The sequence below is a fragment of the Zea mays genome, chromosome 9 (assembly GCF_902167145.1).
Source record: "Zea mays cultivar B73 chromosome 9, Zm-B73-REFERENCE-NAM-5.0, whole genome shotgun sequence".
In the NCBI taxonomy this organism is placed as follows: domain Eukaryota; kingdom Viridiplantae; phylum Streptophyta; class Magnoliopsida; order Poales; family Poaceae; genus Zea; species Zea mays.
In genome coordinates, this window is record NC_050104.1 from 86,601,858 (window position 1) to 86,673,946 (window position 72,089).

A 72,089-nucleotide genomic window follows, 5' to 3' on the forward strand; every position below is an offset into this window, starting at 1 on the left:
ATAACATGGATAATTATATGACATCATAATATATCTTTTATTATATGATTATGAATGAGTAAAAACAATACTGAATTACATTTGTACCTTCAGTCTTGATAGAAGGTAAAAGCTCAAGCGTGACACACAAGTGAATACGAATCAGCGTGAACAGTACAGGAGTATTGTTCATCTATTTATAGGCACAAGGCGTAGCCTGTGTGGATTTACATTCATGTCCTTTATAACTGGTTACAATCATGACACAGATTATCATGGGCCAATCAGTCTTTTCATCTTTAAGTCGGTGCAACCCTTCATCTCAAGGCGTGTCACTATGTCGAAGCTCCCTGGATGGTAGCTTCGGCGTTGCCTGTGTGTTGATCTTCCGAAGGTATTTCTTCTTACGGGACCTTCAGCGACGAAGCAGACCCCCAACACTCAAGTTAAGCTCCATGTTCCAATTAACACAATGATCTTGTCATGAATAACAATTAAAACAATAGTATAACTGGAACATGATCATAATGTAATATTAATCCCAAAACTAGGTAGAGCAATAACAAAACTACCCAATAGTTCAGTGGTAAACAAGGTGTGGGATAAACATTACTAGGGAAACCTTTTAGGTTCCATCACATTAACCTGAGCATGTCACAGTGATTAATAGGAACATTATTAGGTAAAGAAAAGTGATCAAGGGCACAACTTGCCTGAGACTCGAGATTTCAGGTACCAGGATGATCTTCAGATTCTCGTGACCTCACTGCTATTCGTAGCAATACAACAAATAGGATATAGGAAAAAGTAACATCACACCAAACATTAGAACAAACTGCATAATAATAATCTACGCATTGCTACACGATCGTGGATTTGAGAATCACTAAATTCGGAGTTACGGTTATAAAGTTATGATTTTCTGAAGATTTAAGTGTCTATTATAAAACAAATGAGGTACAAGATTTTAACCACAGGTTTTATGGTAATACAGGGTTACTAGATGATGAAGAATATTATTTTGAGACTAATGCAATTGGAATGGATCAAAATGGATTTAAAATGAGTTAGTTATGCATTTTCTAAGTTTTTAGAATTACCTTGGTAATAAAAATCAATTTTCGAATTAATTTCATTAGTATACAAATACTTATGTACTGGGGACACCATTTCTTCGAATTCCAGGGTCTAATCTATAAATTTTAGGACCTAACTGCGGTGTTTCTTCACTGGGTATGGACTGCGGGTTGAATAAGAAAATTGCAGGGACTCTTTAGCAATTTTCGCACACCCGAAGGGGTACACATAGATCCTATGGGGGACAGATATCCCCCAAGCCCACTAGAAGGCGAAAACCCTTGCGTGGGGCCACAAACCAGTCACCCTGCAAGGTCGTCTCATCGTGGGCCGGGCAAAGACTACAATTGAAATGGGCCGACCCAAGAAAGTGATGGGCTCGTGCTCGGATCGTCCGCGGATCAGGCGTAATCTTGATGGAGTCATCCGTCTTTCCCGCGCCCGACGCCCTCAAACACTAGAGATAGATTGGGATGAAGCCATTAGGTTTTCCTTAAGATAAGCAAAGTCAGTTCGCTATTTGCTAGAAGATAAGCTGGAAGAGTGTGATCAGTGTGTGTAGGGAGTGCCCCACGGTCGTGTATATAAGGCCTAGGGGGAACCCCATCATTTTCATCTCATTTTAGCACCTCTCCATTCGGGAAACACCACTTGTAAACACACCACACATACAAAGCCACTCCAGGAAGTAGGGTATTACGCCTCTCAAAGCGGCCCGAACCTGAAGAAAATCGCCCGACTCCCTCTCTCTCTCTCTCGTGCTTCTGACATGAACCATCGAGCTACAATCAGCGACACCGTCCTACCCAAAAGCACCATGACGGTACCCCCAGGTGTGCGGTCGAACACTAGACACCGACAGCCCTCAAAGGAGGATGGGAAGAAGAACACCGCCACACCTGCTCCTTTCTACCCTGACGTCCTCTTCATCCAGGGGAGATTGGAGTTAGCGCCCATCTCCGACGATGAGCCCACCATGCAAGGGGAGGAACCTCCCCAGCGTGATGCCCGGTGACGAAGAAACAGGTGTCGAAATGTGTGGTGACATCATGAAGCCGGGGAACAGGATCTGGTGCAACCCATGTCCTAGGACGAAGCCTCGGAAGTAGGGAAAACTCCCGATGAACGAGTACACCGAGAAAGACGCGACTCCTGCCGCCGCGATCGCTGATAGGCTCAGGAGCGAGAGCAAGAACTAGCTGAACAAGACGCCAGACTCCGGCGAGAGAACCCTCTCCTCGCTCGAAACCTATACCCTGACTTCGCTCGAGCGTTGAACACACGAGTGAAGTTGGAGGAGTGCTAGCGTAGATAGCCGACGGCCTTCCATGAACCCCAGACGCAGAAGGCTACCGGCGGCTGCTTACACAGGCGACAATCATCTTCTACCCCTCGCACATCCTGCGAATGACTTGCGTCACGCCATCAACAGTCGACGAGAAGCACGAAGCACCAGCAGTGCTTCGCGCGACCGACGACATGAAAATGAGATAAGGCACTGGGAGGAGTACGACCGAGATCATGGTGTACCAGCGTGAGGCCGTGCAACACGAATTGAGTCGGCGACAGCTTCGACCAGTAGTCCGTTCCGGGGATGATCGAGACGACCTAGTACTCACTCCCCTCCCCGGGACCGATGGCACGAACATCGACAGGAGGATACGTGCGGAGTCTCCGCGCTTACTCCTCGTCTCTAGGCCATTCAATGGCCTCCTAACTTCAAGGTCTCCAACATTGACAAATATGAGCTTAAGCAGGACCTAGGAGGCTGGTTGGCTGTCTATATGACCGCCGCCTTGGCTGTTGGGGCAACGGAGGACGTTATGACAGCGTACTTGCCTATTGTCCTAGGGCAAGACGCGCTACAGTGGCTCTGACACCTACCTCAACACTGCATCGACGACTGGAGTGATTTCAATCGTCGGTTTATCACGAACTTCCAGTCACTCTCCAATAAACCGGTGCAGCCATGGGACCTACAAACAAATAGGCGCTAGAATGATGGGACTCTCTAATCGTTCCTCAAAAGGTTTCAAACAATGAGGAACCGCATCTCTGAAGTCACTAAAGCGGCTGTGATTGAAGACTTCTATCGGGGATCCAACGACCCGGTCTTTATTTGGGCCATACTTCAAAAGGCATCGACCACCTCCGAACAGTTGTTCAGGGAGGCGGACATCTACATCACCGCGGATGAGCGGACCTAGGACCTCATCGAAGGCGCAAAATCTGCACCGCCCGTGCCGTGGCGGGACATGAACCAGCAACCGAACAAACGCTGGGAAAAGAGGCCCCGCGAGGAGGTGCACACCGCCGGACCACCTACCGCTCGAGCCCGCAGCGCACCCTACGGAGGAGTGAGAAAACTGGACAAGATCCTCAACTCCCAGTGTACGTATCACAAGGACATGCGCCACACCCTGCGGAACTGCAAAGACTTCAAACACTTCATTGGGCATGGTCGACCGTTCCAGCCACAACCACCTCCCCCGCCACGAGGAGAGCCTGACGAGCTTAGGCAGCCTCAGCAGCAGGAAGAGGGGAGGGGTGGAGCTTTCCCACACGTTGACAGGGAGGTCAACGTCATATTCGGAGGCCATGGGGCACAGGAAAAGAGGAGGCAACAAAAGCTCAACGATCGATAGGTCTTAGAGCCACGACCAGTGCTCTGACCCCTTACCGATGGTCGGAACACGCGATAACCTTCAGCCGAGCTGATCAATGGCTCAACTTCGATCACCCCAACAAATATCCGCTACGCGTTGATCCTATGATCCGAGAAAGCCATGTAAAGAAAGTATTGGTGGACAGGGGAAGCAGCATCAACGTCACCTTTCCCCGAACACTCCAGGCCCTGGGGGTCGCCATCGAGGACCTCACTGTGTCGGATACTCCCTTCTTTGGCATCGTGCTGACAGAAGGGGAGTACCCGCTTGGACACATCTACATATCTGTCACCTTTGGGACACTAGAGAACTACAGAACTAAGTTCTTGAGGTTTGAGGTGACACGCTTCGACTACGGGTATAACGCCATCATTGGAAGACCAAAACTGGCGAAATTCATGGCTATTCCACACTACTCGTACATGATACTCAAGATGTCGGGGCCTCAGGGTATTATCACCGTGCGCGCTGACTTCCAAGGCGCCGCAGAATGCTTTCGGGGCACCATCCAAATGGCTCACACTGCCGGGCCCCCCGGTAGCCCTTCCCGCACAGGCCAATAGTAGACTGGAGGACGAAAATTTCATGATCCCCTTGAATGAAGCTCAAGCTGCGACCTCTATGTGGCCGACTGAAGAAACTAAAAGAATCAACCTGGGATTCTCTAATGAATGCAAGACTGCAATCATCAACTCTAGCCTCGACGACAAATAGGAAAGCTCGCTCGTCTGGTTCCTGCAAGACAATCGGGACATTTTCTCATGGCAACCTACGAACATGCCGGGAGTCCCGAGAGAACTGGCCGAGCACAAACTCAAAGTATATCATCAGGCAAGACTAATCCGACAAAAGCTCCATCGTTTCACGCCTGACAAGAGAGAATCCATTCCTACAGAGTTGGCTCGCCTAGTGTCGAAGGCAGTATTACCAGCAGACCTGATCTTTGGAGCACCCAGATTAACATTCAAAAGCATAACTTAGGCAGAAGCAACCAGGCTAGAGGACATCAATGTACTAGAGGAAGAACGACTGAATGTGGTCATCCAGTCGGCCAGATACAAGTAGACCCTGAGGCACTACCATGAAAAAGCAGTGCGACATCAATCCTTCGCAGTGGGAGATTTGGTCCTCCACCGAGTAATGATAGGAGAAGGACGGCACAAACTGTCACCGCCATGGGAGGGACCATTCATCATCGTAGAGGTCACCCGACCAGGATCCTACCGCCTCACTCAAATGGATGGCACCGAAGTGGGGAATTTGTGGAATATTGAGCACCTCAGGAAATTCTATCCATAACAATGCCTCAAAACTCTTGGGGACGAGTTGTACTTTGTAAGCAAAAGGTTTCATTACAGTAAAGCTTCCATGTTCCAAGGCATACAAGTTCTTGATCAACAACTGACCTAAGTCAGAAACGCCTTAAGTCGGTGTGACATGCTCACGTTTACACGACTTAGGGTGATCACTATACCCTACTAACGGAGCAATCGGCTTAAGTCGGAAACGCCTTAAGTCGGTGCGACATGCTCACGCTTACACGACTTAGGGTGATCACTATACCCTACTAACACAGGAATTGGCTTAAGTCGAAAATACCTTAAGTCGGTGCGACATGCTCACGCTTACATGACTTAGGGTGATCATTATACCCTACTAATGGAGCAATCAGCTTAAGTCGGAAACGCCTTAAGTCGGTGCGACATGCTCACTCTTACACGACTTAGGGTGATCACTATACCCTACTAACAGAGCAATCGGCTTGTAAGGCCCAAAATGTGTATAAGAAAAAAAATAATAATAAAATAAATATATGAGGAAATGAAATAGTAAATTCAGATATCTCACATTATACTTGAGTATTGAAATTTGAGGACTGAATTTTGAAAACCAAGAATTATTTTAGAAAAGAAGTAATAGAAAAGTTTTCCATTCAACCAAAAAAATTATGCATATCATTAAATGATGCACCATAAGCATTTCTTTACATAAATAATTAATTTTGAAGTAACTTTTACTTCTTATCCCACATTCAAAATACTATTTTTCTAAAAAGAAAGAAAACAATATGAGTGGGTTCATATTTCAAACATTTATCAAACAAATAAATCAATTAAAATAAATATATATATATATATATTGCTTCATAATTAATTTTGAGTATGTATTAAAATTTTGAATTCCTAAACTTTATCTTGGATTTGAGTTTTAAATTTGTAGGAAATAGAGAATGAGAAGGGAATTGTTAATGAAACCATTTATTCTTTCCACAATTAAATGATACGGAAAAGAATAGAAAAACAATATTGCAAACAGTAGATTTTATATTAGGAATTATTTTGACACTTGAAAAGTTGAAGTTCAAAACATGTGTTTGGATTTGAATTGAATTTGAAGTGAGAACTTTGAAATAGAAAAGGAAGTTCTAAAATTTGGGAAAGGAGAAGAGAATACTATACACTAAATATATATATGAATTAAATTTTGGTTCATACTATTATTAGAATATAGATATTTAACCCAAGTGAGAACATTAAAGATATGAATTCAAGTTTGAAACCTAAATTTGAAAGGAGAAAAGAGAAGAAAAGAAAATACAAAAGAAAAAAAGAAAATAAAATGGGAAGGAAGAAAAGAAATAGGAAAAAATAAATAAGAAAAGAAAAGGAGAATCAGGAACTGGGCCAAAACCCTAGCTGCGCGGCCCATCCACTTTCCCACACACGCGTGGCCCAAGATCCCTTTTCCAGCGCGCACCGTCACACTAGAGAGTGGGTCCCACGCATCAGCTGCAGCCTGCCCGCTCCCGCGTCCCTGGTACTCTGGCATATGGGCCCCATTACCCAGTATGGCATCTTCCTCGCGTGAACACCCTAGTTGGAGACGTCGCGGGGTCCGTTGAGATCCGGCCAGGATTCTCGCCGGTGGAAGTCAACCTCTCTCCTTTCTCGCGGGATTGTGGGCCCCACGCAGCCAACTACCTCTCGAGTCACCCTCCTCTCTCCTCGGTCCTGCCCTTGGAGTCCGGGACACCGCCATGATTCTCGCTCGGCAACCTCGCTAGTCGTTGCTTGCGCGGGGTTAAATACGCTCCGCGCCCGCCGCCTCCTTCTCTTCCGCCACTCGCGCCGCGCTGGCCTCACAACTGGTTGTCGCTGCCTTGGCTCTAGAACGACGCAGTACCACAGCTCCGCCACGGTCGCAAGAAGAGAGAGAGGAGATCGCTGCCGCACCGAGTTCTCGGACCGCTGTCGTCATCCAAGGCTTGGGATCGGGTCGGGGGCCTGCACCGAGCTAGCGCGAAGTCATCCGTGGAGCTTGCGAGTGGAATCGATGACCGCACAACCATCAATTGCTCGCCAGAGCATCAACTGCGCCGTTGTTTCAGCCCACATTATGGATCGGCGCCTTCATCGCCTTATCGCCAGTATGTAACCCTTGTCCGCGTTTGTTGTTATCACCCCATGGTGTATCCCTAGTCAGATCAGAGTGTAAGGCTAGGAATTGGGGGATGGTGTGGTCTGGCCATGGCTCCGCCATGGGGGGGTGACCGGCGCCGTCGGGCTCCCGGCCTATGAGAGGGAGTGGCGCTGCGGCGTTTCCTGACCGTTGATCTAGATTGGGCGGCCGTGATCGCAAGTTGCGTACCGGTCCGCTCTATGAGATCTGGGATGTTGATATAGGATTCAACGATCGCGATGTGATCGGGTCTAGATTTAATCCAAAACATTGATGATCGATCCAACGACCATAGCCGTGTACCGGTTTATATTGATGGGGTTCTAATCTGATCCGTCAGTATTGGATCGGACGCCTCTGATCTCACCGTACCCCTTCGTGGGTCAGAATAGCATAAAAGCCCCTAGAACCTTTATGAATGAACCTGCAGTCCACGCTGGGGCATTCTGAGTCTGGCAGTTTTTTGCAAAATAAACCCCGAGCTTCGGTTCAATTGGCGCGCAGTCCAGGGATCAATTAAATTGGATAAATGAATTAGAAAATGAATTTTTAATATGAAAACAATTCCTAGAACTTGTTTAATTCATAGAAAATTCATACTTAGTCCAAATTAATCCATTCCAGTTCCTATAATTTTATAATATTATTGTTTAACACCTAGTGTCTCTGTTTAGGCATGAAAATAATATTAAAATTGCTTTCTTAATTAATCTTATACCAAGTACATAAAACATTTGGAAATTCATAACTTTCCCATTTTAACTCCGAATTGAACCGTTCCAGTTGTGTTGGCTTCATATGAATATTTACTATGCAATAACAACATTTATTGTACCATGTCTCATTCTTTTATAAGTAGATATTTATTTAACTTATGTTGGTTAGTCTGGTTAAATTGCTTATCATTATAATCTACCAGAATATGATCTATGGTCAATTTATAACTTAGATTAAAGTTGAGATAATTATTTATAGAATAATCTCTCATATGATCTATACTAACCAATTTATAATATAGTTTAATATTTGAATCACATAGAGTGTCCATAAATCATACCTCCTTAACCACAACTCTGATCTTAGTAGTTCTCGATCCCACGATCTCGTAGCGACGCGTAGATCATTATTATGCAGTTTATTCTTATGTTTGGTGTGATGTTAATTTTGTCTATACCATGTATGTTTGTATTGCTACGACTAGCGTGAGGTCACGAGAATCTGAGGATCATCCTGGTACCTGGAATCTCAAGTCCCAGGCAAGTTGTGCCCTTGACCACTTTTATACCCAATAATGTTCTTTAATGTCATTATTCATGCATAGGTTTAATTTTGATGGGACCCAATAGGTCACCCTAGTCTGTTTATCCTTTTTACCTTGTTTACCCTGAATCATTTGGGTAGTTATGCTATTGCTTTACATGGTTTTGGGTTAATATTTTATTATATCCATGTTCCAATTATTTTGTTATTTTATTTATGTTCATGTCAAGATCATTATTTTTAATTGGAACATGGAACTTAACTTGAGAAACATGTGCCACCACAAGGGTGGAATGGGACGCCCTTGGCTGACTAATTAGGAAAGCTAGTGGAAGACTACCTTACCCGAAAGGGGCAAGGGCAGTAGGGGAGTTGCATGCAAGGAGGTTCTCGGGTTGATTTTGCTGCGATGGTGGTCAGACGAGGGATTCTTGCAAGTGCTCTTCCCATAAACTATAGCGGGTTTTCAGAAGCTAGTGGAACTTTGTAAAGGCCTCGTAGTGGATCCCTAGCCATTCACCTTGGTAGTGTCTAAGGGTCTAGCTAACCCTAGCGACATGGGATACATGACTTGTGGGTACAGGGTACAACCTCTGCAGAGTGTAAAACTGGTATACTAGCCGAGCTCACGGTCAAGAGCAGCTTAGGTCTCTCGCATGATTAAACTATAAAACTAAATTCAATTTATCATATGCATTGCATGGGATTATTTATTAATTTTGTTCTATTATTCTTATTATGATTTGGTATTTACTTACATCTAGTAATTGCTAATAAAATTTTGACCAACTTTAAAAGCAATGCTCAACTTTAACCATTCTCTTTGGTAAGCCTTACACTTCACATGAACTCCCACCTTTGGTGAGTTCATGCCACATTATTCCCCACAACTTGTTGAGCGATGAACATGTGTGAGCTCACCCTTGTTGTCTCACACCTCCCCCACAGGAGAAGTACATGTGGTTCAAGAGGAGCCACACAACGAGGAGTTTGACTTGATCTAGGTGGCGTCTCCCAGTTGACTTTATGGCGCCAAGGATGGACTTTAGTTTGATCTATATTTATCTTTATTTTGTAAAGACTTCCGCTATGTAATAAGTACTCTAATGATATTATGACATTTATCTCTATACACTCTGTTATTATATATGTTGTCTTCTTTGGTGCATGTATGAGATGCACCCGACTTTGTCCCTTAAATCCGGGTGTGACAGAAGTGGTATCAGAGGAATGTTGACTGTAGGACGAAACCTAGATAGAAATGGACAACCCTTACTTACTTACCTCTGCTACTTTGATTCTTTCTAAACTTTTCTTAATCTTTTCTCATCTATTTTCGCTTTACTCTGATTATTCTTACCTTTTCTTTCTAAAGACAAATGTGGATTTCACACTTTGAAATCATGTGCCTAAAGTGACCTTTAGGAATAGGAGATCTACTCTTAGGAACAAAAACAAAACTATTTTTATAGGTATCTACACGCTTGAGTGTTTGTTCTTATGATATTTGTCTGATTTGGATCTTTGATTGAGTGTGATGAGTCGTGGAGTAACGTCCACCATTACATCTACATCTACATATAGGCATAAATATAAATAAATAGAATTCATAAGATAACTAAACAACCTAGGTTATCCTCCATTAACGTGTATCTATTTTGAGGAATCTATCTTATCCTAATAGGTTCATCTCGTGTTAAAAAATATCTTATTCTCTTAAGTTGTTTATAAGATAGACTAGACCAACTAAAAGTACCCCACTAGAATATATCAAATAGATCCATCTTATCTTGGAAGGTTCTCCCTTATCTTAATAGATCCATCTTATCTTATAAGATTCTTTCTTATCTTAATAGACCCATCTTATCTCGAAAAGATTCTAACATATCCTAATAATATATATTCTACCCTGGTAGATCTATCTAACTCAAACTAGTCTAAACTAGTTATATCCAATCTAATATGGACCCTACCTAATCTAATATGATCCAATCTAAAGGAGTGACTTAAACAAGTCAGTTAATACTGGTAACATAGATAGACCATATTCTTATAAATAGGTTTTAAACCTAAATTGGTGTCTTAGACCAACTCGTTCGTGGAACCACAACCTAGCCTATGTTATAGGTTGCCCAACCCAATCATGACGTCGACAATGGCCTCCTAACTTCAAGGTCTCCAACATCGACAAATATGAGCCTAAGCAGGACCTGTGAGGCTGGTTGTCTATTTATACGACCGCCGCCTTGGCTGCTGGGGCAACAGAGGACGTCATGACGACGTACTTGCCTATTGTCCTAGGGCAAGACACACTGCAGTGGCTCCGACACCTACCTCGACACTGCATCGACGACTGGAGTGACTTCAATCGCCGGTTTATTGCGAACTTCCAGTCACTCTCCGATAAACCGACGCAGCCATGGGACCTCAAATCCATTAGGCGCCAGAATGATGAGACTCTCCGATCGTTCCTCAAAAGGTTTCAAATAATGAGGAACTACATCCCTGAAGTCACTGAAGCGGCTATGATTGAAGACATCTATTGGGATCCAACGACTCGGCCTTTATTTGGGCCATACTTCAAAAGGCACCAACCACCCCCGAACAGTTGTTCAGGGAGGCAAACATCTACATCACCGTAGATGAGTGGACCTAGGACCTCATCGGAGGCACAAAATCTGCACCGCCCGTGCCGTGGCGGGACATGAACCAGCAACCGGACAAACGCTCGGAAAAGAGGCCCCACGAGGAGCTGCACACCGCCGGTCACCTGCCGCTTGAGCCTGCGGCGCACCCTGCGGAGGAGTGCGAACACTGGACGAGATCCTCGACTCCCAGTGTCTGTATCACAAGGACATGTGCCACACCCTGCGAAACTGCAAAGACTTCAAACACTACGTTGGGCATGACCGACCGTTCCAGCCACAACCACCTCCCCCGCCACGAGGAGAGCTTGACGAGCTTAGGCAGCCTCATCAGCAGGAAGAGGGGAGGGGTGGAGCTTTCCCACGCATTGACACATTGGTCAACATCATATTTGGAGGCCATGTGGCACAAGAAAGTAGGAGGCAACAAAAGCTCAACGATCGACAGGTCTTGGTGGCCACGATCAGTGCTCCGACCCCTTACCGATAGTCAGAACAAGCGATAACCTTTAGCCGAGCTGATCAATGGCTCAACTTCGATCACGCCGGCAAATATCCGCTACTCGTTGATCTTGTGATCCGAGAAAGCTGGGTAAAGAAAGTATTGGTGGACAGGGGAAGCAGCATCAACGTCACCTTCCCCCGAACACTCCAGGCCCTAGGGGTCGCCATCGAGGACCTCACTGAGTCGGATACTCCCTTCTTTGGCATCATGCCGACCGAAAAAGAGTACCCTCTTGGACACATCTACCTATCCATCACCTTTGGGACACCAAAGAACTACAGAACTAAGTTCTTGAGGTTTGAGGTGGCACGCTTCGATTGCGGGTATAACGCCATCATTGGAAGACCAGGACTGGCGAAATTCATGGCTATTCCACACTACCCGTATATGATACTCAAGATGTCGGGGCCTCAGGGTATTATCACCGTGCGCGCCGACTTCCGAGGCGCCGCAGAATGCTTTCGGGGCGCCATCCAAACGACTCTCACTGCCGGGCCCCCGGTAGCCCTTCCCGCGCAGGCCAATAGTAGACTGGAGGACGAAAATTTCACGATCCCATCGAACAAAGCTCAAGCTGTGACCTCTATGCGGCCGACTGAAGAAACTAAAAGAATCAACCTGGGATTCTCTAATGAATGCAAGACTGCAATCATCAGCTCTAGCCTTGACGATGAATAGGAAAGCTCGCCCGTCCGGTTCCTGCAAGACAATCGGGACATTTTCGCATGGCAACCTGCGGACATGCGGGGAGTCCCGAGAGAACTGGCCGAGCACAAACTCAAAGTATATCCTCAGGCAAGACCAATTCGACAAAAGTTGCATCGTTTCACGCCTGACAAGAGAGAAGCCATTCGTGCAGAGTTTGCTCGCCTAGTGTCGGAGGCAGTATTACCAGCGGACCTGATCTTTGGAGCACCTAGATTAACATTCGAAAGCATAACTGAGGCAGAAGCAACCAGGCTAGAGGACATCGATGTACTAGAGGAAGAACGACTGAATGTGGTCATCTAGTCGGCCAGATACCAGCAGACCTTGAGGTGCTACCACGACAAAGCAGTGCGGCATCGATCCTTCGTAGTGGGAGATTTGGTCCTCCACCGAGTATTGATAGGAGAAGGACGACACAAACTATCACCACCATGGGAGGGACCATTCATCGTCGCAGAGGTCACACGACCAGGATCCTACCGCCTCACTCAAATGGATGGCACCGAAGTGGGGTATTCGTGGAATATTGAGCACCTCAGGAAATTCTATCCATAACAATGCCTCAAAACTCTTGGGGACGAGTTGTACTTTGTAAGCAGAAGGTTTCATTACAGTAAAGCTTCCATGTTCCAAGGCATACAAGTTCTTGATCAACAACTGACCTAAGTCGGAAATGCCTAAAGTCGGTGCGACATGCTCACGCTTACACGACTTAGGGTGATCACTATACCCTACTAACGGAGCAATTGGCTTAAGTCAGAAATGCCTTAAGTCGGTGCGACATGCTCACGCTTACACGACTTAGGGTGATCACTATACCCTACTAACATAGGAATTGGCTTAAGTCGAAAACACCTTAAGTCGGTGTGACATGCTCACGCTTACATGACTTAGGGTGATCACTATACCCTACTAACGGAGCAATCAGCTTAAGTCAGAAACGCCTTAAGTCGGTGCAACATGCTCACGCTTACACGACTTAGGGTGATTACTATACCCTACTAACGGAGCAATCGACTTAAGTCGGAAACACCTTAAGTCGGTGTGACATGTTCACGCTTACATGACTTAGGGTGATCACTATACCCTACTAACAGAGGAATCGACTTAAGTCAGAAACACCTTAAGCCGGTGTGACATGCTCATGCTTACACGACTTAGGGTGATCACTATACCCTACTAACGGAGCAGTCAGCTTAAGTCGGAAACGCCTTAAGTCGGTGTGACATGCTCACGCTTACACGACTTAGGGTGATCACTATACCCTACTAACGGAGCAATCGGCTTAAGTCAGATACGCCTTAAGTTGGTGCGACCTGCTCATGTTTACATGACTAGGGGTGTTTACTATACCCTACTAACAAAATAGCCAGCTGAAATCAGGAATGCCTCAAAGTAATATAACATGCTCACATATTCGAGGGTGATCTCGATGCCCAGCTAATGGAACAATTGGTTCAGGCATAACGTGGTCAACACGCACATGAAATCCATGATACACTGTCTCACTAAGAATACTAACTCAATGAAAAGTATTTTCTCATCCGAACAAATCACTGTGTAGGAGCGTTTTTGTAGGGAACCTCGCCAGCAGGATTACCAGAGGAAGAAGGTCTGCTCACACCAGCAGATGCAGCGAGAACGTTAGCAACGATGTCCTCAGGCACCACAACGCCAGGTCTTCTCATCAGGATTCGCCCAGCGCGGACAACCTTGTCCATTGCTTCGTCACACATCGCTTTCATAACGATAGTCATCCTCTAAGGCCTTAATGTTGTGACGAGCGACTTCCAACTCTTGTGTGACAAGTTTCTTCGAGGTGCGCAACTCCTTGATGACAGAATCTTTCGAAGATAGTAGCTTACCAAGTCATGACACTTCAGTCTGGGAAGCCCTCAACTCATCCCTGTGATGGTCCAAGTCCGACATAGTAAAGCAATGGCTCCTCTCCAAGATAGTGAGGGAATTGCTAGCATCACGATATAATCTATCCAGATTATCATGAGAATAAAAAAACTGTTGGGACCATGCTTCGTCGCCGAAGGTCCTGCAGGAAGAAATAGCTTCGGATGAAGCTGTCTGCACGTGATGACCGAAGGTTGCTGTTCATGAAGCTTCGGAATTACAAACCGACTTAAAAGTAGAATGACCTTTTAGTCCATAAGTGTTTAAGTCGTTGTTGTAAACTTTTATGAGGGACATGATTGTAATTCCTCACAGGCTGTGTCTTGTGCCTATAAATAGTGAACAATATTCCTTTACTGTTCACGCATTCTTGTAATTGCAATCGCATCACTCGGGAATTATTCTCCGCCAAGGCAGAGGTATAAATGTATCTAATATTTGAATACATTGAGTTGATATAATATGAAAGTGATGTTATTTATTTATAATTTATTTGTCTTTGATGCTTCATATCTTGCATTATTTTATATAATCTACTAGAATTCGACTACGAAGATTCAACCTTCGTAATTGTGCCGTCCTTAACCTTCGTCCGAAGTTCATTAAATCCTTAAGGGAATAATGCTTCAGCGGACGAAGGGCATTAACATTTAACATTTTATGTTGCCTTGTTCTTAATTCATAGCATTTGAGAACGAGTCCCCAACATTGGCGCCCACCTCCGGTGAACTCGCTACCACTTTTCTAAGCTGATGGCTTCGTTCAATATTCAAGCTGGAGCTGCTTCGGTTCCGAAGCTGGTACTCCCGATAACAGGCGGTTCATGTTCAGAACCAGCCAACAAGAAGCGGAAGAAGGAAGCACAGAGAAGGGTACAGCATGTCGGGGTGCAAGGACCCTTCATCAAGTCAAGATGGTCTCACATTCCTATTACCTTCTCCCAAGAGGATCTTCAACTCAAGGATTACCCACACAATGATGCTATGGTTATCTCTTGTGTTATCAAAGGATTTCTGGTCCACAATGTTTTGGTTGATACAGGTAGTGCAGCTGATATCATATTTGCTAAGGCCTTCAGACAGATGCAAGAGCCCGAAGATAAAATTCTTGATGCCACACATCCCCTCTGTGGCTTCGGAGGAAGGCAGATTGTAGCACTCGGCAAAATCTCAATGTCAGTGGCCTTCGGATTCATCAACAACACAAGGACTGAACAGGTTATGTTTGATATCGTTGACATGGAGTACCCTTACAACGCAATCATTGGTCATGGTACTCTTAATGCCTTCGAAGCAATTCTGCATCCAACTTATCTTTGCATGAAGATACCTTCGGACCAAGGGCCCATTGCTATTCATGGAAGTCAAGAAGCTGCCAGAAGGGCCGAAGGAAATTGGACAGACTCAAAAGCAATCCATAATATAGATGGAACCGAAGCTTGTGAGCAATACAAGTTCAGAAGGGAAAAAGCTGCTTCGGCTGACCAGCCGAAACCCATGCTCTTATGTGAGGATATAGCAGAGCAGAAGGTGCTATTGGGATCTCAATTGTCCGAAGAGCAGGAGAAAACCTTGATAAGGTTTTTGTTTAACAATAAAGATGTTTTTGCTTGGTCAGCTAATGATCTTTGCGGAGTTAACAGGGATGTTATTGAACACTCGCTCAATGTTGATCCATCCTTCAGACCCAGGAAACAGAGGCTTCGGAAGATGTCTGATGACAAGGCCGAAGGTGCTCGGAATGAAGTGAAAAGACTCCTCAGTGCTGGAGTTATTAGAGAGGTAAAATACCCAGAATGGTTGGCTAACACTGTTATGGTGAAGAAGGCCAATGGTAAATGGAGAATGTGTATCGATTTTACTGACCTTAATAAAGCATGTCCGAAGGACGAGTTTCCATTGCCAAGGATAGATTCCTTAGTTGATGCAGCAGCTTCATCAGAGCTCATGAGTTTGCTGGATTGCTATTCAGGCTATCATCAAATATGGATGAAGAAGGAAGATGAACCAAAAACCAGCTTCATAACCCCTAGTGGGACATATTGCTACCTTCGGATGCCTGAGGGGCTTAAAAATGCTGGAGGAAGTTTCAGCAGGATGACAGTGAAGGTCCTTCACTCTCAGATAGGAAGGAATGTGCTAACTTATGTTGATGATATCATTGTAAAAAGCACAAAGCAAGATAATCACATTGCTGATTTGCAGGAGACCTTCGCTAATTTTAGACAGGCTGGTTTAAAGTTGAATCCAGAAAAATGTGTCTTTGGAGTAAAGAAGGGGAAATTTCTCGGTTGCCTAGTCTCAACAAAGGGCATCGAGGCTAATCCAAGCAAAATCGAAGCAATACTTCGAATGGAACCACCAAGTACAAAAAAGGGGGCTCAAAGATTGACAGGAAGGCTGTCGTCTCTCAACAGATTCATATCTAGATCAGCAGAGAGAAACTTACCATTCTTTGAAGTGTTGAAGACAGCTGAAGTCTTTCAATGGGGACCAATCCAGCAGAAGGCCTTCGAAGAACTGAAGCAGTATTTGATAGATCTAACAACATTAACTCCACCTACGCCAGGGGCTCCTTTGTTATTATATGTGGCAGCTTCACACTCAGCGGTAAGTGCGGCACTTGTTCAGGAGAAGCTTGAAGGCCAAGTTAAGAGGCAGGCCCCAATATATTTTGTATCTGAGGTTCTTAGCTTATCAAAGAAAAATTATACAGAGTTGGAGAAGATATTGTATGCTGTCTTGATGGCCTCCAGGAAGCTTCGACATTATTTTCAAGCTTACAACATAATTGTTCCTTCTTCACAACCTCTGAAGGATATTATGAGGAACCGAGAAGCTACTGGAAGGATTGGAAAATGGGCTGCAGAGCTCAATGAATTTTGTATTGATTATGTTGATAGATCTTCGATTCAGTCCCAGGCGTTAGCAGACTTCATTGCTGACTGGACGCCAGGGGCTCAGGAGGAAGAAACAAATAAAGACGCCGAAGCATGGATAGTGTTTTGCGATGGGTCTTGGGGAACCTTCGGAGCAGGAGCGGCTGCTGTGTTGGTTTCACCTTCCAAAGTTAAAACTTGTTATGCGACAAGACTTGATTTTAGTTGCACAAATAACATCGCCGAGTATGAAGCTCTGCTTTTGGGTCTTCGGAAACTAAAGGCAATGGGAATCAGAAGGGCCATTCTTAAAACTGATTCTCAAGTTATTTCTGGTCATATTGACAAAAGTTACAAAGCAAGAGACCCGAAGCTTGAAAGGTATCTAGATACAGTCCGAAGGATTGAGGCTTCCTTCGAAGGTTTCTCTGTCAAAAATATTCCTCGTGGAGAAAATGAATACGCTGATCTATTGGCTAAGTCAGCAGCCCAGGGGCTGCCTATACCTTCGGAAGTATTTTTTGAAACAATAAAAGCACCTTCGGTCGAGCTTCTTGAAAGAGCAATCCTCAACATATCCCCTGTTTATAGTGAAGATTGGAGAACTAAAATCATCTCTTTTCTTCAGGGTAATTTTCTTTCAAACGACGAAGCTTATAACAGGAGAATAGAAGCAAGAGCTCAACCATATGTCATAATAGAAGGGGAGTTATACAAGCGCGGGGTCTGTTCCCCATTGCTCAAGTGCTTATCCAGATCCGAAGGTATAGAATTAATGAAGGACATACATGCAGGTCTGTGTGGATCTCACATTGGATCTAGGCCCTTGCTTGGGAAAGTTTTTCGTCAAGGATTTTATTGGCCAAAGGCAGCTTCGGATGCATCGGATTTAGTTCAAAAGTGCGAAGGTTGTCAGAAATGTGCAAGAGATCAAAAACAACCTTCGTCTTTAACTCAATTAATACAGCCCACTTGGCCATTGCAAAGGTGGGGTCTGGATTTGCTAGGTCCATTACCACCAGCACAGGGGAACTTAAGATATGTGGTGGTGGCAGTGGAATATTTTCCAAATGGATTGAGGCGAAGCCCTTAGCCACAATAACTTCGTTTACTATTCAAAAGTTTTTCTGGCAAAACATTGTTTGTCACTTCGGAGTGCCGAAGGCTATCACTGTGGATAACGGGACACAGTTTGATTCTGAAGCCTTCAGAGAATTTTGCAATCAAATCAGCACGAAGATCCATTTTGCATCAGTCCGACACCCAGAATCTAATGGACTTGTTGAAAGAGCCAATGGGATCATAATGACAGGAATAATGAAGTCAATCTTCAATCAGCCGAGGGGAAAGTGGCCAGACGAGTTAATCAAAGTGGTGTGGAGTCATAACACAACCATCTCAAGATCAACAGGCTTTACACCCTTTAAACTATTGTTTGGTGACGAAGCAATAACCCCAGAAGAGGCTAAAACAGGATCAATAAGGACAGTAGCTTCGGCAGAGGGCGAAAACGAAGCTGATTGCTCTGTGGAAAAAGATGCTATTGAAGGGATTAGACTTCAAGCTGTGGAAAACATCAATAAATATCAAGCTGAAACAATAAAATGGCGTGATAGAAAGGTCAAGCTGAAGAATATTGAACCAGGACACTTGGTACTTCGAAGAGTAGCTAACCCTGAAACAGTAGGCAAATTACAGCTGAAGTGGGAAGGCCCCTTTTTGGTAGTATCTTCGTCAAGATCTGGTTCCTACAGATTGAAGGATATGGACGGCAATGACATTCCTAGATCGTGGAATGCGGATGAGCTTCGGCAATATTATGTTTAGTTTGATGTAATTTTTTATATTCTTTTTTGTGGCACCCTTTTCCTTTCCAAAGGGGGAGAAAGGTTTTTAATGGGGCCACAACATGTAATTTTTCTTTTCCTTATTTCAAATTCTATAAGAGCGATATCCCCCAAAAATGTAAATGTAAAAGCTGAGAACGCACCTTCGAGTGCAAAGAAAAAAGAAAAGAGAACAGGGAGAAGCTCAAAAGTCGTTCCTAAGGGAATGCATAGCTTACAGCGAAAAATAAACGCTGATTCCGCTGAAAGTAAAAGGCGAAGAAGCTCCTAAGGGAGGCTTACAGCGAAAAATAAACGCTGATTCCGCTGAAAGTAAAAGGCGAAGAAGCTCCTAAGGGAGGCTTACAGCGAAAAGTCAACGCTGATACACCGAAAAGTAAACGGTGAAGCCGAAAAGTAAACGACAAAAAGATTTTTATCATTCTTGAGGGGACGAAGGGCCGTGCTTATGGTTTTTTGAACATATGTCTTAATATTCATTTGTACATTACATGTCATCATGTCATTCGCATTCATAAGCATCCATTTAGACATATATAGAATCATCATCATGCTACACAAAAAAGACAGGCGCTTCAGAGAATAAGGAAAAGATTTGAAGGAAAAGTTTTCTATGCTTCGTTGTGTACGAAAAGAAGGGAAGGTGTTTTTCGCCTTCGACTCAAAAGAGAAGTTTCGTCCACAGCAAAGCAGAGTGGATGCGGATAAGGGAGACAGAATATATTACAAGGTATGTACAAATTTACATAAATTATTCCATATCTATATTACAAGAGTTTCTCCAAGAATTTTTGCAGGAAAGCACATTATAAGCAATTTTAAGCTTCAGCTAAGGCTTCGTCTTCAGTTTTATCAAACTTCAGCATTGTCAATCTTCAGCTTCGTCATCCTATATATACCAAACAGCACAGTAAGAAAGGTACAAATTTCAAAGGAGAAGGTAAAAGTAACAAACATAAGTTTCTTACCGGCTTAAGATGGCTTCGAGCTTCGTCGCCTGCCATTTTCCGCCCGCCACTTACCCAGATCTGGGTCATGAATCTATTTCCGATACTTCTGGATAAGCTTGGGATATCCATCAAATCTGAAGCTGACAAGCTGAAGTTTGGTCTGTTCACAATGTTTCCATGCGTGCAGCCAGCCTTCAAAAAAGTTGTAGCTGTGCCCCGAGAAGCTACCAGGGCGCAGAAGTCGACATGCCCACCGATAACTTCGTCAAGGGCGTCAACTTCGCCTTCAATATATTCCAATGTTCTTGGCAGATTCTCAGCTGAAGGTGTAAATTTCGAAGAGCTAGCTCCGACAGAGTGAAACACATCCTTCAGCCGCTGCACACATCGGCTGCCGAAGCTTAAGCATTTCTCCTGGAGTTCTCTAAAGGATTTTTCCAAATTTGAGTATTTATCCACTTCAGCTTTCAGGCTTGCTTCAAAATATTTCTTTTCTTGCTCGAATTTTTCTGATTGTCGAAGCAATTCATTCTTTAATTTGTCATTTTCAGTTTGGACTTCAGCCAAAGAGCCCTCCATGGTCTGAATAACAAAATCCTTCTTTTCTAATGCACCTTCGTGCTCTTTGACCATGATCTCAAGGTCTTGGATTGCGAAGTCTTTCTTTTTCAGATTGGCTTCGTGATTTTCAATTTTTTCAGCCAAATCTTGAATGACAGTTTTGTTTTTCTCTTCCTCCAGATCTTGTTGCATTTTCAGAACCTTGCTTAATAATATGCTCTGTCGAAATGATCTTCGTTAGAACACGACCCAAAAGATAATAATAATAGTAATAAAATAACAAAAATATTCGTTACCTTGAAGTTAGCATAAAGCAAGCTTTCGGCGATAAGGTGTCGTTGATAACGGCACAAATCCGCTTCCAGCTTCGGCAAGCCAATGCTTTTGGAAAGGGTTCTAACAATTTTAGCCTCGGTGCGGTTCCGAAGGCATCTTAGTTTCCCTTCGTTCACCCCACCAAATAGCATAGCGCCTGATTTATATCCGTAAGATATGGCATATTTTTTCAACTCCTCTTTCTCAGCGTCTGTTAACTCTTGTCCAAGTAGATCTTGAAAATTAAAATCTTCTCCTTTAGAAATTTCATCAATTTGCTCTTTCCCCTTTTCAGTTGCCGTATTCACCGCAGCTGCAGCAGTTTCCTCTTCAGCCATTTTCAAGAGTATATTGTCAATAACCTCAAGTGTGGTTTCCAGGTTCAACTCTTCAGTGGTCCCGGCTTCGACCCCGGTATCTTTGGCTTCGCCGATCTCAGCTTCAATAGTTTCCACTCCAGTAGCTTCGGCTGCGGCGCCTTCGGCTTCGGCAGTTTCGGCAAAGGCAATTTGTGACACCGACGCCGGTGGCGGTGTCTGATGGATCACATCCGTCACTTGAATAATTCTCCATTTTTTCGGCTTCACAGGACTTTTTGCTGCCGAAGCTGCCTTGTCCCTCTGAAAAAACTTCATCAGTTCCAGTGCCAGTGGACTTAGCCTGATAGGCAAAGGTTCAGTCATTATCTTCATAATCTCTTCTACTTCAACAGCAGAAGGAGAAGCAGGAATATCTTCTTCTCGGACCAGCGTTTCCGGCTCCGGGGATGCACTTTTTCTCTTTCTTGTAGGGGCCACCTTCGGCTCAGGATTTAACTCTTCAGCGCTAAGATTTTCAGAATCTTTCTTTTTCTTTTTGGCTACCTTGACGACCTCTTCGTCAGTAGCGCTGGCAATTCTTTTCCGCTTCGGGCCTCCGGCATCTCCGCCCAGTCGACCGTAGTCAGCGTATTCAAATCCTATGGCATCAAGCACCCTGTTCAGCCTTCGTTTCGGCCGAGTGCCGAAGGCCGCTGTCATCAGTTGGTCCTCTTTTTTAGAGTAGTTCCCAAGAATTTCATTGCTCATTATTTCAATTGTATCAAGCCATTCTTGGCAGGGTACTTTAAAATATTTCTTGAATTTATAATGATAAGGTAGCCTGACGAGTTCCCCCTCTTTCTTTTCCCCTTTAAGCTTCGGCATTGTCCACTCTTTCATCGTTGGAAAAACTCTGAAGGCCAGGAATTCTTGCACTAAATCTCTAGTGCCAATATGTTCTGCTATAATTTTGAATTCGCCCAGTGCAGCCCAAGTTGGACCTTCTACTGCCATTTTGCATCGGGGTCTTGTTTCTCCGAAGATTAATTCAAGAGGGCTCTGAACCAGCTTCTCTTTATCTTCATCAACTTTGACATAAAATCATTCTGATTTCCAGCCTGCCGGCCATTTGCTTCGATAGCTGATCACGGGAAACTTCGTGGTTTTCCGATAAGCAAAGTTATAGCAACCAAAATTTTCATGCAGTCCATCTTTTCTGGCCTTAGTTTGGTAGTGCAACTCATGAGCTCGATAGAAGCTGTCGGCAAACAGCTCCACCGCCTGGCTTCGGAGAGCCCAGATATAGACGCTGAGCCTGACAATTGCGTTGGGAGTCAGTTGGTGAAAGTAGATACCAAATCTTTGCAGCACATCAAATATCATCCTATTTAAGGGGAATCTCAACCCAGCTTTTAGGAAGCTCTTGAAAATGACAATTTCATCCTTTTCTGGCTTCGGGGTAGTTTCTTCCCCCCCGAAGCGAAGTAGCTTCTTCTCATTCTCACTGAAGTAACCCGACTTCACCATCTTGGAGAAATCGGCCTTGGAGACAGTCGACTTCCCGAAGTCCAAGTGGCTGGGCTTGCTCGGCACGGCAATATGGTAATCATCATCGGAATCAGCTTCCTCAATATTTCCTTCTTCCGCTTCGGCAACTTCTTCTGTCTCGGCAGCAGTCTGCTCCGTCTCGGCAGTACGGATTCCTTCCGAGGTCACTAGTCCGGATCGTTGCATCGCTTCAGAGATAGGAACAGTCTCCGCTCCTTCGGCTTCGCCTCCCTCACGCTCAACTCTAGCGGTAGAGCGCACTCTGGCCATTTAATTCTGAATTTCTTGGGAACTGAAAAACTTTTTCTTCCGAAGCTTTTTCTTCTGACGAAGTACGCTTTAAACTGGAGCTTCGTCTGATTCCGGGAGTCAAGCTTCGGCTATGGTTAAAAATTTTGGCAGCAAAACAGTGCAATAGCAATGAATGCTGTGGTAACTTCACACCTACCCGTCTGTTTATATAGTGCTGCAGGTAAGAAGGTGAATCGTCAGGATTTTTACACCAGGCAAACAGCTGCTTGCACCCGCTGTGCGGTGGACCGTAGAGACCAAACAGTAACCCTGCAGGGTGGGACCGCTACACGCTTGGAAACTGAATCGTTTCTCGACAACGAGCTCAGGGAAGGTGTTTTTCGGACCTTCGGCTTCCTGAAGCCTAAGAGACTTTTTTTCACGGATCAAGCTCGTTACGAAAAACGATCTAGCACCGCGAAGGGGCTACTGTTGGGACCATGCTTCGTCGCCGAAGGTCCTGCAGGAAGAAACATCTTCGGATGAAGCTGTCTGCACGTGATGACCGAAGGTTGTTGTTCATGAAGCTTCGGAATTACAAACCGACTTAAAAGTAGAATGACCTTTTAGTCCATAAGTGTTTAAGTCGTTGTTGTAAACTTTTATGAGGGACATGATTGTAATTCCTCACAGGCTGTGTCTTGTGCCTATAAATAGTGAACAATATTCCTTTACTGTTCACGCATTCTTGTAATTGCAATCGCATCACTCGGGAATTATTCTCCGCCAAGGCAGAGGTATAAATGTATCTAATATTTGAATACATTGAGTTGATATAATATGAAAGTGATGTTATTTATTTATAATTTATTTGTCTTTGATGCTTCATATCTTGCATTATTTTATATAATCTACTAGAATTCGACTACGAAGATTCAACCTTCGTAATTGTGTCGTCCTTAACCTTCGTCCGAAGTTCATTAAATCCTTAAGGGAATAATGCTTCAGCGGACGAAGGGCATTAACATTTAACATTTTATGTTGCCTTGTTCTTAATTCATAGCATTTGAGAACGAGTCCCCAACAAAAACGTTCGCCTCTCCTCCTACAAGCAAGAAGGGCACTGAGCATCGAAGCAAAGGGGTAAAAAAGAAGCAGTTAAAGGAAATCTACCTTGTGAGCCATCTTCTCTGAGTCGAGCTGGGCATTCAATGAAGAGTTCAGGGTCCAAGCACTGTCTAAAAATGCAGAAACCTGGTTCAGATCAGCTTGGCTCTAGGCATACCTCTCCTCAGCATCGGAACACCGTTGATTCAGAGCTGGTGAAGCAACAGGAAAAGAATACAAGATGTGAAATGAGAGAAGCAATAAATAGCAAAAGGAAACTGTAGACCCACTAACCAAAGTTTGAGGCCTTTAGATCATCTATTTGCCTCTGAAGCAGTAGAGGATTCCACTGCATCAAAGACGAAACTTGATCGAGGATAGGGGAACCACAAGATTTTAACTGGGTCGACATAGAGTTGAGGACATTCTGCAAGCCCAAAAGTTAGCAAGAGGACCCATTTGTCAATGTAAATAACGCAAGGCAAAGATCAGTTCACCTGGAGGTTAGAAAGAAATAAGGGAAGTCCCAGAGCTGGAGGCATCGATGCACTGTCTAATGATGGAGTGTCGACAGGGACAATGTTGAGAGCATCACTCTGGGCGACCTCAGCTCCGATAGCAGGCGGTGGATTCCCAGCATCCGGGTCACTGGCCTCTAAGGTGACCAGACTGATAAGAGCAGTAGGCGAACTCATCAGCACAGGTCCCTTAGATTGAACCAGTGGTGATCCGACATGGACGTCTATGGAGGCAGCGAAGAAGAACCAAGCTCGGCACCCTTGGGGGCTAGGTCATCCTCAGCACCATCCTTGGGGGCTGGGTTATCCTCAGTGGCACCTTCGGAAGCTGAAGCACCCTCGATCATACCCACATGAGCTGGGTAACCTTGGCCGGCAACGTCAAGAGCCAATGTGTCTCTATGAGCTAGACCACCCTCCAAGGTCGACGAAGCGTGAGAAACTGTCCAGGTTATCTCTTGCCCGACAAGATTATCAGCCAAAGGAACGTCACCCGGGACCTCTGTACGGGCGACAGAACTTTCAGTCTCAGGAGGCTCCAATAAAAGGTCTTCAAGAATAATTTCCTCTAGTGCATGGTCAGTGGCAGACATTGTCAACCCTTGGAGACTAACTAGTCCCTATAAAGCCTGCATTGGAATGTCACTACCGCTATAGTTGCGGCTGTTCTTGCGAATCAAAGGAGCAATTTCCTCTTCTTCCTCTTCATCATCATCAAGCACACGACCACCAACTCTGACACCATCACAACCTTTAATGTCATCCTCGAGGTTGGCGCTCGTCGAGCCACCGCCGAGGATTGAGGTAGCAGGATCAGCATCTAGTTCCAAGCCTGATGACCACCGAAGTCTTTTCTTTCTTCTCTTCCCCTCGGCAAGCGAGGCTGGATGGCTCGCCCGACGCAATCGTTTGCGACGAACACTTCCAGGACTCTGAACTCCTTCATCCTCGCCAGAACCATGTCCAGCTGTAGTAGTCACCGACTCAGTACGGGTGGAATCAGACGATTCACCCGCCAGCATACTGAGAACAGTGTTCACCTCAGCCTCATCAGCGGTTGTCGGCATCTGGAAATGGGTCTTTTTCTCCTCTTCAGGGAGATTTCGGAATGGAGCAATGAAAGCCTCAATATTCTCTGGGGAGGGTCACACTCTATGGTCCGGATTGCCATGTTGAACAGGAGGGTTGGAAACGAACTCAGAAAAGGGGCTCTGCGGGGGAAGATTCCAGACAAAATAATATAAGGGAGCACCAACATTCAAAATCTTGCCTCTCAGCAAAAATCAATTCGGCTCAACATGTCTTCTTCAGGAATCCGTCTGTTGGTGATTCGGGTAGGATCATTGATCCTAGTATACAGATAGGCCGGGTAAACTCTATTTTTCAGAGGTTGAATATTCTTCAAGACAAAATCAGCAACAACACCTTCAACAGTCAAACCTTTGTCTTTCAATGCATATATTTCAGCAAGCAACACTCTGGACTCTGCAAGTTCTGAATCTATATGGGCCTCTGTCCAGCTGGGCGTTCGGACATCAGGCTGCCTCCCCGATCGGGGAGAGAGGGATTTGTTGTGGTTCTCCATGGTAAACCACTTGAGGCGCCATACCTTAATACTTTCCTTCAAAGGGATATCAAGATATTCAACTTTCCTACCTCGGCAAAGTTCCAGACTAGCACCGCCAACAAGCTGATGTTGTCCTCCAGCCATCCCGGGGCGACAGTGGTAGAGGTACTTCCAAAGCCCAAAATGAGGAAGAATTCCAAGGAAAGCTTCGTAGAGATGAACAAATACGACAATTTGAAGAACAAAATTGGGGTTTAAGTGGGTAAGATTCAGAGAATAAAAGTCGAGAAGGCCGCGGAAGAAAGGAGAGGCTGGCAGGGCCAGTCCCCTGATGAGGAACGACATGAAGATAATAGCTTCATGGGTATCCTCTGTCGAAATGGTAACCCCACGCTAGATTCGCCAGGAACACAACTCTTTTGGCAAAAGAACACCAGTTTCGATGAGGTACAGAAGGTCAATTTCAGAAATGACAGACACGTGGTTACCGGCGAATGGAAGTTGGCTGTTGGGATCGATTGGCGGGATGATCAGAATAGCAGCACTTTGTCTCTTCGTCTTGGGTGCCATTGTGGTTTCTCAAATGATGTGAGTGGATTTAGAAACTCAGGAAATGGGAAAGCGGTGGAGGAAAAAGCGAGAACTAAGGTTCAGAATTCAAGGGGGACGTCAGCAAAAGTATGGGTTGGCGCAATAAGTCGGGCGCAAAGCGGCATGCCATAACTCGCGAAAAGTTGAGATCGCAGAAAAGCAAGCATCACTCGGGCATTACCTCTAAAATGCTAGCGAGCCACCAGATGCATGGATAGGGCGTACAACAATAGATCAGTTGGGAACCACGTATTCATAGGGCGAGACCATTACAAACATGAGACCGACTCATCATGAGTTGGCCTCCTCACCCCTCGATCAATGCATTACATTACACTACACTACTACTTACACTACACTACACTACTAACTAAAACTACCTTATTCTATTACTAATCACTACTACTACCGATACTAATATTTACGCCAACAACATTATGCCGTCGGCCTTGCCGTCGCCGCCGTCGTCCTTGTCGTCGCCTTTGCCGTCACTGCTGTTGCCCTTGTTGTCGCCGTCACTGTCGCCCTCACCGTTGCCCTCGCCGTCGCCACCTTCGCCATCGCCGTCACCACCTTCGCCGTCGCTGTTGCCCTTGTCGTCGTCGTCGCCATTGCTACCGTCGTCCTCACCGCTGTCGCCCTTGCCGCTGCTCCACTCCTCAGAGTCGGAGGAGTCTTCCACCTCCTTCGAGGAGGCCTCATTCGAGTCGTCCGACCCATCGAGCCTGGCGCGCTCGATGGATCGCCAGTATGCTCGCGCCGTGGTGGATAGCCTCATGGAGTCGTCCGAGTCCTCGGACGACGCCACGGGAGACGCTGGAGCGAGCAACCGATCATACTCGGAGGAAACTTCCCCGAGTACTCCGAGTCACCGAAGTCCTCCGAGGGTGGACTCGGAGGATGCTTGCGCTTGTCGTCAGCACGGCGAGGACATCCCTTGCCTCTCTTGCCTCTGCCCATGGTTGTGCAGAAGGGGGAGAAGTGAGGAAGAAGAAAAGAGCAAGTGATCAAGGGCGAGTAAAGAAAGCAGCCAGGGCAAGTAGGCTATTTAAAGAGGCCAGGAGTGACCGTCCACTTCCTACCCCGCTCACCGAATAGTCGCAAGAATTCAATAAGCAATTCAAGCCGCCTTAAAATGAGCCAGGCAACTGGCGTCGTTACATGTAACATGACACCGGTTGGACTCAAGTCAACTGCTCAGGCAAATGATTACACACCGCTGTCACATCAAATTACTAGTTCAGGAGAACGCGATAAACGCCTTTCGCGGAGCAGGCACCCTTTGGGCACACCCATTGGGTATATCGCCCGAAAACTTCAAGATTTTCTGAAGTGATGATACCTGCAAAATATACGCATACCGTGACAAAAAGAGAAGATCGACTAAAACAGGAGGAAGTCCAAATGTGGTTACTGAAGCGCAAGTCCAATCAATAGAAGCATTAAAGTACATGGCTGAGTGGTGTCCAGCCGAGGGTCCTCTGTTTCAACTAGCCAGATGTCCAACTTGTTACCGATGAAATTGATTCCAGACCTAACAAGACATGGACAGATGGCATCACCTGGCTATTCTGAAAATTATTTTAAAAACGTCACAAGATGAAGACCTTTGAATGGATTACTTCTAAAATCCACTCAAAGCTCGGGGGCTACACCCATTGGGTGCACCTTCGGTGCACCTAACAGATTCATAATGGCTTGAAGCCAAATGCTGATTTCAAAAGCAAAAGGATGAACACCTTTGAATGGATTACTTCTAAAATCCACTCAAAACTCGGGGGCTACACCGAATGGGTGCACCTTTGGTGCACCCAACAGATTCACAATGCTCTAAAGCCAAATGCTGATTTCAAAAGCAAAAAGATGAAGACCTCTGAATGGATTACTTCTAAAATCCACTCAAAGCTCGGGGGCTACACCTAGTGGGTGCACCTTCGGTGCACCCAACAGCAGTACAAAAGATGAAGTCATGCTACGAACCCATAGACAGGACCAGGAACCTTTGAGTCAATTATTTCAAAATAAACTCAAAGATTGGGGGCTTGTGGGGGACATATATCCCCCGGGCCCACTAGAAGGCAAAACCCTTGCGTGGGGCCACAAACCAGTCACCCCGCAAGGTCGTCTCATCGTGGGTCGGGCAAAGACTACAGTTGAAATGGGCCGATCCAAGAAGGTGATGGGCTCGTGCTCGGATCGTCTGTGGATCAGGCGTAATCTTAAGGGAGTCGTCCGTCTTTCCCACGCCAGACGCCCTCAAACACCGGAGATAGAACGGGACAAAGCCATCGAGTTTTCCTTAAGATAAGCAAAGTCAGTTCACTATTTGCTAGGAGATAAGCTGGAAGAGTGTGATCAACGTGTGCGTAGGGAGTGTCCCACAGTCGTGTATATAAGGCCTAGGGGGAACCTCATCATTTTCATCTCATTTTAGCACCTCTCCATTCCGGAAACACCACTTGTAAACACACCACACATACAAAGCCACTCCACGAAGTAGGGTATTACGCCTCTCAAAGCGGCCCAAACCTGTAGAAATCGCCCGACTCTCTCTCTCGTGCTTCTGGCACAAACCATCGAGCTACAATCAGCAACATATCCTGGCCGATTCATTTCACTCGGACGACCCAGATTACATTCAGCCATCACCGAAGTGGTACACACCGGACACCGTCTGATTGGCAGCCTATGGTCCAGATTTAAAACAACCCAAATCGATCCCGTTCGCCCGATCACGAATCCGTGGCCCAGATCAGATGGTGCGAAGGGATACGTCACGACTTCATCTCCGCCGTTAGATCCATATACGACGTCCAGCGCACATCTCTCACCTCCCAACACCGGAGTTAGGCGGCGCTCCCTGCTCCACGGTGGCAGAGCACGCGGTGAAGGTCGGCCAGTGGTCTAGTGCATAGTCCACTGATTCGACGCGTGCTAGGTGTAGCGGATGATTCCGTGAACTTCCAGGAAGGGTTCTTACCGAAGCTCACGAAGCAGGGGCACCCAGCCATGTGGGGCGGGGTGACTGCGCATCGTTACCGGAGCACCGACAAGGGATTCATGCAATCCAAGGCTCCCTCCTTGTTCCACTATGAAGCTCCAACCACGGCATGCCCATGACCCCGACACATCCCGTGTTCGACGGCGACGGCAATCCTTTCTTCCTCCTCAGCGACGGTCCCCTGGTTCCGTTGCTAGCTGATGGTTTCCTCCCACAATGAAGTTTGCAAGCGAGGCGGAGCCCACGAATTTATAAGCCTGAGCCACGGCCGATGCGCGCGGTAGTTGCGTCGAACCGAGATACCCAGCGGCGGTGCGTCGAATCCGTTGTGACTTCCTCGCAGCGGAGGGGATGGTTCTAGCGTAGGGGCCCCACCAGTCATTGCTCGGCGGGAAGATAGAACTGACCAGTGGGTCACGCGCCAGAAGAACAAAGCGCACATGGGGGTAGTGTGAGGCTGGAGTGTGGGCCCTGCTTGCCAATGTACAGGGGAGTATTTCATGGTGGGCTGGCGCGGGTGAGAGGAAGAAATGGGGAGTGGGCCGCACGGTGGTGTTGGGCCGAGCAGGTGAAGGTAAAGAGGGAATAGGTAGGCTGGGCCGAGAGGAGGATGTCCGACCCAGACACAGTTTGTCCTTTTTTTTCCTTTTTTTTCTGATTTCAATTCCAAATTTAAGTTCTAAATTTATTCTTCAAATTCAAATCTGAGATACAAATGCAACAATACAAAAACACAGAATGAGATGCATAATTATGTATTTTATCTATTAATTGTTCCTTTAACCATTTAAGTAAACAATCCAAACATGTACATTATTCATTTTAAAAGAGTCATTATTTTGATTATGTAGTTTAAATTCGAAATGCAATATTTATTAATGAAAAGGTAATGTATATCTTTGTTAAAAGTTATCTTAGGTTTGAATATTATTAAGGAGTGTTTCTAATTATATGGCTCATGAGGGAAATAATCCATAAAAATGAGTTGGAAATTATTTCTTTTTTTGGAGTTTTATATTTTAGACTAAATATTTGAATATAAATTTGAAACTGAGGATTTTAACATTACCAAACAATTATTCTAGAAGAAGAATTTTGAAAGAACCTCCCTATTATAACCCACCTTAATCTAATAACTTTTTGAAAAGAAAATCCCCCAAAATAAGATTTTGTGGTGTTACAAGCTCCTACGCGGACCGTCTGACTTTTCCTACCATACAATACGGGGATGCACGACCACCACGTAGCACCCCTGTGACAGCGAACACAACAGGACAATCCAGATTTACCATCAGATAGTCCGACTTAGCGTCAGACCGTCCGGTCACCTGAGCCAGAAAGTCCAGATACGGATACACATACGCACCGCCTACTATCGAACATCATACACCAATTTATTACACACCACAACAGCAGTACGTTCCTCCACATACATATTTAAACCACAGTGCACCATATGATCACAGCTCGGTCAACGTTCTCGATTGGGCACGACAGGAATGTCGACATAATAATGCATGCCCAAATGAGCCCTGCAACCTAGGGTCTGTTGGTCTGCCACCCAGCGCAATGGAGAAAATTAGGGAATATGTAGGAAACTGTGACGCCTAAGAGGTGGTGAATTAGGACTTCTAAAACTTCTTTCTAAACTAGGCCACAAAATAATCACTTTAACAAGACCTATGCAAATAAGCAAGTTAGGTTTTGTCTATGTGTTGCTATCTCTACCGCAAAAGAGTTTTGCAACCTAAGTTCCAATCATAAATAATCTAACTAGAATTGAGATATTGAAACTTAAGGACTTAAAGTAAATGCGAAAGATAAAGAGGAAGTAGAGAATAGCAAACTCTTATGGACGACACTGGTATTTTTACTGAGGTATCCAGAACCACGCAAGGTCCCTACTAATCCTCGTTGGTGTCCCTATGCAAAGGGTAGCCCACGCGAGGGCCAAGCACCATGGATGAGTAACTCCATAGAGAGCCATGTGCCTTCTCCACACACAAGTGGTGCTTTGCTTCCAGCTTTCTCTTGGACGCTCTCCGTCTTCTTCTTTATCGAGCTTCCGGCTGAAATGACGCGGGCCTCGTTCCCTCAGGTACACGGTGGCAGTCGTGACACAAACTTGGTTGTCACGGTCTTGCAAGACTCTCGCCCCACTTAGTACAATTTTACAACGCTCGTGCAAGAGCTGAGGGTTGTGGTGGGTTTTTCTTACCTCACTCAACTAACTAGCATTACAATAGAGCAAGCGCAATAGCGGTCTAACTAGCCTAAGCACCTTGCAAAGCACCTATACTAATCACTAGATGAATCTCTTATGCATTTGTGTGTTGGAGCTCTTGCAAATGTGCCTCTATGCTTGGGATATATTTCTTGTGCTCCACACACTTCATTTGGCCGGCTGGAGGGGTATAAATAGCCTCTAGAGTCGTTGGACAAAAAGTAGCAGTTTCTGTCGTCGGACGCACCGAACAGTCCGGTGCACTGGCAATGTCGCTGACAGTTGAGAAGAGCTAATGACGACCATCTATAAAGTTGTTGCCAACTATTGGCCACACTATCTGGTGCACACTGCACACCGGACAGTCTGGTGCTCTAGTTCTCGAGAGTCCATTTATGGAGCTCTCTGCGCAGGTTGTCTGGTGCACACCGAACAGTCCAGTGGCTTTACACCAGATAGTCCAGCGTGCCACCAGTGCGCTGGTCGACTGTCCTTTTCTTGTAGTGTTCAATCTTTTTCCTTGGGCTCTTTTGGTCTTGAGTCTTGGACTTGTGCCTGATATTTATTAATATTCTAAGTATCTTTTAGGTCCTTTTTTGAGGTGTTGCATCCTCAGATCCTTAGTCCAATCCTCTTTTACATCCTGTCGACTACAATCACAAATACATGAAGAATATTAGTCCACAAGGTTATGTTGGTCAGCAAACACCAAAATCATTTAGCCAAATGGGACGGGGTCCATTTTCCTTACAATCTCCTCTTTTTTTGTGGTTGATGACAACACAACCAAAGTAAGCAAATATAACAAACACTTGATGAAAAAATGCAATCTACTTGCTAGGATGCATGAATGTCCCCACAGTGTGAGATGATGGACTTAAGGCTCCCCCTAACTCCATAATTCACATACTTTCTATTTTAGACCAAAAACACTTGTGGAACCAAAACCACTTGCCAAGATCCAAAATTTAAATTGGTGTTTTGGTATTTGATATACTTTGAATTGTTTGGTCCCTAAAACTTCTCCCTCTTTAGAATCAAACATCGAAAAGGAAGACATTAAAAGCATATATGAAGAAATTAAAAGACTTGCTCTCTACAAAGATAACTCCCCCTAAAGGAGAGCTCTCCCCCTTTGAGAGAGTATCTCCCCCTTTGTATGAAAGAAGAGATAATCCTTAATGCCAGGGCGTCTCCCATTGTAAAGCATACTACGAGCAAATTTGAAATTTTCATTTTCAAGTTCATGCTCAGCAGCATTTAATTTAGCTATGTGATCATTTTGTTCTTTAATCATAGAGAGGTGATCATTCATAGCATCAACATTAATATCTCTACATCTAGTGCAAATAGTAACATGCTCAACGGTAGATGTAGAAACTTTGCAAGCATTCAATTCTTCAATACTAGCAATTAAACTAACATTTTCATTTCTAAGACAAGAAATTGAATCATTGCAAGTATTTAGCTCTTCAGTCAAGTTTTTGCATTTTTCAACCTCAAGAGCAAAAGCATCTTTTAGCTTAACTAATTTTTTATTTTCCTTAATGAGCAAGTCTTCTTGGTATTCCAAGATTTCATCCTTCTCGTTAATGGTTTCTATCAATTCATTAATTTTTTCTTTTGTTCTTTGGTAAGGTTTGCAAAAAGAGAAGTCAAATCGTCATCTTCTTCACTAGAGCTACCCTCATCATCGGAAGTAGTATATTTGGGGGTATCTCTAGGGTATACCTTCTTATATTTGTTGTCCTTGGCCATGAGACATTTGTGGCCGACGTTGGGAAAGAGAAGACCTTTGTCCACGACGATGTTGGCGGACTCCTCGTCGGAGGAGTCGGTGGAGCTCTTGTCGGAGTCCCATTCTCGTCCTATGTGTGCCTCGCCACCCTTCTTCTTGTAGTACTTCTTCTTCTCCATCTTCTTCTTCCCTTTCTTATCATCGTCCCTGTCACTATCACTTTTATAAGGACATTTAGCAATAAAATGACTGGACTTACCACACCGGTAGAAAACCCTCTTGGAGCAGGGTTTGTAGTCCTTCCCCTTCCTTTGCTTGAGGATTTGCCAGAAGCTCTTGATGATAAGAGCTATCTCCTCGTTGTCAAGTTTGCAGGCGTCAATTGGGAGCCTACTTGTTGGTGTAGGCTCTTACTTCTTTTCTTCCATTGCCTTGAATGCAACAGGTTGCGCCTCGGGTGTGGAGGTGGCGCCTTGCTCCAAGTTGACAATGTGTTTGGAATCTTTGATCATAAGTTCAAAGCTCACAAACTTACCAATTACCTCCTCAGGAGACATATGTTTAAATCTAGGATCTCCACGAATTAATTGAACTTGAGTGGGATTACGAAAAATGAGAGATCTTAGAATAACCTTGACCATTTCATGGTCATCCCACTTGGTGCTCCCAAGGTTGGAGACTTGGTTCACCATCGTCTTGAGCTGGTTGTACATTGCTTGTGGCTCTTCTCCTTTCTTGAGGACGAACTGACCGAGTTCTCCCTCGATCATTTCGCGCTTGGTGATTTTGGTCACTTTGTCCCCTTAATGCGTTGTTTTGAGGACGTCTCAAATTTCTTTGGCACTCTTCAACCCTTGCACCTTGTTGTACTCCTCTCTACATAATGAAGCGAGGAGTATAGAGGTGGGTTGGGAGTTGAAGTGCCTTATTTGGGAGGCCTCATTGGAGTCATAGTCCTCATTGCCCACATGTGGTACCTACGCTCCAAACTCAACAACGTCTCAAATACTTTCATGGAGTGAGGTTAGATGGTGCCTCATTTTATCACTCCACATACAATAATCTTCACCATCAAAATATGGCAGTTTGCCTAGGGGAACGAAAAGTAAGGGAGCACATTTAGAAATGCGAGGATAGCGAAGAGGCATCTTACTGTATTTCTCATGCTTTTGTCTTTTTGAAGATGTTGATTTGGCACCGGAGGTTGAGGGTGAGGAAGAATCAGTCTCGTAGTAGACCACTTTCTTCATTTTCTTTTTCTTCTTGTCACCCTTCTTATGTGACTTGATAGAGCTGGTGGATTCATCCTTGTGCTCCTTGTGCTTGTCGCTGGCCTCCTTCGACGGAGTCCTTTCTTCAATATTCTTTCCCGAAGATCCAGACTTTCCCCGGTGACCATCTCCCTTTTAGCGTGTTCTCCTGACATCACTTCGAGTTGTTAGACTCTAATGAAGTACCGGACTCTGATACCAATTGAAAGTCGCGTAGAGGGGGAGGGGGGTGAATAGGCAAAATCTGAAAATTATAAACTTTGAACACACACTTTACCCGGGGTTAGGGTTAGAAGTAATTAATAATGAATACGGAGTGCGGAAGATAGTTCTTCTTGCTATGAGTTGCTCAATCAATGTGGATAACTTTGGGAGCCAACTCAAAAGAATTGTGAGCAAGAGAACTATTGGAGAGAGAGGAGAGGGAAGAAACAAATCGAATGGTGAAGATCAACACAAGTGAACACAACGATTTGTTTCCCGAGGTTCGATTCCAATGAACCTACTCCCCATTGAGGAGGCCACAAAGGACGGGTCTATTTTAACCCTTTCCCTCTCTCAATCAGTCACTTAGACCGGTTGAGTGCTTCTTCTTAATCTCATGGGTCACTAAGACCCCGCAAGGATCACCACACACTTAGGTGTCTCTTGCTTGCTTTACTAAACACTTAGAGAGTTTAGAAAGAAAAGAAGAAAGCGACCAAGCAACAAGAGCAACAATTGAAACACAAATCACCCTCTCTCAAGTTACTAAACACTTTTGATCACTTGACATGATTATGGCACTTGGAGAGGATTGAAGGCTTTGAATGTGTCTTTGGAGTGTATTCTTTACTCTTGTATTGAGTGTAGAGAGTGGAAAGCTTGGATGTTTTGAATAGTGGTGGTTGGGGGTATTTATAGCCCAAACGACTATTCTAGTTGTTGGCTGAGTTCTCTGTCGATGGGCACACTGGACAGTCCGATGCGCATCGGACACTCCACTATTCATTGCCGGTGCGTGCCACGTCAGCCGACCGTTGCAGTTTGGAGCAGTCGACCGTTGACTTTGTCTATTCTTGTGGCACACCGGACAGTCCGGTGCAACATGGCGGCACATACTGTCTCTGACTTTCTGACGCTGTAGACTGCGGTGGCAGTCGACCGTTGGCGAAGTCGACCATTGCTCGTGGGCTCACCGGACAATCCGGTGACACACGAGACAGTCCGATGATTTTTAGCCGAGCAGCGCTGTGTTGTCCCGAGAGCGGCTAGTTTGCTGGGTGCGCCAGCCTGGGCATCGGACACTGTCTGGTGCACACCAGACAGTTTGGTGCGCCACAGGCTAGTGCAAATCTGTTTTGCTCCATACTTATAGAATTGCCCCAAGGGTCATTTTCCTTATATGTGTATGTGAATTTTATGCACCTGAGAAAAGATCAACTAGGCAAACTAGTTAGTCCATAAGATTTGTGATGGTCGTCAAACATCAACGATTATAGGAAATGGTTGAGGCCATTTCCCTTTCAAGTGCAAACATCCTCAAAAAACTTAACGATATGCGCAAGTTCATCTAAGGAGAGTTTTCCCTCACCATCACACTCATCATCACCAGAGGATGGGATACTTGATTTACCTCTTGCCATAATGCATTTGTGCGATGACCATGAATAGTGTGATGAAGAGCGGTGGCTGCGAGTCATTGGAGGATCAACTTCCCTTGAAGAATCACCCCAAGTCTTAACACTTGTAAGTGTCTTGCCTTTGCTCCTCCTCTTCTTGGGTTCGACCGAATTTGGGCAATTATATCGGAAGTGGCCCTTCTCCCCACATGCAAAGCATCTCTAAGGAAAATGGACTCTGACCTATTTGGCTAAATGATTTTGGTGTTTAATGGCCAACATAATCTTGTGAACTAATGTGTTTCCAAATGTTTATTTTTTGTAGTTCACAGGATGCAAGTGGACTTAGGCTCGGAGGATGCAACACCTCAAAAAAAGATCTAAAATACTCAAGAAGGATCAACATATACTCAGTAAAGTCCAAGCCACGAGATCAAAAAAGAGCCCAAGGAAAAAGACTGAAGAAATCAGACAAAGGGCCTAACAATCGGCACTATGTTGGCGCACCGGACAGAGGGACCGGACAGTCCGGTGTACACCGCACAGTCAACACAGAGAGCCCTACACACAGGCTCTCAAGAAGCTAGCCACCAGACTGAAAGTCGCCTAGAGGGGGGTGAATAGGCGAAACCTAAAATTTATAAACTTTGAACACGAACTTCACCCGGGGTTAGGATTAGAAATAAGTAATAACGAAATCGGAGTGCGGAAGAGAGTTCTTCTTGCTATGAGTTGCTCAATCAATGCGGATGACTTTGGGAGCTAACTCAAAAGATTGTAAGCAAGAGAACTTAGAGAGATGGGAGAGGAAGAATCAAATCGTAAGGTAATGATCAACACAAAAGAACACAACGATTTGTTTCTCGAGGTTCGGTTCCAATGAACCTACTTCCCGTTGAGGAGGCCACGAAGGCCGAGTATTTTTCAACCCTTTCCCTCTCTCAATCGATCACTTAGACTGGTTGAGTGCTTCTTCTTAGTCTCAAGGATCACTAAGACCCCGCAAGGACCACCACACACTTAGGAGTCTCTTGCTATCTTTACAAGTCACTTAGAGAGTTTAGAAGGAGGTGAAGAAAGCACGACTAAAAAGCCAAGCAACAAGTGCAACAAATGAAACACAAATCACACTCTCTCAAGTCACTAATCACTATGATCACTTGTCTCAATTGTGGCACTTGGAGAAGTTTGGAAGCTTTGAATGTGTCTTGGAATGGATTGCTTGCTCTTGTATTGAATGTGTGTGAGTGGAATGCTTGGTTGTCTTGAATGGAGGTGGTTGGGGTTGTATTTATAGCCACCAACCACTTCCTAGCCATTGCCCTTGTTCTGCCAACCGCGGACGGTCTGCGCCCCTGCACATCAACGGTTGAAATCGCAACGGGCAGCAGTAACGGCTATATCAATGGCTACTGGTGCATTTAATGCGTCGTCAGATGTCAGATAAAGCAGTCACAGACGATCCGGCCGTGCTTTTCGGATGGTCCGCGAGGACGCTAAAAATGCATTTACCGAACCCGTCACCTTTGGGTTTTTGGTTTTTCAACGACCGGATGGTCCGCTCTTGAGGTCAGACGGTCCGAGCTTGGTCTCAGACGGTGCTCTTTTCTGCTTCGGATAGTCCGTAGTGTAAATGCGTGATTTGCATAGTTCCTATCCCAGGCTCACCCTAGTGTCGCGGACGATCCGCCAGAAGGGCCTGGACGGTCGGTCCGAGCACAGCTGAATTTCCAAAAAGCTTCTCCTGTCTGGACGGCCCTTTCAATCTCCCCCTTTTTGGTGATTGATGCCAACACAAACTGTTAGAGACTTGTTCTCAAATGCTATGAATCAAGAACAAGGCAACATAAAATATTAAATAATAATGACCTTCGCCCGATGAAGCATCATCTCCCCAAGGATCTAATGAACTTCGGACGAAGGCCATGAGCAGGATATCACGAAGGTCATGCCTTCGTGACCAAACATAAAATAATCCAAAATGAAATATTAAACATTAGAGAAAGATCTATTGGAAACAAATGACATTATTTACATATATTATAATATGAACCTAAATATTAAAACATAATATTCAGGTACGTTTATACCTTCGCCTTGATAAAAAGTAATAATTCCAGCGTAATGCATTAGCGATTACATGATTGCGTGAACAGTGCCGGAGTACTGTTCATCTATTTATAGGCACAGGGTGCAACCTGCATAAAATTACATTTATGTCCTTTACAATCGACTACAATAATGACACAAAACATCATGGGTCTTTAAGTCAATCCATCTTTAAGTCGGTTCGGCCCTTCGTCTTGAGATCTGTCATTGTGCCGAAGCTCTATAGGTAATAGCTTTGGCCCTTGCTCCTGAGAAGATCTTCCGAAGGTGTTCTCTTTCTTTAGGATCTTCGGCTACGAAGCATACTCCCAACAGCAGCCCCTTCGTGGTGCTAGATCGTTTTTCGTAACGAGCTTGATCCGTGAAAAAGTCTTCTAGGCTTCGGGACGCCGAAGATCCAAAAAACACCTTTCCTGAGCTCATTGGCGAGAAACGATTAAAATAATCGTCGCGCGCGCGGTGGCCCCATCTTGCAGCAATTACGCGTGCTCCACCGATTCACCTTCTCGGACTCTGTGGCCCACCGTTCAGCGAGTGCGGGTGACTGTTTGTTCGGTGCGGGAGACCTTGACGATTTACCTTCCCACCTGCGGCACTATATAAACAGACGGGTAGGTGTGAAGTTACCACAACATTCATTGCTATTGCACTATTTTGCTGCCAAAATTTTAGTCATAGCTGAAGCTTAATCATCGTGCTCAGACGAAACTTCGCTTTTGATTCTGCTTCATCACAAGAGGAAAAGCTTCGGGAATCAGAAAAGTCAACAACAAAAATTTCAAGAAAGTCATAATCAAATGGCCAGAGTTCGCTCCACTGCTAGGGTTGATCGTGAGGGAGATGAGACCAAAGGTACTGAGACTGTTCCGATTTCGGAAGCAATGAAGCGCTCTGGGCTGGTAACACGGGAGGACGTCCCTGCCGCTGAAGCAGAGCAAGCTGATGTTGAAGAGACCGATTCTGAAGATGATTATAGCAGCGCGGTGCCGAGCAAACCCAGCCATCTAGATTTTGGAAAATCCACGATCTCCGAAGGTGACCTACCTAAGATGTTGAAATTGGGCTATTTTAATGAAGAAAAGAAAGAGCTGGTTCGCTTTGGTGGAGAGGAAACTACCCCGAAGCCAGGAAAAGACGAAGTAGTAGTTTTTAAGAGTTTCTTCAAAGCTGGTTTGAGATTCCCTTTGAATAAGATGATTGCTGATGTGCTGAAGAAGTTTGGGATCTACTTTCATCAGCTAACTCCTAACGCTATCGTTAGGCTTAGCGTTCACATTTGGGCTCTCCGAAGCCAAGGGGTGGAACCGTTTGCCGAAGGTTTCTGCCGAGTGCATGAGCTGCACTACCAAACCAAGGCCAGAAGAGATGGGTTACATGAAAACTTCGGGTGCTACAATTTTGCCTACCGCAAGACTACAAAATTTCCCGTAATCAGTTACCGAAGCAAGTGGCCGGCTGGTTGGAAATCGGAATGGTTCTACGTCAAAGTTGACGATGATAAGGAGAAGCTGGTCCAAAGTCCGTTAGAGCTGATCTTCAGAGAGACCAGACCCCCGTGCAATATGACACCAGAGGGTCCAACCCAAATTGCACTGGCTGAATTTAGGGTTATCGCAGAGCACATCAGCACTAGGGACTTGGTGCAGGAATTTTTTTGGCTTTCAAAGTGTTTCCAACTATGAAAGAGTGGGCCATGCCGAAGCATGAAGGAAAAAAGAAGGAGGGAGAACTTGTCCGGCTGCCCTACCATTACAAATTCAAGAGACATTTCAAAGTGCCCTGCCAAGAATGGCTGGATACAATTGAAGTAATGTGCAACGAGATACTTGGAAATTATTCTAAAAAAGAAGATCAGTTGATGACTGCGGCCTTCGGCACCCGTCCGAAACGAAGGCTAAACCGAGTGATGGATGCTGTAGGTTTTGAATATCCTGACTACGAGCGGCTGGACAAGGGTGCCGAAGGCCAAAAAAGGAAAAGAGTAGCTAGTGCTCTGAATAAGGACGATGAAGATCAATCAAAGAAGAAAAAACAAGAGTTTGAGGCAAAAACAGTTGCTCTGAAGAAAAGAAAGGCTTCAACTCCGAAGCAAAAATCAATTGATGAAAAAGAAAGGACTTCTGCGACATCCTCTGCTACTGAAATAGAGGAAATCTTAAAGGTAATGACTGAAACTTTGCCTGTCAAACTAAGTCCACTGGGGCTACATCTGACGCAGCTTTTTTAGAAGGAAAAGGAGCCCACAAAAACGAAGGCACCTAGGCCAAAGAGGCAAAGAATCGTTACTGTGACAGGTCATTGAAGCAACGCCACCAGGAGCTTCAGCTCCGAAGGTGCTGGCTATTGAAAGCATGACAGCTACTGAAGATGTACCTTCGGAAGTTGCCGCAGCAGAAGCCAGAGCCGAAGATGCCAAATCCGTAGATATTAATTTAGAAAGCATAGCTGCTGATATAGACAAAATGCTACTAAACATGGCCGCGGAAGAAGCTGGCGCAGCCACCGAAGAGACTACGACCGCAAAACCCGAGAAGGGAGAAATGACCGAAGATACTTCAGAAGATGAGGCTTTTGACTTTCAAAACTTAGTTGGCCAAGAGCTGACAAAAGCTGAAAAAGAACTAAAAGAATATGCTATATCTTGCGGGTATCGGCCAGGAGCGCTTCTCTTCGGTGGCATTGATGATGAAAGGTTAGGCTGCATACGAGATCAGACCAGTGCGAAAGTTATCGGTACTCTATCAAAGAGTATCGGTTTCCCAAAGCTCGAAGCAGATATCAGCCGCTACCGACGACAGCACATTGTCGGTAGTTTGTTCTATTCCAATTTTAAGGTAAACAACTTGTGTCTAACCTTTATTATTTGTAATAACATAAATATTTTCTAACGAAGGTTATTTGTCCACAGAGTATGCTTTTGAGCAAGGCTTTAAAAATGCAGCAGGACTTAGAGGATAAAAGGCACGAAGTTATAATTGAGAACTTAGAGAACAAGATAAAAGAGCAATCAGCTGCCATCGAAAAGAAAGACTTCGAGCTTCAAACAACCGAAGGATTATTAGCGGAAGCTGAAGCCAAAATAACAGAATTAAATTCGAAGCTTCTTTCTCAATCAGAAAATTTCAAACAAGAAAAGCTGAAACTTGATGCAAAGCTTGAGGCCGAAGTCCAAAAAAGTTCGGAGCTGAAAGAATCTTTGACAAGTCTTCAGAATAAGTGCCTGGAGTTCAGCAATCGATGCATTCAACAGCTGAAGCAGGTGTTCCATTTTGTTGGAGCCAGTAGCGAGAAGTTCACTCCTTCGGTTGAAGACCTGCCTGGTGCCTTCGAGCATATTGAAGGTGAAATTAATGATCTTGACGAAGTTATAGCTAGGCATGGTGACTTCTGTGCGCTGGCAGCTTCTCGGGGCACAGCTGTTGCCTTTCTGAAGTCTGGCTGTGAACACGGAAAAATTGTTAATAGACCCAACTTCAGCTTGTCACCAGCAGACTTAGATAACATTCCCAACCTGGCCCGAAGTATTGCGAATAGATTTATAAAATTAGTATGGACAAAGGGTGGATGGAGCAAAGCTGGTGACGAAGCTCAAAGCCACCTTAAGCTGGTAACAAAATCATACCTTATGCTTACCTTTTCCTTTGAATTTTGAATTTAGCTTATAATACTTACATACAAGATGACCAAGCCGAAGCTGAAGCTACAGAGTAGAAAGACGAAGCTCCATGAATGCTGACGAAGCTCGAGTAGTCTGTAGGAATAGCTTAAAAAACTCCTGTGATAACTTGTATAAAGTATGATGTAATTAAATTTCACTTTATGGACTTTATCCATAGCTTGTAATATAATCTTACTTTTCCGTCAATGTATGAAATGCTTTGGTGTGGACGAAATTAATATTTTTGAGCCGAAGGCGAAAAACAACTTCCCTTCTTTGCGTACACAGCGAAGCATAAAATTGCCTCTTTTCCCTTTTTTCCGAAGTCTTCTCTTTTAAAACCGAAGCAAGTGTGTATGTTATGATGATGATGATCCTACGTATGTCTGAGTGAATGTTTATGAATGCAAATGTATGATGTAATGTATCGTGCAAATGAATGTTCAAAGACACATACAAAACCATAATCACAACTCTTATTCCCTTAAGAATAACAATTTTTGGCCGTTTATTTTTCGGCTTCACCACTTATTTTTCGGTGTATCAGCGCTGACTTTTCGCTGTAAGCCTCTCTTAGGAGATTCTTCGCCTTTTACTTCGGCGGTATTCGCGTTGACTTTTCGCGCTTCGCCTTATATTTCGGCGGAATCAGCGTTGACTTTTCGCTATAAGCTCTGCATTCCCTTAGGAACGACTTTTGAGCAGAAAACTTACGCTGCGCTCCCTTAGGAACGACTTTTTGCAGCTTCGTCGTCCTCTGCATCCCCTTAGGGACGACTTTTGAGCTTCTCCCTGTTTTTCCTTTTTCGCTTTGCACTCGATGGTGCATGCTCAGTTTTTACATTTACATCTTCAGGGGAAATTGCTCTTGTAGAGCTGATATAAGAAAAAGAGAAATTACATGCTATGGCCCTATTAAAAACCTTTCTCCCCCTTTGGAAAGGAAAAGGGTGCCATAGGAAAGAATAAAAAAGATTACATCAGGCTACACATAATACCGCCGAAGCTCATCCGCATTCCAAGATCTAGGAATGTCGTTGCCGTCCATATCCTTCAACCTGTAGGAACTGGGTCTTGATGAAGATACTACCAGAAAAGGTCCTTCCCACTTCAGCTGAAGCTTGCCTACTGTGTCAGGGTTGGCCACTCTCCGAAGCACCAGATTTCCTGGCTTAATGTTTTTCAACCGAACTTTTCTATCACGCCATTTTATTGTTTTGGCTTGATATTTGTTGATATTTTCCACATCCTGAAGCTTGATCCCTTCTATAGTATCTTTTGCCATAGAATAATTAGCTTCGTCCTCTACCGAAGCCACTGTTCTTATTGATCTTGCTTTAGCTTCTTCTAGGGTTATTGCTTCGTCACCAAACAACAATTTGAATGGTGTAAAACCTGTTGACCTTGACATTGTTGTGTTGTGGCTCCACACTACTTTGATTAATTCGTCTGGCCACACCCCCCTGGGCTGGTTGAAGATTAACTTCATTATTCCTGTCATTATAATGCCATTAGCTCTTTCGACAAGTCCATTTGACTCTGGATGCCAAACCGATGCAAAATGGATCTTCGTGCCAATTTGTTCACAAAACTCTCTGAAAGCTTCGGCATCAAATTGTGTTCCATTGTCCACGGTGATAGCCTTTGGCACTCCGAAGCGACACACAATATTTTGCTAGAAAAACTTTTGAACAGTGACCGAAGTTATTGTGGCTAAAGGCTTCACCTCAATCCACTTAGAAAAATATTCTACTGCCACCACAACATATCTTAAATTCCCTTGTGCTGGTGGAAGTGGGCCTAGCAAATCAAGGCCCCACCTTTGCAATGGCCAAGTGGGCTGTATTAATTGAGTTAGAGACGAAGGTTGTTTTTGATCTCTTGCACATTTTTGACAACCTTCGCATTTTTGGACTAATTTTGCTGCATCCGAAGCTGCCTTCGGCCAATAAAATCTTTGACGAAAAACTTTACCCAACAAAGGCCTAGATCCGATGTGAGATCCACACAGGCCTGCATGTATTTCTTTCATCAACTCTATACCTTCAGCTCTGGATAAACATTTGAGTAATGGAGAACAAACTCCATGCTTGTATAACTCCCCTTCTATTATTACATATGGACGGGCTCTTGCCGCTATTCTCTTATGATAAGCTTCGTCATCTGAGAGGAAATTGCCCTGAAGAAAAGACATGATCTCAGTTCTCCAATCTTCACTATAAACAGGAGATATATTGAGCACTGCTCTTTCAAGAAGGTCATCCGAAGGTGCTTTTATTGTTTCAAAGAATACTTTCGAAGGTAAGGGCAGCCCCTGTGCCGCTGACTTGGCTAGTAGATCAGCGTGCTCATTTTCTCCTTGTGGAATATTCTTGACAGAAAACCCTTCAAAGGAAGCTTCAAGCCTTCGAACTGTATCCAAATATTTCTCAAGCTTCGGATCTCTTGCTTTGCAACTTTTGTCGACATGGCCAGAAATAACTTGGGAATCAGTTTTGAGAACCGCCCTTCTTATCCCCATTGCCTTCAACTTCCGAAGCCCCAAAAGCAAGGCTTCGTATTCAGCAATATTATTTGTGCAGCTGAAATCAAGTTTCACTGCGTAGCATGTTCTGACTTTGGAAGGTGCAATTAAAACGACAGCTGCACCTGCCCCGAAGATTCCCCAGGAACCATCGTAGAACACTGTCCAAGCTTCGACATCTTTACTTGCTTCTTCCTCCTGAGCCCCTGGCGTCCAGTCGGCGATGAAGTCTGCTAGCGCCTAGGACTGAATCGAAGATCTATGCACATAATCAATGCTGAACTCGCTGAGTTCCACAGCCCACTTTCCAATCCTTCCAGTAGCTTCTCTGTTTCTCATAATATCCTTCAAGGGCTGTGATGAAGGAACTATTATATGGTATGCTTGAAAATAATGTCAAAGCTTCCTAGAGGCCATTAAAACAGCATACAACACCTTCTCCAATTCTGTATAGTTTTTCTTTGATAAACTGAGGACTTCGGAGACAAAGTATACTGGAGCCTGCCTTTTCAATTGCCCTTCAAGCTTTTCCTGAACAAGCGCCGCACTTACTGCAGAGTGCGAAGCTGCCACATACAGCAGCAGAGGAGCCCCTGGCACTGGTGGAGTTAGAGTTGTTAAATCTATCAAATACTGCTTCAGCTCTTCGAAGGCTTTTTGCTGAGCTAATCCCCATTGAAAAACTTTGGCAGACTTCAACACTTCAATGAACGGTAAATTTCTCTCTACTGATCTGGATATAAATCGATTCAAAGATGCTAGTCTTCCTGTTAGCCGTTGAGCCCCTTTCTTTGTGCTTGGCGGCTCCATGCGAAGGATAGCTTCGATTTTATTTGGATTAGCTTCGATCCCTTTTGTTGAAACCAAACAACCAAGGAATTTTCCCTTCTTTACTCCGAAGACACATTTTTCTGGATTCAGCTTCAGACCAGCTTGCGTAAAATTAGCGAATGTCTCCTGCAGATCAGCAATGTGATTTTCTTGCTTCGTGCTTTTTACTATGATATCATCAACATAAGTTAGCACGTTTCTGCCTATCTGAGAATGAAGGACCTTTGCTGTCATTCTGCTGAAGCTTCCTCCAGCATTCTTGAGCCCCTCAGGCATCCAAAGGTAACAATATGTACCACTGGGGGTGATAAAGCTGGTTTTTGGCTCATCTTCCTTCTTCATCCAGATTTGATGATAGCCTGAATAACAATCTAGTAGACTCATGAGCTCTGACGAAGCTGCTGCATCTACCAGAGAATCTATCCTTGGTAATGGAGATTCATCCTTCGGACAAGCCTTGTTAAGATCAGTAAAATCAATGCACATTCTCCATTTACCATTGGCCTTCTTCACCATAACAGTGTTAGCTAGCCATTTTGGGTATTTTACTTCTCTGATGACTCCAGCGCTGAGGAGTCTTTTCACTTCATTCTGAGCACCTTCGGCTTTGTCATCAGACATCTTCCGAAGCCTCTGCTTTCTGGGTCTGAAGGATGGATCAACATTGAGCGAGTGTTCAATAACATCCCTGTTGACACAATAGAGATCATTAGCTGACCATGCGAAGACATCTTTGTTGTTGAACAGAAACCTTATTAGGGTTATCTCCTGCTCCTCAGACAATTGAGATCCCAATAGCACCTTCTGCTCTGCTATATCGTCACATAAGAGCATGGGCTTCGGCTGATCAGCCGAAGCAGCCTTCTCCCTTCTGTACTTGTATTGCTCACAAGCTTCGGCTCCATCTATGTTATGGATTGCTTTTGAATCTGTCCAGTTTCCTTCGGCCTTTCTGGTAGCTTCCTGACTTCCATGAATAGCAATAGGCCCTTGATCCGAAGGTATCTTCATGCAAAGATATGCTGGATGAAGAATTGCTTCGAAAGCATTGAGTGTCCCACGACCAATGATTGCGTTGTAAGAGTATTCCATGTCAACAATATCAAACACAACTTGTTCAGTCCTTGTATTGTTGATAAATCCGAAAGTCACTGGCATCGTGATCTTGCCGAGTGCTACAATCTGCCTTCCTCCGAAGCCACAAAGGGGATGTGTAGCATCATGGATCTTATCTTCGAGCTCTTGCATCTGTCTGAAGGCCTTAGCAAATATAATATCCGCTGCACTGCCTGTGTCAACCAAAACATTGAGGACCAGAAATCCTTTGATAACACAAGAAATAACCATAACATCGTTGTGAGGGTAATCCTTGAGCTGAAGGTCCTCTTGGGAGAAGGTAATTGGGATGTGGGACCATCTTGACTTGATGAAGGGTCCTTGCACCCCAACATGCTGTACCCTTCTCTGTGCCTCCTTCTTCTGCTTCTTGTTGGCCGGTTCTGAGCATGAACCGCCTGTTATCGGGAGTACGAGCTTCGGAGCCGAAGCAGCTCCAGCTTTGTTGTTGAACGAAGCCATCAACTCAGAAAGTGGAAGTGAGTTCACCGGAGGTGGGCGCCAATGTTGGAGACTTGTTCTCAAATGCTATGAATCAAGAACAAGGCAACATAAAATGTTAAATAATAATGACCTTCGCCCGCTGAAGCATTATCTCCCCAAGGATCTAATGAACTTCGGACGAAGGCCATGAGTAGGATATCACGAAGGTCATGCCTTCGTAACCAAACATAAAATAATCCGAAATAAAATATTAAACATTAGAGAAAGATCTATTGGAAACAAATGACATTATTTACATATATTATAATATGAACTTAAATATTAAAACATAATATTCAGGTACGTTTATACCTTCGCCTTGATAAAAAGTAATAATTAATTCCAGCATAATGCGTTAGCGATTACAGGATTGCGTGAACAGTGCCGGAGTACTGTTCATCTATTTATAGGTACATGGTGCAACCTGTGTAAAATTACATTTATGTCCTTTACAATCGACTACAATAATGACACAAAACATCATGGGTCTTTAAGTCAATCCATCTTTAACTCGGTTCGGCCCTTCGTCTTGAGATCTGTCATTGTGCCGAAGCTCTATAGGTAATAGCTTCGGCCCTTGCTCCTGAGAAGATCTTTCGAAGGTGTTCTCTTTCTTTAGGATCTTCGGCTACGAAGCATACTCCCAACACAAACCATAGCAAAATAAAGTGTAGAAATGTAGCTAGTTTGCATATCGACAGATATGCATAAGTTACTTTGAAATGAAAGCAGTTCTAAGTAAATATGAATGTTTTGATATAGTTAAAATTTTGGACCACATTTGCACCACTTAGCTTGTTTTTGCAAATCTTTTAGAAACATATTTTCAAATTCTTTTGCAATTCACCAATGGTATAAGAATATAATTTCTAAAGGAATTTTCAAGTTTTGAAAGATTCTCCCCCTTTTCAAATGCTTTTCCTTTGGCTAAATAAAATACCCCTCTGAAAGAGTTCTCCCCTTAACTGTCAAGAGGGTTTTTGCAAACACATTAGTTCCAATTCAGACGAAAACGTTTTCAGAAAATAGGGTGATGATGCGGTCCTTTTGCTTTGGCCTATTAATTTCCGCTACTAACTGCTCCACGTGTAGCGCCGTCCAGAGAGTCAGATTATGCGCTAAATCAAGGGATCGCCGCGCGCCAGCGGGATCACCGCCGTGATTGACCACAGCGCCGCCGTGTTTGGGTTAAACGGGGAAGGGCGGTCTTCGGACCGTCGGATCAGGCTTGAGCGATCGGGATTAGAGTTGGGGCAGTGAATGGATTTCTTTGAATCGGAACCGCCAGTCTGGGAATGGACGGATGGATCTAGCTATGCATTCCAACCCGCAGATCGACTATGGGCCGTAGGATCCAGATCCAAGGACTCCTGTAGAATACCGGTTCGTTTTAACTAAAATCTGATCTAGGAGCTTGTTGTTTAATCGGGCGGCCGAGATCGGCCCGTACCCCTTCGCCATGCCACTTTGCAGAAAAGCCCTTATACTTTTAGAGAATCAACCCGCCGTCCGGGGCTGCTACGCTTTGAGTCTCATCTTCTTTTGCGCCCGAGTCCCTGTATTTTCCAGAAATTGGCGCCCAATCCAGAGACTAATAAAAATAGGAAAATAATCACAGAAATTGATTTTTAATGCATAAATAAATGTTGGAACTTGATTAATTCATAGAAAATTCATATGAACTCCAAATTGATCCATTCCAGTTCCAAAAATTTTGTAATATTAATGTTTATCACCTAGAGTCTCTGTTTTGACATGAAAACAGTAAGAAAATTTATTTCTCATTTAATCCTATTTCAAGTACATAAAACCTTGGAAAATTCATAACTTAAAATCTATAACTCCAAAATTAATGATTCATGTTCCTAGGTTCTTATTTTAATGTGTAGATTTTTATTGCGTAATTCATTTACATGTTTGGTGTGATGTTAATTTTTGCTATACTATGTATGTATTATGTTGATGCGAGTAGACGAGCAAGCTACTGAGGATCCTAGTGCCCAGCAGGTAGAAGTTGCTGAGCAGGAGCTCGTTGAAGGCAAGTTGTGCCATTGATCACTTCTTTTATCCAGTCATATTCTTATTAATCATAATGATCTGCATAGTTCAATTTTGATGGGACCCAATAGGATTACCCTAGATTTTGACTATCTTTAACCTTGTTTCACCACTGGTTTTACTGCTGAATTTCTGGGTAGTACATGCTATTGCTTTATGTGGTTTTGGGTATGAAGATATACATTAATCTTGTTCACACTTTTGTTATCTGTTCATTATTTACTGTTCATGATAAGATCATTATGTTAATGGGAACATGGAGAACCACCCAGGAAAACAGTGCTACCACAAGGGTTTAATGGGACACCCTTGGCTGATTAACTAGGAAAGCTAGTGGATGACTACCTTACCCGAAAGGGGCAAGGGCAGTAGGGTAGTGGTCAGTGTAGGGAGGTCCTTGGGTTGATTTTGCAGCGAAGGCGGTCAGGCGTGGGATTCCTGCACTGGAGCTTCCTATAAATTGTAGCGGGTTTTCTAAAACTAGTGGAACTTTGTAAAGGCCTCGTAGTGGTACCCTTCCTCGCTTCCTTGGTAGAGGTGTATGGGGTTTGATCAACTTCGTGGCAAATGGGTAACACGACTTGTGGGTAAAGATGCGCAACTCTGGAGAGTGTAAAACTGGTATACTAGTCGTGCTCATGGTCATGAGCGGCTCGGACACTCACATGATTAATCTATGGAATTAAAACTTAATTTGTCATTTGCATCGCATTGGGATTATTTTATTATTACTTTTATGTATTATTACTATGGTTTGGTATTTACTTACACTTAGTAACTGCTAATAAAATTTTGACCAACTTATAAAAGCAATGCTCAGCCTCAACTTTTACTTTGTTGATTAGCCTTACACTTCACATGAACTCCCACCTTTGGTGAGTTCATGCACATTATTCCCCACAACTTATTGAGCGATGAACATGTGTGAGCTCACTCTTGATGTCTCACACCCCCCCATAGGAGAAGAACAGGTGGTCGAAGAGGAGCCACCTAACACTGAGGCATTCGATTTGATCTAGGTGATGTTTCCCCAGTCAGCTTTGTGGCGCCAGGGAACAATATATAGTTCGCTTTTATTTTATCATTTATTTTTGTAAGACTTTCGCAATGTAATAAGTACATTTATGATATTTATGACATTTATCTCTATGCACTCTGTTATTATAGGTGTTGTCTTCTCTGGTGCATATATGAGATGCACCCGGCTTTGTTCCTTAAATTCGGGTGTGACAGAAGTGGTATCAGAGGAAATGTTGACTGTAGGACGAAACCTAGATAGAAATGGACAAAACCCTTACCTACTTACCTTACTCTGATTCTCTCTATACTTATCTTGATCATGTCTCACCTTCTACTATTCTACTATGATCATTCTTACCTTTCCTACTCTGAGACAAGATGGATTTCACACCTTGGAATCTTACATTTATGACCTTTTTAAGAGATAGAGAACCTAAGACGAAAATAAAACTATTTTCTCTATTTTAAAATGTTGGTTGATTGTTCTGATGATAAATGTCTGATTTGCTTCTTTGATTGATTGAGATATTATAAATGGACATCTTAGTATGTACCACCATAAGGTAATGAATTAGCTATGGTAGGTAAAACATTAATCTGCTTAGCTAATAAATCCCCCAAAGTAACATGATTCGTAATTACCTGCGTTGTCTACAATCCTTTCTCTCTTACCAAATGTTTCTAACTCAGATGGTCAATACCAGGAAGGGTGGTGGAGTTGATCTACCTCCCAATCGACACACTCGGAGGATATTTAGACAACCACAACAACAACAACCTGAGATGGATCCTCCACTGCCTCCACCAGCAGGAGTTGACCCAACTGTTGCAACACAGATGAGGATAATGCAACAGATGGCTGACACTATGGCGGATATGCACGCGCAGATGCGGCAGGAACGCCAGGAGATGCGCCAGGAACGAGAGGATATACGCCAGGAGCGAGAGGAGAAACGGCAGGAGAGAAGGGCTCAACAACAACAACAACAACATCAACAGCAGAAAGCACCACTACCTCCACCTCCACCACTAGTTCCACCCCGAGACAAGCACCTGGAATTTATGAGTCACAAGCCGCCGACCTTCGCCAGCTCGCCAGATCCACTAGATGTTGATGATTGGCTGAAATCTATTGAGAAGATGCTCAACATTGCCTAATGCTCTAACTGGGAGAAGGTTCTTTATGGTTCTGGGCGTCTGACAGGTCCTGCTGCTGACTGGTGGGATTCTTATGTTGCTGCCCATGATGCTGTTGACACTATTACTTGGGCGGAATTCAGTACACAGTTCAGAAACTACCACATTCCTGCTGGATTGATGAAGATCAAGAAGAAGGAGTTTCTGTCATTGAAGCAAGGCAACATGTCAGTCAGTGAGTACCGTGACAAGTTCATCCAACTGTCAAGATATGCTCCTGATGAGGTGGCAGATGATGAAAGGAAGCAAGAGCACTTCGCCGAAGGACTCAATGGGCCATTACAGTATGCATTGGTTGCCCATACATTTCCATCATTTTAGAGGCTGCTTGATAAGGCTCTTGCTATTGAACACAAGCGTGTTCAACTAGGAGACTTGAAGAGGAAGGCTATCTCATAGGGGCAGGGTAGCAGTAGTGTTCGTCCTCGCTACGTTCCGCCACAGGGTACACCAACTCGTCTAGGAGGAGGACCACGCCCAGCTCAGTACGCTCCACAGGGGTCTCCACGGACACCTCCCACTCGTCAGGCTGCTCCCACTGGAACCCCACCAAGGCCTACAGGACAGAAGACTGGCCCTACATGCTTCAAGTGCAGTCAGGTTGGGCACTATGCTAATTCTTGTCCGGTGGGGAATTCTGGTACATTGGCTCAGAACAAGCAACAGACTCCTGGCAAGGGATACTCTATAGCCAGGGTTAATCAAGTCAGCGCAGATGCTACTCCTGATGGTGCTGACATTGCACTTGGTATGTTTTATATTAATGCAATTCCTGCAACAATATTATTTGATTCTGGTGCTACACATTCATTTATGTCTGCTTGTTATGCCAACACAAATGAGATACCACTACAAAATATGAGAAAACTAATGATAGTAATTACACCTAAAGGGCCTGTTGAGGCAAATCATATGACACCTAGGTTGACATTAACAATTATGGGAAGAGAATTATGGGCTACTGCTATAATATTAGAGGAAAGTAGTATAGATCTGATCCTTGGTATGTCATGGTTAAGGAAGGCAAAGGCCATTATATTATGTGGTAGGGGTATTGTAGTACTCACCAGCCCTGAAGGAGAAAGATTTCAAGTTCAAATTGCAGTGACCACCTCTTCCAGACGTGCGGTGTTCTTTATAGCTGAGGAGTTTGTTGGTGACAACATCCGTGTGGTTAGGGATTTTCCGGATGTCTTTCCAGAGGAGTTGCCAGGGATGCCACCAGATAGAGAAGTTGAGTTTGTCATTGATCTCTTACCTGGGACTGCTCCTATTTCTAAACGACCATATAGGATGTCTGTAGAAGAGTTAAAGGAACTTAAGAAGCAGTTAACAGAGTTACAAGAGGCTGGGTACATTCGTCCGAGTTCCTCACCTTGGGGAGCACCGGTACTGTTTGTACAGAAGAAGGATGGTTCACAACGGATGTGTGTGGACTATAGATCACTTAATGATGTTACTGTGAAGAACAAGTATCCGTTACACCGCATTGAGGATTTATTTGATCAGATGAGAGGTGCCAGGGTATTCTCGAAGATTGATCTCCGATCAGGTTACCATCAAATGAAGATTAGGCCATCGGATATTCCCAAGACGACTTTCTCAACCCGATATGGATTATATGAGTTCACTGTTATGTCGTTTGGATTAACTAATGCACCAGCTTATTTTATGAATTTGATGAATAAGGTGTTTATGGAGTATTTGGACAGATTCGTGGTAGTATTCATCGATGATATTCTTATTTAATCCAAGAGTGATAGTGATCATGAGGAACATCTTAGATTGGTGCTACAGAAGCTACGAGATAATCAACTCTACGCCAAGTTTAGCAAATGCGAGTTTTGGATTGACGAGGTGCCATTCCTTGGACATATCATATCTAATGGAGGAATATCAGTGGATCCTGCTAAAGTCAAGGAGATAATGGAGTGGAGCATACCTACTACAGTCACTGAGGTTCGGAGTTTCTTGGGACTTGCAGGATATTATCAGAGATTTATTGAAGGATTTTCTAAGATTGCTAAGCCTATGACCTCGCTTCTGGAGAAGGGAAGAGAGTTTAAGTGGGACGAGAAGTGCCAAGAAAGCTTTGATCAATTAAAGAAGAGATTGATGTCACCACCAGTGTTGGTTATGCCAGATCTACAGAAGGGATTTGACATTTATTGTGATGCATGTGGCCAAGGCTTGGGATGTGTGCTTATGCAAGAAGGACACGTGATTGCCTATGCGTCTCGTCAGTTGTGGAAACATTAATTGAACTACCCCACTCATGACTTAGAACTAGCAGTCGTGGTGCATGCACTTAAGATTTGGAGACATTACATTATGGGAACTAAGTGCCAAGTGTACATGGATCATAAGAGTTTGAAGTATATATTCACTCAGAAGGATCTCAACCTTAGGCAACGCCGTTGGTTGGAGCTCATTAAGGATTATGATTTGGAGATTCACTATCACCCGGGCAAGGTGAATTTGGTTGCAGATGACTTGAGTCGGAAGGAGCACGTTCATTCCGCTATTGTTGCCCAGCTACTTGGTGAGATTGTTGAGGATTTCAGGAGACTCAACCTGGGAATAGTTGCACATACTGAAGGAGTCACCATCAAATTGGAACCTACCTTGGAGCAAGAAATTCGTAAGGGTTAGGTTGGTGATGCTAAAATTCAAGAGATTAAGGATCTGATTACTGAAGGTAGAGGTCGAGAATTCACGGAGGTTTGAGCAAGGTACTGTATGGTTCAAGGACCGAATATGTGTTCCGGAGATTGATAGCCTTCGTGAGACTATATTGAAAGAGGCTCATGATTTTGATTACTCTATCCACCCTGGTAGCACTAAGATGTATCAGGATCTGAAGCAAAAGTACTGGTGGTATGGACTAAAAAGAGATGTTGTTGCACACGTGGCTAAGTGTGATGTGTGTCAAAGGGTTAAGGCCGAACATCAAAGACCAGCTGGACTATTGCACCCATTGAAGATACCCGAGTGGAAATGGGAAGAAATTGGCATGGATTTCATTGTTGGATTACCCCGCACCCCTGCTAGGTATGACTCTATTTGGGTGATTGTGGACAGATTGACAAAAGTGGCTCATTTCATACCTGTGAGGACTAATTACACGGGAGCCAAGCTAGCAGAATTGTATATGACTCGGATAGTTTGTCTACATGGGGTGCCTAAGAAGATCGTGTCAGACCGAGGATTGCAATTTACTTCTCGGTTTTGGAAGAAGTTGCATGAGAGCTTGGATACACAGTTGAATTTTAGTTCAGCCTACCATCCTCAAACTGATGGGTAGACCGAGAGGACAAATCAAGTGCTGGAGGATACGTTAAGAGCTTGTGCTCTTAAACATGGTGGCAGTTGGGATAAGAGCCTACCATATGTGGAGTTCTCATACAATAATAGTTACCAGGCCAGTCTGAAGATGTCACCATTTGAGGCTCTATATGGCAGAAAATGCAGGACTCCTCTATATTGGGATCAAACTGGATAAAGACAGTTCTTTGGGCCTGAACTTATACAAGAGGCAGAAGAACAAGTTCGAATGATAAGGGAGAATTTGAGAATTGCACAATCAAGGCAGAAGAGCTATGCTGATACCCGGAGAAGACTGCTTGAGTTTAAGGAGGGTGATCACGTGTATCTGAAGGTGTCACCAATCCGGGGTATGAGGAGGTTTAAAGTTAAAGGAAAGTTGTCCCCTCGCTTCATTGGACCTTTCTTGATCTTAAAGCGAGCGGGATAAGTTGCATATCAACTAGAACTACCCAATTATATTGCGGATGTACATGATGTATTCCATGTATCTCAGCTGAAGAAGTGCCTCAGGGTACCTGAAGAGCAGCTACCGATGGAGGACCTTAGTGTTCAAGATGATCTGACTTATGCAGAATATCCTATCAAGATTCTTGATACACTGACTCGTGTCACAAGAAATAAGGTTATAAAGATGTGCAAAGTGCAATGGAGTCACCACGGAGAAGATGAAGCTACTTGGGAGAGAGAAGAAGAGATTCGCATAGATTTTCCCCATCTTTTCCCTAGTCCTTCCAAAATCTCGAGGACGAGATTCTTGTTAAGAGGGGTAGGATTTGTAATACCCAAATTGTAAGGAAGAATAAAAGTAGAAATTTCTCTCCTTTATATATGTGTATGTATCTCTATTTATTATCACATGTGACTAATCATGTTTAAAAAATGAGTAAAACTTCACTAAAACACAAATAAACCATTGCATCATATTGGTTTTTTGTTTGTGCATTAAAAGTAATAATAATATGAATAAAAATAAAATAATAATGAGAAGAGGGTTTGAGGAAAAAGGGGAAGAAAAGAAAACGAGGAAGGATGTAAAAATATAAATATATCTCCAAAGTAGTATTGTTTATGGCGCAATATCATTTAGGGATAAATTGGCCACAAGTTTAAATTTAAACTAGGATTTAAATTTGAATTTGGAAAAGAAGAGAAAATGAGAATATATATATATATATGGGCAAAGGAATAAGAGCACGCTGCTTGGGCCCATTTCCTTGGTCGGCCTGTTCCAGTGGGCTTCCGCGCGGCCCACATGGCATGTGACGCGCGCGTGGGCTGGTATGACGCGTGGGCCCGAGTTGTCGGCTAAACCAACACTCATTGCGCCACTTCCTAGTGGGGCCTTGTTGTCGGGGTTATCCCCTCCGCGGCACGCGCGCTCGAATCCACGGAACTTGGAGCACCTGTGCGATCGTGGAGGTCATTGCGAGCACCTTGGATCGATTCTCCGAGGCTATAAAGTCGTAGACCTAGGACCGGTTCCTTCTATCCCTCGTAACCCGGCCACATTGTCGTAGAACCGGGGGAAGGACGAGTCGCGACAGCCTCACCGCCACCTCTACGATTCGCCTTGGTTTTCATCGCTCAGGCCTCTGTTGATGTTCACGGGGGTTGACCAGAAGCTGGGGAAGTTACTCGGGTCTTCGGCGGGTAGAGCTTGGGGCCGGGAATCCGCCAATTGCTCACCGGAGGGAGTGCTTCACCACCGCGCCGCACCTCCTCATGGTCGGACTCCTTCATCGTTTGACCGTCGGTGAGTATTACCTCATCGCCTCCGCTACTAACTGCTCCACGTGTAGCGCAGTCCAGAGAGTCGGATTATGCGCTAAATCAAGGGATCGCCGCGCGCCGACGGGATCGCCGTCGTGATTGACCACAGCTCCGCCATGTTTGGGTTAAACGGGGAAGGGCGGTCTTCGGACCGTCGGATCAGGCTTGAGCGATCGAGATTAGAGTTGGGGCGGTGAATGGATTTCTTTGAATCAGATCTGTCAGTCTGGGAATGGACGGATGGATCTGGCTATGCATTCCAACCCGTAGATCGACTATGGGTCATAGGATCCAGATCCAAGGACTCCTGTAGAATACCAGTTCGTTTTAAGTAAAATCTGACCTAGGCGCTTGTTGTTTAATGGGGCGGCCGAGATCGGCCTGTACCCCTTCGCCATGCCACTTTGCAGAAAAGCCCTTATACTTTTAGAGAATCAACCCGCCGTCCGGGGCTGCTGCGCTCTGAGTCTGAGCTTATTTTGCGCCCGAGTCCCTGTATTTTCCAAAAATTGGCGCCCAATCCAGAGACTAATAAAAATAGGAAAATAATCACAGAAATTGATTTTTAATGCATAAATAAATGTTGGAACTTGATCAATTCATAGAAAATTCATATGAACTCCAAATTGATCCATTCCAGTTCCAAAAATTTTGTAATATTAATGTTTATCACCTAGAGTCTCTGTTTTGACATGAAAACAGTGAGAAAATTTATTTCTCATTAAATCCTATTTCAAGTACATAAAACCTTGGAAAATTCATAACTTAAAATCTATAACTCCAAAATTAATGATTCATGTTCCTAGGTTCTTATTTTAATGTCTAGATTTTTATTGCGTAATTCATTTATATGTTTGTTGTGATGTTAATTTTTGCTATACTATGTATGTGAAAGGGAATTAGGCTTACACCTTTTTCCTAATTGATTTTGGTGGTTGAATTGCCCAACACAAATAATTGGACTAACTAGTTTGCTCTAGTCTATAAGTTTTACAGGTGCCAAAGGTTCACAATAAGTCAATAAAAAGACCAAGAAAGGGTTCAAACAAAGGGAGCTAAAGACATCCCAAAGGCACCCTGGTCTGGCGCACCGGACTGTCTGGTGTGCCACCGGACAGTGTCCGGTGCACCACCGGAAAGTGTCCGGTGCACCAGGGCACTCGACGCTGAACTTGACACCTTTGGAAAAATGGGAGGCCGCTCCATTATAATTCACCGGACTGTCCGGTGTGCCAGCGGAGCAACGACTACTTCGCGCGCAACGGTCGACTGCAACCGCATTCAATGCGCTACAGTGCGCGCTAGAGTCAGAGCACGCGCAGTTGGCGCACCGGACATTCTACATGACCTGTCCGGTGCACCACCGGACAGCCCAGAGGCCCCACAAGTCAGAGCTCCAACGGTCGAACCCCAACGGCTGGCTGACGTGGCTGGCGCACCGGACTGTCCATGCGCCATGCGACAACAATCTTCCAACGGCCATTTTTGGTGGTTGGGGCTATAAATACCCCAACCACCCCACATTCAATGGCATCCAAGTTTCCAACCTTCAACACATTACAAGAGCTATAGCATTCAATTCTAGACACTCCAAAGAGATCAAAGCCTCTCCCAAGTCCGGAATCACTCCAAATCAAATAGTGACTAGAGAGAGCGACATTTGTGTTCTTTTGAGCTCTTGCGCTTGGATCGCTTCTTTTCTTTGTCATTCTTCTAGTGATCAAACTCAATTGTAACCAAGGCAAGAGACACCAATTGTGTGGTGGTCCTTGCGGGAACTTTGTGTTCCGTTTGATTGAGAAGAGAAGCTCACTCGGTCTAAGTGACTGTTTGAGAGAGGGAAAGGGTTGAAAGAGACCCGGTCTTCGTGACCACCTCAACGGGGAGTAGGTTTGCAAGAAACGAACCTCGGTAAAACAAATCATCGTGTCTCGCTCTTTATTTGCTCACGATTTGTTTTGCGCCCTCTCTCTCGGACTCGTTTCTATTTCTAACGCTAACCCGGGTTGTAGTTGTGCTTAAATTCATAAATTTCAGATTCGCCCTATTCACCCCCCTCTAGGAGACTTTCAATTGGTATCAGAGCCTGGTGCTTCATTAGAGTTTAACCGCTCGAAGTAATGTCGGGAGCATCCACCAAGAGGGAGTTCGGGACCGGCGAGAAGCCCGCCACAAGCCATGGGAAGGCTCCATCCGGGGAGTCCGCCAACAAGGTGAAGGGATCTCCTTCACACAACAAGTCGTGTCGGAGCGGTGACAAGAAGAAGAAGATGAGGAAGGTGGTCTACTACGAGACCGACTCTTCGTTGCCATCCACCTCCGGCTCCGACACGTCGTCCGTAACTTCTAAGCGCCATGAGCGCAAGAAGTTTAGTAAGATTCCCCTACGCTACCCTCACATTTCCAAACGTACTCCATTACTTTCTGTCCCATTAGGCAAACCACCTATGTTTGATGGTGAAGATTATAATATGTGGAGTGATAAAATGAGGCATCATCTAACCTCACTCCACATTAGCATTTGGGATGTTGTTGAGATTGGAGTACAGGTACCATCACCGGGGGATGAAGACTATGACTCGGACGAGGTCGCCTAAATCCAGCACTTCAACTCCCAAGCCACCACTATACTCCTCGCCTCTCTAAGTCAAGAGGAGTATAACAAGGTGCAAGGACTAAAGAGCGCCAATGAGATTTGGGACGTACTCAAGACTGCGCACGAAGGAGACGAGGTGACCAAGATCACCAAGCGGGAGACAATCGAGGGGGAGCTCGATCGCTTCCGGCTTCGCCAAGGGGAGGAGCCACAATAAATGTACAACCGGCTCAAGACTTTGGTAAATCAAGTGCGCAACCTCGGGAGCACCAAATGGGATGACCATGAGATGGTCAAGGTTATTCTAAGATCCCTCGTTTTCCTTAACCCTACGCAAGTTCAATTAATTAGAGGAAATCCTAGATATACACTAATGTCTTCCAAGGAAGTAATAGGGAATTTTGTGAGCTTTGAGTTGATGATCAAAGGCTCAAAGAAAAATCAGCGAGCTAGATGGCCCCTCCGCGCCCGAAGCACAACCAGTTGCATTCAAGGCAACAGAGGAGGAAAAGGAGGAGTGTTGGGGACTTGTTCTCAAATGCTATAAGAACAAGGCAACATAGAAAATGTTAATCGGTTAAATCCTTCGTCCTACGAAGCATTATTCCCCTTAGGATATAATGGTTTTCGGACGAAGGTTATGAAGGGCGTACCTTCATAAATACATTATATAGCGACGAAGAATGAATTGTAAGGAATATAAAGGATAACATAGATAATTATATATTATTATTATATATAAACAGAAATAACATTGAATTACAGATGTACCTTCAACTTGAAGGAAATGAAAGTACAAGCGTGACGCAAAAGTGAATGCCAAGTCAGCGTGAACAGTACGGGGGTACTGTTCACCTATTTATAGGCACGGGGCACAACCCATACAAAATTACATTCATGCCCTTTACACTTGATAATGATTCTATAGTAATCTATCGAGGTCTAAATAGCCTTTTCATCTTTAAGTCGGTTTTGCTTTTTGTTGCCACGCCGAAGCTTTCCTGCTCACACCTTCGGCGCTGTATCAACCTTCGTATTATTCTGGTCTACTGTGATGCCGACTTGTGTCCGAAGATACCTGTTCACACATTGTACTCCAGAAATACTGTTAAATCCTGTTTTTGAGGACCTTCGGAAGCCGAAGGCCCCCAACAGTAGCCCCTCGCAATATTAATTTGTTTAAAATAATAAATTTAGATTGCGACATGGACGAAGGCTTTACGCCGAAGGTCCGAAAAAACACCTTCCCTTTGCTAGAATAGCAACATTCACTGACAAGTGGGGTCTGTCAATTTTCAACGCATTTGGCGTATAAATACGGTCATACCGCAAACTCATTTGACACGCTCTCTGGCCATCTGCTCCCGCTCATTCAATTTTTAGCTCTTGTGCACTAAGATTTGCTAAGCTTTTAGTTTTGAAGCTTCGGCTTTGAAAATAGTTTTTTAGTGTCTCCGAAGATGTCTGAAGATAAGAAGGCTGCTGCTGAGATGAAGCTGAGCCTCGACGAAGAGAAAAACTTGGGGTTTCTTATAGCGATGTCAAAGACCAATACAGAAAAAATCACCAAGGAGATTCTGGAAGGTTTGTCTGAAGATACTGGTGACAGTGACAGTTATGATGTGGACAGTGGTGGTGAAGACTCCGAAGATCGTCCCTGGCGACCAAGCCATTCAGTTTATGGTAAATCAACTATCAAAGAGAATCATCTGGTCAACATGAGAGGAAGGTATTTCCGGGATTTGTCCATTGTGAGGGCCGACGAAGGGGAAAAAACTTGTCCACACCCTGAAGAGAATGAAGTCGTAGTGTACCGAAGCTTTTTGAAAGCTAGACTGCGATTTCCCTTGAGCAGCTTCGTCGTGGAGGTGCTGAAAATCTTCGAAGTCTATCTTCATCAACTTACCCCCGAGGCAATCATAAGGCTGAATATCTTCGTGTGGGCCGTGAGAAGCCAAGGTCTGAAGCCTGATGCAAAAAGCTTCTGCAATATACACGAATTATCATACGAAACAAAACCTTGGGGTAAGGAACAATATCACAATAATTTTGGCTGCTACAGTTTCGTTTCTCGGTCCGGGTCAAGCTGTCCCGTGCCAACTTTTCAGAAGAGATGGCCCGGAGACTGGATGACAGAATGGTTTTATGTGAAGAATGACCTGTCAGCACGAGAAGATATCAAGGGTGTAATTATGCGCCCTATTTGGCAAAGCTTCGGCCTTCGGAGGCCGAAGGTTGAAATGAATGAAGCTGCCAAAAAATGCCAAAGAGCCTTCGGCGTTATCTGTTCTTTTATTGGAACTAGAGATTTAGTACAAGAGCACATTGCCTTCAGGGTATGGCCGCTCGCGGAGAAATGGGAAATGCCGCAGGAAACCATAAAGGAGGCCGACGAAGGTGGACTTATCAGGCTGAAGTACACTTTTAAGTTCGGAGATAAATTCGTTGAGCCAGATGATGACTGGTTAAAGAGTATTGAAAATTTAAGTGATGAACTGCTTGGGGCTTATTCGAAGGCCGAAGATACTGCAATGTCAGCAGCCTTCGGAGGCCGAAAAAAGAAGAGGCTGAATCGGGTATTTGATGTAATCGGGTTTGTCTACCCTGACTATTGCTATCCCATTCGAAGGCAGAAGAGAAAAAACACAACCTCTGCAAAAGAAGAAGCTGCAACTGTTCCTAGCGAGCCAGAACCGAAAAGAAAGAAGATAAAGGTCCTCACACATCGGCCGCGCTATATTGAACCAGCTTCGGTGCCTGAGTTTACCGGAGAAACTTCTTCGGCCACCGAGGCTAAAAAGCCAACCAAACCAACCTTGCTGCCAGAAGTTGCAGAAATGGCCGAAGCGCCAACGAGGATAGAATTGGAAGAACCGAAGATTTTGCTACCAAAAACCGAAGAAATGGCCGAAGCGCTATCCACAGAAAAAATGGAAAAAGTGAAAAAACCAACTGAAGAAAAAACATCTGAAGTTGCGAGTCCTGCAGCAAATGTTGAGACAGTAAAAAATCAAAAAGTGCCAGCAGTGACTCCGAAAAGAAAGAGAATGGCTAATGTGCTAGATGTACTGGAAACAATCAAATCTTCAAGCACACCTCCGAAGAAGGCTGCTGCCATTCCTGAAACAACAACTGAAATTTCTGATACTAAAGCTCCAGAGCAAGAAACTGAAGCCGAAGCTAGGTCCTCAGAGCCCGCGAAGATAATATCCTTGGAAACTGAGGAAGAAAAAATAACAAAGCCAACTTTTGCTGAAGAAATCAGCGTCATTGCCCCCGAAGCATCCTCCAAAGTTCGTGATTATATTATTCGTCATGCTTCGGGGAAAAAACTATCAGAAAAAGAAGAGCAAGAGGCCCAGCGCTACGCCCAAAAACTGAAGTATCCAAAGGGGGCGTTAATATTCAATGGTAGTGGAGAAGAAGACTTTTTGTATTGTCTCCCTGACAGCAAGGAGATTTCTGTCTGTCGGGAGATGAGCAAGAGCTTCGGATTCCCAACTTTAGAAGACGGGCTCTCGGTGCTGTCGAAGAACGATCTGGCCGACAGCCTGGCCTATAATAGCTTAAAGGTACGACAAATGAGATCCTTGTATTTTTGTTGAGACCAAAATTTTTCGTTTGTTTAAATCTATTGACACACACATATTTCTCTTTGCAGGGCCTGATACTTAGCAATGCCCTCAGGGCACAGAAGGATGCTGAAGACGAAGGGTGTGCTATAGCCCTGAGCAACCTTCGTTCCGAAGTAATCGAACTGAGGAACGAAGGTCTCGAAAAAGATAAAATATTACACTCATTGATAAATAAAATAAAGGAAGACGAAGCTGCTTTTAAAGGTCAAGCTGAAGCTCAGAAGCGCGAAATTGAAGATCTTCGGAAACAACTGGCCAGAGCCAAAGAAGAACGCATACTTGAGGAAACAAAGCGAGAACTCAGCGACCAATGGGCAGATCACTTAGAAGGAACTGTTGAAGAGCTTCGTTCGTCCAAGAAGAGATGCTATAACAAATCTATAGAGTGTGTTAAGAAGTTAAAAGCTAGCTTCGCCAAAGTCGGCGCATTCTCAAGCGAAGAGAACTTTACAAGAGGCAATCCCGAGGGTCCCATCGAATGGATCGACCACGAAGCTGAGGCCTTCGAGGAAATTTTAAATAGCCGTGGAGATATATGTGCTTTCTCGGGTGCCAGAGGGATTGCCACAATTTTAGAGAAAAAGGGCTGCGAACACGTAAAGATTCTAGCACAATCCGAAGATGCTCTGCCCTTCGAAGATGCAAGGGATCCTTCGGCCGAAGCTAGCATGGCTGGTGGAAAATTTTTCACCGATATCTGGGATAATGGTGGCCGAGAGATGGCCCGAGAAATCATTCGAAAAAGTGAAAAGGGCATCCACGACGCTAGAGAAGTAGCTGAGACTGCTGAGAAGAGCGCAGAGCCCGAAGGGCAATTAGGTATTAACTAATAGTTTTTATTGTGTTGTAATTTTTGGTTTTAAGCTTCGTTTGCCATTTGTAATAGCAATGTAGCTGTATCCTGTCCTACTTCAGATCCTGCCAAAGCGTCTCCGGGCCCTCAGCCGAAAGGAGACGACGAAATTAAAAAGATGGCTGAAGCCATTATGGACGAAGTCGTCAATCGGCTCCTGAATGAGGCTGCAGAAGTTGTTCTGAGAGAAGATTAAATACTATTGTAAATTAAACTTCTGAAATGTAATATGTGTGACATCTTGTAGCCCTGAATGTAATATACCTGCTTTTATCATTTAATTCTTTACGATGCATGAAATTTTACATACGTACCGTTTTTGAGTCTTTGACGAAAAAACACCTTCCCTTCTTTTCATGCTTCGTGAAGAATAATTTCCATTTGTCACAACAATATTTGTGGTGCTCTGATGAATAATATCCAAGCTTCGTGAAAATGTTCTCCGAAGCTACTTAGCATGATTTTCCCCTTTCAAAACATTCTTCCGAAGATCGATGTCATGTCCCCTTCTTGTGCCATATGCAACATGATGTATGATGCTTATGCTATGTGAAATGATGCGATGATGTTATGCTGTGTAAGATGGTGTTTATTCCGAAGATGCACACATTCCTGCGACAAAACACATAATTTTTTGAATCAGCATTGTCTTTTTACTATAAGCCTCCCTTAGGAGCTTCTTCGCCTTTTACTTCAGCGGAATCAGCGTTTATTTTTCGCTGTAAGCCTCCCTTAGGAGCTTCTTCGCCTTTTACTTTCAGCGGTATTCGCGTTGACTTTTCGTGCTTCGCCTTTTACTTAGGCGGTATCAGTGTTGACTTTTCGCTGTATGCTCTGCATTCCCTTTGGAACGACTTTGGAGCAGAAAACTTACACTGCGCTCCCTTTGGAACGACTTTTTTGTGACTTCGGCAAACTTACTCTGCGTTCCTTAGAACGACTTTTTGTTGCTTCGAAGAATTTTCGATAGTTCGAAGATCCTCTTTGTTATCACAAGTCTTTAAACTTCAACAATTTAAGCCTGTGAAGAAAATATATTTTCCTTGTGGGAATCAACGAAACTATTTACATGAAACCTAAACAATGTCCTTTATTACAGAAAATAAAACTGAATGAAAAAGATTGCTATTAAGGTAGGATATTTGTCAATAGATGTGCTTTGACTCTGGCACAGTGCTGTTAACTGTACGAGCTTCGGACTGCTCTCTGAAGTCCCTTTGGTGTGGAGCATACTGGCTCCCTTCTGGCTGCTGGCCTTGTTGCAGCGGAGGTGGAGGCGGAGGCTGTTGCCAGGAAGCTTGAGGTTGACTCGCCGAAGCAACAGAAACTGCAGGGTGGTTGCCCACATATTCTGGGATGTAGGGCGAATGATACGAAGTTGTATGCATGACCTGCTTCGGCTGAGCTTGTTGTGCTACGGCTTCGGCTATTTCCTTTTGCTTCTGGATTGTAACATGGCACATCCTGGTGGTATGGCCTTTGTTCTCACCGCAAAACAAGCAAAAGATTCTTCTTGGTTGATCTCCAAATCTTCCGCCGAAGCCCCTGGCGCCTCTGCCTCTTGGAGCTGGTGGTCGGAAGGAGCCTTGCCGTTGCCCCGAAGCCTGTGAGGAATACTGTGGCCTTTGCTGTTGGCTCCCTCGATCATCATTTTGGGTAGAGTTATGAATTGATCTAACGTGCCTCGGATAGAACCTTCCTCCGAAGCCCCTGGTCATTTCAGAAAACCTGAAAGCCTCCTCCCTTCTTTGGCGAAAATCATTATCGGCCCGAATGTACTCATCCATCTTCTGGAGCAGCTTCTCCAAAGTTTGAGGAGGCTTCCTAGCGAAGTACTGAGCTGAAGGTCCTGGCCGAAGCCCCTTGATCATGGCCTCAATGACAATTTCATTGGGTACCGTCGGTGCCTGTGCCCTCAAACGCAAGAACCTCCGGACATACGCCTGAAGGTATTCTTCGTGATCTTGGGTGCACTGGAACAGAGCTTGAGCAGTAACCGGCTTCGTCTGAAACCCTTGAAAGCTAGTTAACAACAAGTCCTTCAGCTTCTGCCATGAAGTGATCGTTCCTGGTCGAAGGGAGGAATACCAGGTTTGAGCAACACTCCTGACAGCCATAACAAAAGATTTGGCCATGACTGCAGCATTGTCACCATACGAAGATACTGTTGCTTCGTAGCTCATCAAAAACTGCTTCGGGTCTGAATGGCCATCGAATACGGGAAGCTGAGGTGGCTTGTAGGACGGAGGCCAAGGTGTAGCCTGCAGCTCAGCGGACAGAGGAGAGGCATCATCAAAAACAAAATTCCTGTGATGGAAATTGTCATACCAGTCATCTTCGTTGGGAAAACCCTCCTGATGAAGGTCTTGGTGGTGAGGCCTTCGGTGTTGCTCATCCTGGGCAAGATGACGAACTTCTTCAGAGGCTTCGTCTATCTGCCTCTGCAGTTCAGCTAGCCTGGCCATCTTTTCTTTCTTCCTCTGCACTTGTTGATGAAGCATCTCCATATCTCTGATTTCTTGATCTATCTCGTCCTCTGGTGGTGTCGGGCTAACAGCCTTTCTTTTCTGGCTTCGGGCCTCCCGAAGGGAGACTGTTTCCTGATTGTGGTCCAGCGGTTGCAGAGCTGCAACCCCAGTCGCTGAAGCTTTCTTCGGCGCCATAACGAAGGTTTATGATCGCCGAAGGTGTTCAAAAAACTCAAAGAGTGGAAGTGAGTTCACCGGAGGTGGGCGCCAATGTTGGGGACTTGTTCTCAAATGCTATAAGAACAAGGCAACATAGAAAATGTTAATCGGTTAAATCCTTCGTCCTACGAAGCATTATTCCCCTTAGGATATAATGGTTTTCGGACGAAGGTTATGAAGGGCGTACCTTCATAAATACATTATATAGCGACGAAGAATGAATTGTAAGGAATATAAAGGATAACATAAATAATTATATATTATTATTATATATAAACAGAAATAACATTGAATTACAGATGTACCTTCAACTTGAAGGAAATGAAAGTACAAGCGTGACGCAAAAGTGAATGCCAAGTCAGCGTGAACAGTACGGGGGTACTGTTCACCTATTTATAGGCACGGGGCACAACCCATACAAAATTACATTCATGCCCTTTACACTTGATAATGATTCTATAGTAATCTATCGAGGTCTAAATAGCCTTTTCATCTTTAAGTCGGTTTCGCTTTTTGTTGCCACGCCGAAGCTTTCCTGCTCACACCTTCGGCGCTGTATCAACCTTCGTATTATTCTGGTCTACTGTGATGCCGACTTGTGTCCGAAGATACCTGTTCACACATTATACTCCAGAAATACTGTTAAATCCTGTTTTTGAGGACCTTCGGAAGCCGAAGGCCCCCAACAAGGAGTCTACATCAAGTAGACAACCCATCGACGCCTCTAAGCTCGACAACGAGGAGATGGCGCTCATCATCAAGAGTTTCCGCCAAATCCTCAAGCAAAGGAGGGGGAAGGATTACAAGCCCCGCTCCAAGAAAGTGTGCTACAAATGTGGTAAGCCCGGTCATTTTATTGCAAAATGTCCACTATCTAGTGACAGTGACAGGGGCGATGACAAGAAGGATAAGAAGTTCATCATGACAAACATAAATGCACAGGATATAGCAAACTACCCTGTCTAACTAAGACCAACTAAGACCGAGACTAACGCTAAGACTGTAGCTTCCACGTATATATTTTGTATTAATTACAAGATCCAACTCTAACGAGCTATGGTTCTAGAGTTATCTTGGTCTTGCAGTCGGGATTGCCATAAGTCTGGTGTCCACGCCGAGGTGAGCGGTACGGGTGCTGAGTCCCGACGGGAGCGGGAGAACCATCGTCCAGGTGACGACGTTCCGCGCGCTCAGCCTGCAGCAGGGCGATCTCAGCACGAGCCCTACTCAGCTCGTCTAGTGCATGGTCCAGCTCCGTGTTTAGCACGACGGCTAGGTTCACTGTGCTGCTCAACCTAGGATTGCCCTCACCGACAGGTGAGACAATCACGCCTCCTGTGCTGCCAGATGGACGGCGGGGGTAATACTTCAGGTCAAGACCGTTAGCTACCCCACCGAAAACCGAGCAGTAGTGCGAAAGCGCACGCCGTGCAGCATCTTGCATGGCTGCCTCAGCTGAGTCCCGCTCAGAGATAGAATAGTGCTCTGAGCAGGCCTCCGCACCCTGGAGACTGTTCTCCGGACGGCGCACCAAGCAGGTTGCCTCCCAGCGGTCCGGGTAGACCCCGCGACTATGCTGGTAGACCACACAACGATACTCGATGGACCAAGTACGTCGGTTAAGTGCCCGACGTAGCAGGGTATCGAGCGCATCGTGGAAGTGACACCCGCGAGCAGCGTCGCGAGTGACGGGTCGAGCAACCCATCCTTCCGGCTCATGGTTAGCAGAGAGGTCGGTGTCGTGGCTCGAGCTGTCGTCGCCACCTCCGTCGTCTGGGTCTCCTCCAGCAGCTACTCCAGAAGCTAGGGCGCCCAGTGGTGGTGCAGGGGGCGCCTCCAGAGGAAGCACAGGGGAGCAGCTTCTCACGGATTCTATCTCCTGCTGGAGCGAGAAGGAAGAGCCCTGCTGCTCCTGTCGTCGACGTTCCTGCTCCTCATGCAGGCGGTGGTGCAGTCTCTCCAAGTGGCTGGATTGTCCGGCCACGGGACGACGAAGCGGACGCTCAGCAAGGCGGGAGGGTAAGAAGGGGATGACGGACTTTCGTGCAGTGTGTCTAAGTCGAGCCATCTACAAAAGACATCGCCAGCAAAAGGGTGAGGACAAAATCAATATGACCAGCAAGTAATGAACCATAAATAAATGAAGGATTAGGATAAAACATGATTTTCAGCAAGGTATAATATATAGTAGAACATAGGTTTGGTCGGTATGACCCACTTTTGAAGGGATATCAAAGTCAAGGCAGGGACAGAGGTCTATAGTCCTTAGAACGACCATTCTATTCTAGGTTAGCGGTCCTACAGTCAGCACGGCTTTGATACCACTTATGTCACACCCGGTTTTAGAAGGCAAACCGAATGCGAACCATGTACGTGCCAGGATCAGTTATTCACGTACACAGCAGTTACATAACATGGACATCATCACACAGTGCTCAAAATAGTATTAAAAAGGGAACTAATAGTCGATTACATCATACGTCTGAGACGTCCATATAGTTCTTACAATAAATCAAAGTGCGGAAAAGAAACGTAGATAAACGCGACCTTCACAGGCAGCCGACTGGGGGTTGCCGCTAACCCACGCCTAGAACTCGTCGTAGTCTTGGAACTCCTGGAAGCCTCCTTCCACAGCTTCATCTTCGCCTGAGCAGTGGTTGCAATGCTGACAACCTGGGGATGGGGGGGGGTTGGTGTGTAGAGCAAGGGTGAGTACACATCAACATACTCAGCAAGTATCCTGTTTGGCTGTAGTGGACTAGCTTTATGTGGGGGTAAGTCAAGCAGTTGCTTTTAGTTGGTCAGATTATTATTACTAGTAGAGAAAGCCAAGTTTTAGATTTAACCCACGTTATTAACCCAAACGTACTCCTTTCCAAGCGGAAAGAGTACCACTTACCAGCACCATAGTCATAACCAGAACCATCGATCTCATAACCACCTGTACCATAATGTCTCTGATCAAGTACCACTAATCATTGGAGCTCCCTTGGCCGCTCATAACCGCGAGCACGGCTGATATATCAGTTTTCAAACACTCTGCAGAGGTTGTGCACTTTACCCACAAGCCGTGATTCCCTTTCTGCCCAGAGAGAGCTACTCCCCATTGACCACTACCTAGGTGGCCTAGCAGGGCATCACTACGTAGCCTTTACAAAGATTCCCCGGGGCTGTAGCCACCCGTTAGGTTTCCTAAATGCACCGCACTCCTCCCCAAGGGGCGAACCCAAACTTGGCAGAGCGAGCCGCATACACCGAGCCCCATTGACGGCACGACGGCTAAGTGAACTACACCCCGGATCCTCTAATTATTCAGCTAAGGGCACCCCATTCCACCCTCATGGTTGCACTGTTTTCCCGGGCGGTCATCCATAGAACAGGTCCTTACGGAGAGGCACTCGAGAAACCGCTCGAGCCCCCTTGAAGACCACAAGTATAACATCATAATAAGAGAAGGGGAAAACAACGTATCATAGATAATCTCATCATGTTCATTGATTAGAGTTTGAGCAATAGCATAAAGCTAAATAATAATAATCCAACCCAAATAGGTAAACAAGGACATGGATAACAAAAAGCTAGTCAATCCTTAGGCATAGATGTGTAAAGCGGGAGGTGAATTAAAGAATGAATAGGACAGAGATAGGTCAAGGGACACTTGGCTCCACCAACCGACTGCTGCTCAGGGGCTTCTCCTGCGAGTTCCTCGGGCTCTTCAACCGGATCGTTCTCTATGCGATTGCAAACATACATACATCCACATATTTAATACAAAAGAACAGTACACCATACAATAGAATGCAATAAGTAAACAGACGTTCCACGCGGGTTCGCGAGTACGGTTAAGAGAGAAAGAGGAAAAGACAGTCGAGAAACGATCACATTACATGATTATAAATTAACCACTCGCCTAATGGAAGGGAATTTAATGTAGACACTATGTTTAGCGTAAAGTAAAGTCTTGTTTCATGTCTAATCATTATAAGTAGGTGGAGATAAATAAAAAGGATGGTCGCGCGGCGAGACGCGCGACAGCATACGTCGACTAAACTGAGTCCAAAGTGGAACGTCGCGTGAACACACACGCGGCGTCACACCTTAAACAACCTGAAATTAAAATGGATCGTCGCGCGACGAAGCGCACGACGCAGCACATAGATAGAATCTGAATTTAGACAATCCGTCACGCGGCGAAGCGCGCGACGCAGCACGCTAACTAACGGAGTTTGACATTAACTATCGACTAACAAATAATCATCGCGAGCGCGGGCGAGCGAGGATACGGTCGGGCGAGGCCGGGACGGGGGCGGGGCGACCGGGCCGGGGCTGTTGAACCGGGGGGGCGGTTGAACCGGCCAGGGGGCGGTTGAACCGGCCAGGGGGGCGGCTGAGTCGGCCGGGGCCGCGCCGGGGACGCGCCGGGGGCCGGAGGCCGCGCCGGGGGCCGCGCCGGGCGAGCAGGGGTGGGCGGGATCGCCGCCGCGGGCCGGGGAGGGGCGGGGACGGGCAGGGGCGGGCGGACGCCGCCGCGCGCGGGGGAGGGGCGGGGACGGGCGCCGCCGCGCCGGGCAGGGGCGGGGACGGGCGGGGTCGGCCGCGCCGCCGGCGAGCGGGGAAGGGCAGGGGCGCGCGCGGGCAGGGGAAAGGGAGGGCGCGCGTGGGGAGAAGAAGAGGAGGGACAGGGAGAGAGAGAGGAGAAGGGGAGGGGAGCTCACCTCGGGGTCCAAAATCCGGTGATCGCCGTCTCCAAATCCTAGGGCTCCACGGGGAGAGAGAGGTGGAAGAGGGAGAGGAGAGGTTGTTGCGCGGGAGATCCAAATGAGAGAGGGAGGAGAGGAGGGGGCGCATGGGGGGGGGGGGTTGGGCGCCAGGGGCGCGCAGGGCCGGGTCGGACCGGGCCGGCTGGGCTGGGCTGGGCTGGGCTGGGCTAGGCTGGGTCGAGCCACTTCGCGGATTGAAAACCCACGACGTGCGCGGACCACTAAACGAGATTAAATCGCGAATCGAAATCCGGAACGGAACGAGACGAACACTCAACATCAGACAAAGAAATGTGCTTCGGCATGATGCAACACCCATGACACTTAGGTTTATACATGACACGGACACCTGTCGCTATACTGGTTTGAAATTGGGTAGAAGGAGCAAAACGGGGAAAGAGAAAAGAGAGTAACGCCCGAATTTGGTGAGAGAAAAGAAGAAAAAATTCTACCCCCAAATTCAGGGCGTTACAGGCATCGCCGACTAGCACATGTTGGGATGAAGAATCTTCACAAGCTTCTAAAGGGAGAACACATTTTGGGACTAACAAATGTTCATTTTGAGAAAGACAGGATTTGTAGCGCATGTCAGGCAGGGAAGCAAGTTGGTGTTCATCATCCACACAAGAACATAATGACGACTAACAGGCCACTCAAGCTCCTACACATGGATCTATTCGGCCCGATTGCTTACATAAGCATCGGCGGGAGTAAGTACTGTCTAGTTATTGTGGATGACTATTCTCGCTCCACTTGGGTGTTCTTTTTGCAGGAAAAATCTCATACCCAAGAGACCTTAAAAGGATTCTTAAGACGGGCTCAAAATGAGTTCGGCATAAGGATCAAAAAGATTAGAAGCGACAACAGGACGGAGTTCAAGAACTCTCAAATTGAAGGCTTCCTTGAAGAGGAGGGAATCAAGCATGAGTTCTCTTCTCCCTACACCCCACAACAAAATGGTGTAGTGGAGAGGAAGAATCGAACTCTATTGGACATGGCAAGAACCATGCTTGA